This window comes from Phalacrocorax carbo, chromosome 1, assembly GCF_963921805.1.
Source record: "Phalacrocorax carbo chromosome 1, bPhaCar2.1, whole genome shotgun sequence".
In the NCBI taxonomy this organism is placed as follows: Eukaryota; Metazoa; Chordata; class Aves; order Suliformes; family Phalacrocoracidae; genus Phalacrocorax; species Phalacrocorax carbo.
In genome coordinates, this window is record NC_087513.1 from 161,391,747 (window position 1) to 161,462,714 (window position 70,968).

Sequence of the window (70,968 nt, forward strand, 5' to 3'; positions counted from 1 at the left end):
GGGGGTGGTGTGTGTGTCCCGGCCCCGAGGGCGCCGCGCATCTCGCGGGGGACGGTCGGGGCAGGGGAGAGCGGGGACGGAGGGAAGGCGAGCAGATTTGTCGCGCTTTGAAATGAAACGTTCTAAATCCCTCCAACAATCCTGTTGACTGTGAGCTCCAGCGCCCGGAGTGCGGCACGGCCCCCCCCGCACCCCCCCCCCCCCCCCAAAAAAAAAAAAAAAAGAGAAAAAAAAAGATACATTGTTGGATAAACAGCTCCTTATAGGTAAAAACTGAATGGGCCAAATAGATGAATAAGGAGACACAATGGGAGGGGGGGTGGTGAAAGGAAACGAGTCGGTGGCGGTGGAAGAAAAAGGTAAAAGTGAACAGAGGGGAGAAAAGGAGAGAAAGGGAAAAAAATGTAAATGAGTGAGACAAAAAAGCAAAGAGAAAAAGAAAAGAGAACAAGAGGGGGAAAGAAGTAATATTTTCCTTGATAAAAATGCACAAAAGGGAAGATGAACTTTGTTCTTTTTCTCTTTCTACTCTCCTCTCTCTTTCTGCTTTTCGCCTCGCAGCACGCCAGCCTAAGCTGAGAGCTGTAATGTCATTAAATTGCAAATGCTTTTTCATTTCCGACACACACTGTTTACTTATCTGGCAAAAACATATGTTGGAAGGAATCCGTTAAATTCTGCCCATTGCCTTGGGTAAAAGTGCAATGGAAACGGACCCACTGAGCTTCTTCTTTCTTCTTCTTTTAGCACTTCCCTTATCTACAAGACTGCTTCGCAGAAAACTGGCTAGTTCAATGAAAAATGAAGATACAGCAGGAGATTAGAGAAGAACACTGAGCAAAAAATTCCTGGAGAGAGGGTCACTCCATTGCAAATGATTTCACTCCTCTAGATCTGCATAAATTACTATTTTTAAGGCATCTCCAAAGTCTGTATATTTTTCTCACTCTGTCAAACATTTAATTTCACGCCCCGTGTTCTGAATATGCTAAAATGCATATCTCTGATGCACCTTTAAGCCAGAAAAACGAATGCAAAATTGAAGATAAAATGATGTGATTTGCACTACAAGCCTATTACTTGAGGTATTTACATATAGTTTACCTCTGCAGTTCTGAGAATGATTTATTAAAAAAAAATCTGGATTAAGCTCATATAAATATGTATAAATCTTTGTTTAGAAAATAGATTTTGCAGCTGTTGTGTCAAAAAGTTCTTTAAGATTCTGTGAAGAATTTTCCTTTTAGCCTGCTTTTTTTTTATTAAAAAAAAAAAAAAAGAGGGGAAAAGGACAGTATTTGACATCCTGCTTTTGGCAGGAAGGAAAACACGCACGCACACACACGTTCAGGCATTCAGGATTTTGCTAAAGAAGGTTCGGGGTTGGTTGTTTTTTTGTTTTTTTAAATTTATTTCACACTTTTCTTCCCAAACTTCTCCGTCTCCCTCCCTCTCTCCCGTCTCCGGGACCCGCCACCAGCCGCCCCCCGGGTCCCGCTGGCGTGCGGGAGAGGGGGCCAGGCGTACTGGGGCCACTGCTTTACGCTGTGGGGACTGGGGCGAGGGGAGACGGAACCCGGGCCCCCGAGCGCGGGAGATGGCCCCGGGGCGGCTCTTCGCCCGGCCCGGCCCGAGGAGCGGCGGCGCTGCCTTTCGGCGGGGGGGCTGCTCTCCCCCCGCCCCGGCGGGATGAGCAGCGCGCAGGGAAATGTCCCGCCGCCCGCCGCCGGCGGCAGGTGGGTCGGGAGGCCGGGAGGCAGCGCCGCGGCGGCGGGACGCGGGAGCCGCCGAGGGAGGGAGCGACCGCTTCGGCGGGCGCGGGGGTGGGGGGCCGCTCCTGAGGAGGCTGCGGCGGGCGGCGGGAGGCCGGCCGGGCCGGGAGGTCGCTGTGGCCGGGCCGCAGCCCGCTCGGTCGGCGCGCGGCCGCGGGGCCCGCGTACCCGGCAGCGGCCCGAGGGCCCCCCCTGGCGGCGCCGGCCCACCGCGCCCGGGCTGGGCCTCTCCCCCGCCGCCCGGGGCCTCCCCGCCGAGCGGCCCCGGACCCCGCGGTGTCCCGCCGAGGTGTGTCCTCCTCCTCCTCCTCCTCCCCCCTGAGCCGCCCTCCCCGCCGGAGAAGCCCCCACCCTTCCCTCCTCCTGGAGGAACCTGCAGCCATCACCGCAGAGGCTGAGGAGGGGGGTAGGTCCTCAGGAGCCCCGCACTGTCACAGTCCTCCTTCTTCGTGGAATTAACCTGAATGAGCTCCGAAACAGCCTCTGGAGACAGTCCTCACGCTTCCCCTCTCCAACACCTGTAACCGCCCCGACGGGGCAGGGGTGTGAAGTGTGTGAGCAGCGAGGGCGCTCGCTTGGGATAACCATGCGCTCGATAGGGAAGAAGAGAGTTTTCAGATAACTTCAAGGTTAATTTAACACTTAGCCGCAAAATCTAGACTTTGAATAATACATGAATTGCAATGATTCTGCTGGGATATGGTGCTCAGGAAGTTATTTCCCTCCTGCCCTGCCCCGGTCCTATCATCCTATTTTCATCTCCAGAAGAGATGCCCCAGATTTGCTGCTTCCCCCAACAAAGAAACGTGTCGTCGCGTGACATGACAAAGTCACTTACAACGGCGCCATCCGTATATACACACCGCTGCACGTTTTGGTCTCTGGTAACAGACCTCAGAGATAAGAAATCGAAACTCAGTCTACACTTGACAAACTCGCTGGCAGAAAACTCTCCTTTATTTTTTTTTTCTTTGAAGGTGGTCAGCTCTTCTGGTAAGTGCATGGCTGTTCCCCCCTTGCAGAAATACATCAAGCTGATGGCAGCTGTCAGTTTCTCCCCTGTCACGGACAAAAGCTTCATGCTTTGTCCATTTGTCAGTCCCAGGGTGACCCGGGCCATGGACAGAGTGCCAGCACAGCTTGCTGCCTTGGAGGGATAAAGACCAGGGTTTGAGCTCATCTCTTGTCCCCACAAAGGTAGGAAGGAAGGAAAAATCAAATGTTATTCTTCTTAAGAAGAAGCAGCAACAATCCTCAGGCACCGATGGCACCAATGACAGCAGCATGGCAGTGGAGATCCCTGAAGGCCATTCCTTCACATTTAAACAGGAGAATAGTGAGGGCATGAGGGACATTATGACAGTCTTGAGAAGAGCTTTACTTTGGACAGCAAATGTTCATCTCACAGACGTCTCAGAAACAGGTCTGCCAGCTATCAGGTATGTAGTGGCCAAACCCAGTCACTTTTAAGAGGCAGCAGGATGAAACCAAGATGTACAGAAGGGTCTCCCCGCTGTGACAGCAGAACGCTTGCCCCTCTGCCACGAGTGCTGTGTGAGGGACATCTAGGCAGTGAGCCCTCTTCAGACAGGGCCGGTGCGCTGAAGCTCCACAGGCTCAATAGTCAAGTGAAATGCCATAATCCATCACCTCCATTCCATGCCACTGTTTCAAAAGGCATTCATTCACTTCTAACAACTTGCTGGCATATTCTGCTCTTTGTATGTCAGGACTTTGGGTCTGTACCATCACCGCTACACAAGAAGTAGTCTTCTGAGAGTCTTAAGCCCCACTAAAACCAACCGGAAGAGTTAGTCAGGACAGGGATGGCACTAAGTAAGGGTTCTGTCATTTGCAGCTGCTGTTACCTCGATGGAATTCACCACCACACCAGCTGGCTTTGCGCTGGAGGAACAGACACAGATCGTGGCGCTTTGCACCGGAGGGACACCTGCACACATGCGCGTGGAGAAGTCTTTTGAGAACCAAAGCAGCTCTATAGAACAGGACGGTGACCAGATCGTGGTGCCAAACATACATTTGCAAAACTGTTGCATTTATCAGAGACCCGAAAGCCACAAATACTCAGGCCCAGGCACTCCAAGGGGACGCATCGGTGATGGCGGGACAGATGCTCCCTCTCCTCCTACCACTTTGCTAATGAAAACGGGGTGATGGAAATAACAGATGACCCTGATGATTCTCAGTTTAAGCCATAGACCTATCCCACCCCTCACCACGTGGAGGATCAATGCTAACTTCCTCTAGGGAGTTTGCCACCACTTGCTTGGTCTTCCAGGAGTCAGCAGAGGCTTCCTCCCCTTGGCATGAAGGCTGGAGATGAGAAGCTGCCAGGGAAGCACCGGAGACGTGGCTGCATTGGAATCAAGGCTAACGAGGAAGGCACAGAGATCACATATCCATAGCTCTAGATGATGACGTATTTTGAAAGTATCTGTTGATACTCCTCACCTTTGTAACTTGCACAATATAGATACTGCAGAAATTGTATCCCTTCCCCAAATTCCTCCTGACTTCCTGGCCCGGCACTAATTCCCAGCAATTCTAGTTCCTTTCTATGAAAAAGGAGCAACGCAGCCTCATCCCTGCGAGCTTCCTGTGTTTTATGCACTAAACTCATTACCCTGCATTGCTTTGATACGGTATTATCTGAATGTATGCACAAACACCCCTGACCCGACCCGGCTGGATCCTGTGTAGTCTCTCGTGGGAACCCATGCTCAAGCTCCGGGTAGTGTTGCCATATGCAGTGTAGGGAACCTTCCATATGGTTTCTGAAAAGTGGTTACAGCACACGTGCACCAGGCACTTTTCAAAGTAAAACAGATCTGTTCATTTTTATTTTCAAAATACCAAAGCAGTAAAATCATGTAATTGAGTAATCACTTGCCAAATTTCCTTTTTTAATCTAATCTATTTTGAGTTACATCAGAGCCAAAATGCAAATTAAACTGGTACGGTTCCAAGATTTTTTTTTTTCCCGTTTTAGAAAACACAATTTAAGGTACTCGTAAAGTAAGGAAATTTTAAAAACCATTTGTTTTGTATGCTGTAAACTTTGGAAAACAAGTTTCGGCCTGAAGTAAATTTTCATAGGTAATAGGTTAAATAGAAGTCTTATGTAAATGGTGATCTCTTCTTAACAACTCCCATGTTCACTTTGTAAAATTTGATTTGAAAATAATGCCATTGTTTTAAAAGAGGCTCAAAGGGTCAGCGACTAGGAGAGAAAAAAAAAGTATCCGCTCTAACAAGGCACGTGTAGAGTCTTTTCATCTCCACTACTGCATCAGAAAAGGAAAGAGTCCCAAGGCTGCTCATCTGCAGCCTCCATGAATCAATTTTTTGGGGGGATCGTGGTTGCAGCAGCACCAAAAGCCAGACTCGCTCGCCAGCCTGGGCAGACTCGTCAGCACTTGACCACGAGGCGAGACAGCTCCTCGCCACCCTGCCACAGCCTCACGAAGCCACACGTCCCAGCAGATTAACAGATAGATAAAAACAGCCTTCCCCGAGTACCCGCTGCTGGTAACCTTTGCTCTTTGGGTTGCAGTTGTTCAGATTCAGCCTCTCCCTTACCTTTTCACAGGCAGACCTTGCGAAAAGCCGCATGACCTTGTGGGTTGCCTTCTACCACGGCGTTGCCATCTGTTGAAAAAACTGGCACCCACTCAAGTCATGGCTGTTTTCATGGTCTTATCTTTCCTCCCCTCAAAACTCCTTCCTCAAACTGAGGGCGCTTGTGATGCCTCCCGGCCCCTTTTGTAAGGCTGCAAAGGCACAACTGACCCTGTTCATTTTAAAATACTTTAAAGCAGCCAACAGTTTTCCTTTTGCCGGACACCCCACCTCCCCCCCTTAGCTCTGCGTTTCGAGAGCTAAGGGAGGGGACAGGCCAATCCTTAGCATGCAAAATGCAGCAGAAGACGTACAGGAGAGAGAGGTGGAGGAGTTACAAGGCTGATAGTTTGCAGAAGTCTGACCGACCTTGCAGCTGCCCTTCTAAAGGGGATCTTGCCCCTCTTCAATGTGCCTTTTTTACCCCATCCCCAGCAGTGCCACCGGCACTCATCAAATCCCGATGACCCGGTTCGGTGAGCTAAAACCACTGAGAACTGTTTTGTCTTTTCTTCTCCCGCTGCTACAGCCTGAGTTTTTTATCTCCTCAACTCCATCTCACGCAAACTTCTAGGTGACAGGCAGTGTCAGTCCAAGGGAAGCAAGAGCACCGTGCAGCCAGGGGCACAGGGACACGAGTTTTTTTGGCGGCTAACAGTTAGCCCAAATTAGCCGCGATGTCAAACCGCACCCTCAGGTCTCTGATGGCGAGGGAGACTAAAGGCATGGTAGGGAGGGCAAAGGAGAGACAGGAAAAGCGTGAAATCAAAACAGACCAAGGATAAAGAGAATACGCATACTAGATGCAAAGTAGGGGCTGGACTGCGAGTGTTGATCGTGGGAACAGATGGAAAGATAGAGAGAGAAATGACACCCATTGCACTCAAAATCATTATGTGTGAGAGAGGGGGGAGAGGAGAGGGGAGGGGAGAGTCACAGCGCACTGGGGAGATGGAATTCGCAAGACAGGGAGAAGATTTGCAGGACATAATGGTGTAAGAAAAACTGGAATCGGAACTTACTGTTCACTGGAAAATCAAAATCCAGTTGTATCAGTGCGGTTAGAAAAGAACGAGCCTTTGAAAAACAGACCTCTCTTGATGTTTGACACTCGCAAGGATCACCTGCCCTCCGCACGTTGCATAGTCGCACAGAAAGAGTTAAAAGGAACAGCGTTAGCATCACCTTTGACCAGCCCAATAAACATTTGTTGTATCAACTAGAGGCGTAACATTGCACCGAATAAACTAGAGCCAAATCACATGAAATATTCTTCCAGTTCTGTAGAGGATCGAGATGCAAACAAAAAGACTTTGATACTTCCATGGCTCTCCATTGGCACGGGAACCAGAAAGGAATATTCATTAGATCTGACTATAAATGTTTGTCTTGTGTGGGAGGTCTTAGTATAGTAATATGTATTAGAAACTTGATATTTTTCCAATCAAGCCTTTCCACTTCTATTTACATATATTTAATTGTAAATACTCATTTTCCTACCTGAAGCACTTTAAATAAATGTACAATAAACACATTCTACGCAGAAGGGGAGCGAATAGCCCGGGGGACTTGTGTTCCAGCCCCCACATCGCTGGTCAGGAGCAAAGCAAGACGCTCCCTCCTCGCAGCTTGTGGGGGGTCTCGCAGATCAAGTTGGTGATCTCACCCTCATTTCTCCCGAACCGGGATCCTCCCCCGCAACCAATAAATCATAATTGACACAAACTGGCACCCGTGCCAGTAGAAAAGGCGACGGCTGGCAGGGAGATGCCCTCTCACACATAGAAGTGCATTTCCCCAGAGCACAACCAACTTCAGTCTGCAGTCGTGTCAATACACACTTATCTTTTCCAGGCACCAAAATGCACGGGCAAGAGTGAGTACGCTCTGTACTATTTTTATTTAAAACATAACCACAGATTGCACAGGAACTCTCAAGTGAGACGTTGCCATCTGACCTCAGCGCAGTTCACCGAGGTCAGCAGGGGCAGCGCTGCCTTCGGGGGGAACGCGCTTCAGCCCCTTGCAGCGGCCGGGCGGCAGGGAGCCCGGAGCCGCTGGAGCTCTCCCCAAGAATTCCCCGGGTATGCAGCGGCTTTCAGCGGGCACAAACGCGCACACTCGCGCACCGGGGCTACAGGCGTACTGAAGGAGTCCTTTTGTCCGCTACTGTCACCTAATGCATAGCTGACGTGGGGGTGTCCCAAGTTCCTCGGGTGTTTGCAAAAGCCCCAGTTTGTGACAGAAAACGTTTTTTGTTTTGGTGACAGAAGGCACGTTTCAGCAAAAGAGAAAGTCAGGGTGCACCAAATGAAGACAACTGAAAGAAGGCTGGAAGCTATTCTTTCAAGATGTGGTTATGAAACCAAATTGATAAAATGGGTAACGGAACAAGCATGAAAAAAGCAAGGTCTCACCAGCTGGTCTCACAGAAGATGTATGTTAGGATGAGGAGACAGGCTTCCGCATACTCAAACCACTCTTTGGGCAGGACCCAGAGGCAGTGAGCCTCAATCTAGAGTACTGGTAAGTATGAAGCTTTGAAAATTAGCCATACTTGAAGATGCCCCCCCAAGATATCCTGTACCCAGTCAACTGACATCTTGACTATTACTGCAGTCATACTGACCTACCGCTACAGCATGCATTCGTGATTCAATAACCTAAAATTGTGGAGTGTTGGTTATGAATGAATGCTAATAGACCTGGGCAGGAATGCACGTCCTTTGTGCCGCTTACCATGAGAAGGCGATACTTAATTGCCACAGTTACATTAATAGCAAGCTTAAAATTTTATTTTCAAATTGCTGGATTTGACGCCAAATGAAGAGAGGATAATGTTACCTGTTGACTTACGGGGCAATCTGGAAAAGATTAAGAGACAACATCTTCTGCTTCATATTTACGCTCAGATTAACTATGAATTCATTTCATGAATTGTCACAGGGTATGTTTATGAGGTGAAATTAAGACACCATTTACCTTACCTACTGGCAGACTGAAGTCAGAGGGACTGCAGGGAGTAAGAAAATACTTCTGGAGAATAAAACAAGAGCGCCTCATCTGAAAGTCACATACAGTTTTTTTTCCGCATAGATTAAAACTTTTACCATGACGGATCACAAGCTGTAAAGCAGTTCTTGTGTCTATCAGAAAATTCTATTTTATGTGTGAATTTCATCTCTTATACATGAGGACAGATAGAACCCTTCTACTGCATTATTGGAGACTTATCAAAAACAGGATGCTTTTTTCTTGAGAAGATGAAAAGTACAGAGATAAGAAGGAAAATAAAGACTGAAGTTTTAACCAATAATATTTTTGTGTGGTTATCAGAGGAATGTAATAATTAATCTTTTAATCATTCTGAAGATTGTGTGAAATCATAATATCTCATCTTTTCCAGCCTCAACCTGCCATTCTTGATCTGAATTACAAACAATAAGAAAGGAGATGATTTAATGAGCAACTTTGTCATGTTGCCATTTTGCCTTAGTCAAAGGCAAATGTCGAGTTTTGCCTCTAAACTAAAATGGAACAGACTGAACGTTCCAACTATGCTCGCAACTGAAGCAAACGTGAATGGAAAAGTTAGGGCTATTTTAAAGCTAGAACCCTGGTGTCTTCACATTTCCACAGAGACATAATTAAATACACGCTGTTAAGAAGAAACAAACATTCGTTTACTAGAACATAAAATCCATGTCATGAAGAAACATACACACACGTATGAAAAGGAGTCTAAAATTTGACAAGTGCTAAACTAAATCCAAAAAGAAAGATTTCGGTCACAGTGGCAATAGGTATGCTCTTATTACGAAGGAAAAAAATTGTCAGCATGATTTAATCGTACTCAATAAATAGGCACTTCAATAAAGTATATATTTACACTGGCTTCCTGAATGCTAGGGCATCACAAAGTAGTACGGCTTTATTACAATGGATGGAAGATGGCAACTACTTAGAACCCAGTGCCAACATGGATTATAACAAATCCAGTGAGTATTTTGTTTTTCAATTATTCATAGAAAATTTAATCCTGATTAAGTATCCTTGGGCAGGAATTCATGGGTAGTTGATGACTGAAACCAACATTTATTTGAAATGCTTCTGTTAATTTAATCTGTGTATATGGCTTAATTATGATTGAATCCTCAATGTAACAGAAATGAATTATATCAGGATTAAAATTCTAGTACCACATCACCCATTCCATTTTCTTTGCCTTTTTTTTTTTTCCTTTAAAAGATGCAAGCCTGCTGCTTTAATTACCTTTACGTTGCTGTGTCTTCTAAGCCTCAAATACTGTTTAGACCTTCATTACTGGATGAAATCTTTAGTTATATTTATTAAAAAAAACCAAACAAACAAAACAAAAAAGCAGATATAAAGCCTATTTTAATTCCCATTAAAATTTTAAGCAGTATGAGTATCAGTTGCAAAAAAGGCTCTCCTTTTACACCAATAATGAAGGAAAGTTTCTCGCAGACAGTTGTGAACATTTCACGTGTGTTTTCTAGAGGACTCTCCCTCTTTGGTTTCCCCGTCTTTTATACTTCTACATCAAATTCATTTGCTCTAAAGCATGAAAATAAAAGGACTTGTACTCATTGTTACGCATCACAGCAATTTCGCAACTGGCCTGTTTCAGACTTGTCTGAGCTTGTAGATGTTTTAAGAACTGCATTTTATAAGACCTTCAAACCTAGTATTGATATGAAGTAAGGACTTTTTTTGTGGCTGTGAATGGGAGAGAGAGAAGATTCATTGTACTTTTTTCTGTGACACAGCTCAGCACTGCATGCTGCACATAAACAATATTTATAAAATTATTCAAATTATGGATTTTTTCACTTCACAATACTTTTAACAGATTAATAGGGACCTTGCCAGACCAAAGGTCTGTGAAGTGCTCTGATATTACCATTCAGTTTTCCAGTGAAACCAACGTATCACTCACACCTGTGACAAAAATACCTCTATATTTAGGTCATTATTGCACATTTATTACATAATGTATTCTTCCTAAACATCTCAGAAGTGATGTCGATTTTTATGTCCAGAGGATACTGTTAGTGGCAATGTCACTGATGACAGTGAAGATACTTCCCAATATAGACTATGAGATAGAAAAAGTCTGTAGAGGATTACCATGGAGATGCACTGACACAGGATAACACCTATGGTAATAATCTAGAGACAAAGAAAAGAGAGAAAAGGAAAAAGTAAGTGAAAAAAACCCCAACACCAAACAACCCAAAACTAATTTCCATCTGCATACAGTGTCAGTGCTCGAGGTTTAACTTTAAAGCTTTTAATACTGCTGCAGTTACAAAAGATTTGAACATGCATCTCAAGTCCAGGATTCAGACTCTCACACCTGGGTGTTTTTAAATCAGTAGATAGCCCTGGGCAAGTCACATAGCCCTTCTGGCGGTCTCTGTTCTGGGGAATTTCAGACTTGCAATTCACCACCCATGCAGTTTCACAAGCAGAGGTGATGTTTAGATATTCTATTCTTACAACAAACAGAGTGGGGGGGGGGGGGGGGGGGGTAAAAAAAAGCCTGAAAACACTTTGCACTAGCAGTCATGGAGCTGTGAGGGTAGTGATGTATCAGTCTCACTTAGCCAGACCTCTTTTCAGTGCAAGTCTCTTCATCTGTAAAAGATGTGTAAGGCAGTATTTATCAAATGCATAATGGTAACTACTGTTTCTGAGAATGCAAAAGTCTAAGTTTATGTACAGTGTTTTTGAAAATAGATTATTTTTCTTAAACAAATATGTTATTTATTGATCGTGCATTTCTTTATTATATCAAAGTGCATTTAAAGAAGGAAACACAGCTCAATTAACATAATGTAGGAACTGCAGCTGCACACAATGGTTAAACTTGCCCAAACACAAGAGCAGAGCAACTGTAATCTCCCTTCAGTAAGCTAAAGATCGCAAAATATTGCAAAAATTTCCTTTACTGATCCTACCTCTAGAAACTGTCCCCCCTGCCCTGACGATGTTTTCATCAAGCAACAACAAAAAGTCTCTTCATTAGTACCTCTACAGGAGTCTTTTTTTTTCTCCCTAGATTTTTTTTTTTTAAAAATCAGATGTGGTATATTTCATTTACTATATATTTTTAGTGGAACCTTTTTCTTTCCCTTACATGTCCTCTACAAATAAAAGCTCAATTTCCAAAAACGCCCAGGTGGTTATAATCATAAAGAAAAGAAGCAAACTCTACCGCAGAATGAGGCAGTCAATCACCTGAGAATAGTACTGCACTTTATCTGAACATGGCAGGCTCCACACACTAGTTCTCTAGTTCCCAATATGTTTAAGCAACCAAGAAACCCAGTGAGTCCTCCTTTCTTTTTAACTGTTTAGCACTTACAAACCAAACTACATATTAGGACAGATTTCTTAATCTAAAGAACACAGTTCAGTTGCAGGTTCCCTGACCTATTTAGCCACATAAAGCTTTTAAAGGATGAAGACTAAAAAGCAAACAACAAAAAAGATCCACTGATTTATCTTTCTATTAGCTTTGTTAAAAGAATCCCCAAGGTGTTTTTAATTAAAAAACAAACAAGCAAACAATAAAACAAAACACCCCCTCCACATTTTCCTTTAACTTAACAATCCCCCCCGCCCTTAACCTAGGAATGATTACCCTTAGATGATTCAAACCCCCGTACGCCTTTGTAAAATATGACTCACATTAGCATCAATGAGAGCTGTGTGACTAAGACTTTTCAAGTTGCTTTGGGGTCATAAGATTAACAGCCTAAGAGCATGAGTTTGCTAACAAACACTGAACATGAAGAACAACTACTATTCAAATTCCATCTCTTTTATCTTGCCTCTACATACCTTTTCTCTTTGATATTCTCTGAATATTACAGAAATGGTTGCAAGACATGGGTGGCACAAAAACCAGAGAATGCAGGCCTGAAAGAGAAGATGAGTGTAAGTTATAAAATGACTACATGCCAGTTTAGAAGAAAGAGATGACAGTTAGAGGAACTGCATTTACATTTCTGTCTGTTTTATGAACCCATTGTTTAATTTTCAATCAACAGAACGAAAACCACACAATGAAAGGTGGGATTTCTGTTTAAAAAAGCTCTATGTTCCTTGTCAAATTAAAATGACTACTCAGAGTATGATGACAGGCTGCAATTTAATCAAATCAGACACTAAAACATTAGCTTTCTTACGGAGGAAAAGAGTTTAGTGCTTCAGTCAACTGCATGCCGCAATTACATTTACAGCAGAAGGGATTAGTTTCCCTGATGTAACCCATACTTTGGCAAAGGTGATATAGAACTCTCTTTTCAGCGTGCTTCTCTCCACTGTGATGATCTGGTAAAGACCAGCAGCCAGCGACAGAGCTAGGCAAACTCTGAGGCCAATAAGCAGTCCGCTTGCTAAGCCATGGTGTGAATGGTAGCTGTGGTGATTTGTATCTTCAAACTGCTCCCAAATTAATAAAAAGCTCTGGAAAGGAACAACAATGGCAAAGTACATTTAGGATCAACAAGGTTATGCTAAACCTCAATTAATCTTCCCATCACAGATTAAATTATCCACACAACTGGTCATGCTCCACTCTGCTTGTCGGAGACCGCCATGTTACACAAAAAAACCCCTAGCCTGAACTGCTTTTTGGCACCACCTATTACTCCAAGTGCAATTGGCAGGAAAAGTGTCTCACTTCTTGCATTCTGTAACTTTTAGAAAGTTTGCAAGTTAAAGTTTCCTCTAATTTGGATGGAAGGAATGTGGCACCTTAGCATAAGATCCAAAATAATCATCTAGTTAAACAGTCAGCCTACTCAGCAGGAAGCCCACTGAAATGATTCCAGAGAGCTACAGGGAGGCGTCTCCTTCCACTTGGGATCTACAACCTGTAAAGCTTGTTTCAAAGGCAGGCGACTACGCCTTTTCTTTCAAAATCCTAACAGGATTCACTTTTCTTTTTAAAGATGGGGAAGTAAGAGGGTGGTGCTGCTGCCCCTTTTATACAATAGCCTAAAGGCTCAAGCATTCACCCAGGTTGAACTTGGATCTCCCACAATTCCCCTCTTTGCCTAAAGGATATCCAGCTCACATCTCCCACCTCCTTGGAGAGTGCCCCAACTGCCAGGCTATAGGCTGTTCTTGGGTGGGCCACTCTCCACCCCTTCTATTGAAGCTGTGCCATTGTGGAGAAAAGAATTCAACATCAGCTAGGTCAGAAACTGTGAGAGCCAGCCTGACTCTGCAAGCAACCGGCTCGGAAACCTCCTAGGGTCTCAGAAAGGGAGCGTTGCAGGTTCCAAAAGCTGTTCCAGCATCTGGACAAATGCTCTAGCCACCAGATAGCTACACAAAAGACAGTAATCCTCCTTAACTCTCAGCACTGTATCTATTTGCTGCAGAATCCAATTTTGCAGGAGCACTGTGAGAAAGAATATTGATAGATTCTCTGAGGAAAAACAGACTCAGAAGCACCTAGTTTCTGAATCTTAGTTGGGTAGAAGGCAGGTGCCTACTTGTTGCATAAAAATTGGGTCTTGCTGAAGAATACCTTTTTAAGACTTTGGGAATGTTAACGTTATAAATTAGAATACCCGTAAGTTTAGACTCTCCCAGCATCATGCAGCAGCTGAGTGGCATTTTAAGACTTGAATATACACTGGAATCCAGTCCACCTACTGCACACATCTAACTTGCACTTAGGTTTCGGGTGTCTAATGAAGCAGGCTTTCTGAAGAAAGGTAGGCAAATTTGATTTATATGAGTGAGGCAGCTCTGAAGGCCTTCAGAAGCAGACATTGTATGCCTCAATTTAAAAAGCTAAATTAGTCAGATTCCTTTCTGAACACATTCAAAGGCTCTCTCACTACATTAACTTCATAAAGACAAGAAGGTTAGTGAAATTAATTTTTTTTTTCAAAACGTGTAATCCACCTGTGCCTTCCAAAAGTGGGTGTCCTTGAGTCTCATCAGTTGAGACAGGATCATTTAGCTTAGAATATCCTTAGAGGGTACCCTCTTGCTTTTCCCCTCCCTTACCGAGGCCAGGACAGAGCAAGCACGACTATATCATTTCAGTCACTCCTCAGCTACCTGGATGGGAAATGGAAGGATGGGAGAGGGACAGACGTGAAGTATGCATGTCTTGGACATCACTAATCACTAGTTAATAATCTGACCAACATGCTTCAAACGCTCCCACCATAACACTCCATTTCTGCCTAACTCCAAGCAAATGCCTTCAAATGATCAAATTACTTGACTGAGAATTCTGTCAAGGAGTAAGACTGAAATAAGATAATGTTTGGTAAAGTTGTTTCTACAGCACTAGTTTAATAATGAAATTAATGAATTCCTATCACAGAAGTTATTTCAGTCGAGGTAGAATGTGCCCAGGCAACAAACAAGGGTTCTTCCAGTTACAAAACCACTGCAGTCTTGTACAGAGCATTTTCCTTTTTGACATTTACACTTGGGAATAGCCAAAGTATTTAACTTCCCTGGACTGGACATACGCTGTCTGAGAAAATGTAAAAAACCCCTCTACCTGTGTACAGAATCTTCCTGATGAAAGCACGCATCCGGGGGGGAGAAATAAACGCTGATGGAGATGGAACTGTGATACTGCTTTAAGAAGAAACTTTAGGTAGATCCCAGGGATAGCTTAACCTTAAAGAACAGAGCTCATGAAGGTTTGAATTTTCCTTAGCCTGCACCAACAGTAACAGCAATGAAGGAAGCCACTTTCATGAGAAGATGACAAAGAGCTGGAGTAAAGGAATCATGAGAACAAAGTTCAAATCCTCATGAGAAAATAGTGTCTGACAGCAGGGTATGCTCTGGACTAGCCCTTTCAACACTGTAAACTGTGTAAACAACACAGGAATCAGTTGATCAAAGACTGTGTGTAGTCACAGCAATGTAAGATCACAGAAGTCCAGCTTCCTTCAGTTTCATTAGATTATTCCAAAATAAGCAGAAGACAGAGGCATTAGAGGCAGAGATGGAACCGTCAGTGCAACACACTGGAAGCCTGGACAAGGTGAATATGCGGCATTGCTCTTGCTATGAGCTGGGACTGTTCTCACTCACCAGAGAAAAGCAGGATCCTATAAAAGAGAAAGCTGTGCTATGGAGTGTTTCTAGATTGCAATGGATTAGGCAATCTGTTCCCAATGATCTTGAAGTCAAAATCCCTTTTGCTGGCTATGCCTGAAAAATTACGGTACATAAGCCCTGAAGTCCCTTACCTTGACCACAGAAAGACGTATGTCAGCTCACTTAGCTGCAGTATCAGGAACAAGCTGAAAAAACACCCAAACCAACCTGCTGAAGTAGATACTAGTGACATTTTTTGTTGGCAGTGAGCAGAACTATGTTTGAGCTCTGAGAAGAAATCGGGGGGAAATCCTCATTTTTATCCAGAAAAACAACTCTGCTTTGGCTGTAGACAAAAGAACTGGATGAGCTAGGCAGCTGAACAGCTGACTCGCACTAGCTATGTCCAACATTTAAGTCACAACTGCTTCTTCATAAAGGAGAATGACCATCTCCGTGTTTACATAATACACTGTTGAAAATCCCTGACTTCACCTGCACATAATCCTGACCTATCTTGGTTCACAGTGGACACCAACTACTGTCCAGTACTGGTCTTCCTCTTCAAAATGCTAGAAGAATGTTTGCCACGGACATCATCCCGATGTTCCAGATATACAAGTTGAACCACCACATCCATACAATGAAGAACCAGACACTCTTCTTTTTTGTCATGAGGGAACAATTATGGTAGAACCCCTCCTCCCCTTCACTATGCCAACACTGACTTTACGGCAAGCCAAGATAACCTATCCATCTCCAGTAAAGGCAGGTTCCCATGGAACAGATCATCTCTGAGAGGTAAGGGGAGGGGGGAAGCAAAAGGGAAATTAAAAGTAGCAGCAAGGCAAAGCAGATTAACTGCTAACCATATCTAGTATTTGGGATCTGATGTCATGTCATGTCAGTACAGTAAAATATGGTTTAGATCTAAGGTCAGAGGCAGAGCTCATTCTGAGCACACCTTTGGGGTGTACCTAAGAACCCCTGTGAAGCGTGATGTCTAATGCAGTAAGATTCTATGCCATTTTGGTCAGGTTTGAAGTGATCAGCTATCTTTCTAGAATCATTGCCTCCACTCTGGTCAGCCCTAAAAACTGAAACTGCTCAGGTCTACGTGATGGGACAGGCCTGCCATCAATAAAGTTTTGAACAAGGTTTGTGCCTCAGCAGCAGCAAGTGGAGTCTTTAATGAATACAGAGTGGCCTGGGAATCTTCTGTTCTGAGGCTGAAATAAAGGACAAGTTAAGGCAAAGGGAGCTGCTGAATGGCAGACTTGTCCCTCCTTTGAGATGCTACCTTTCTGCAGCCTCAAAGACCACAAGAGATTTGCTGACTAGGAGCCTGTGTCCACCCTACACTGATGGTAACCTGTAAACACAGCCTGGAAAATTGCTGGTGTTTCTGAAAGAAAAAAGAGAACCCATAGCATCAGTACAGAGGACAAAAACCCTGAAAAATTGCTGAGTAATTTGAACTAGTAGCAGGCAAATAGGGACAGGTAGTTTGCCAGTCAAAACTGCAGCTAAATTGAATAACATACTCTCCCAGGCTGTCCACTTGCTTGACTTCCCTGAAGATGAAGACAGGCAGTATAGAACGCCAATGAAACTAACATGGTTCAATCTCTATCTAATGCTCATGGTTTCCTCCACAAGTCTTCAGAACATCTCTGATTATCCACCTAAGTTTTTTCAACGTCTGGCATGGGAGGAAGCTGGCTTTCCCATAAGCATCTCTGGGAAAGAGCAGGACAGAAAGGAGTTTAATCTACATTTTTGATCATTAAAAGTGCTCATTGACTGCCCTGTTACAGCAGGTCCAACACCCATGTCAATCTAGACAGAGCAGTGACCAACAGACTAATCCAGAGAATGAAGTCTTGAGCTCACACTCCTTTGATAGAGGTGATGTGGTCTGGATCCTGATCCCCTGAGCTCAACAGCCACATTCTGTATTAAGGAGAAGAAATCTGGCGAAAGGTATATTTTGTATATACTGAACCATGAGATGGAACATATCCTCTCCAGAAGGGGCAAGGATACTCTTGGTGTCACAGAACTTAGCCAGCAGGCACCGAGATGGGGGGTGCAAAACTATCCAGGCAACGACATACTCCATATCCATATTCTGTTTCTACAAGACTCCTGACATTCCCAATGGTACCAGGAGGAGAGATGTGGTAGAGCTGTGCCTGCGTGGTGAAAAGTAAGATAACCAGCTTTGTGCCAATGCTTCAGCGGCACTCAAAGAGCCAGCACAAATGTGTGATGGACCAGCACTGGGGGAAGCAGCATATATGTACAATACCTGCCCCAAGTTTTACTCTGACAACCAAAGAAAAGATCAAGCTGATGATACTGAGTGTCCTTTCTACATATAGTAAAAAAGAAACAACAATAAAACTTTCCAGTCTCAAGTGACAGAGTACTAACACACCCATATGTATGTACAAGTAGAGAGGCATGAATAAAATTAAATACTTTATAAGTCTTCTTTACTACCAGCACATAAAATTTCTGGTGCTAGATGGGTGTCCAAGTAAGGTGGAATGAACCTATTTTTAAGTTTCAGCAGTCCCATTGACCTTAATAGCCTTTGGTTTATATTCTTAATTAGCAAGAAACATCAGCTCGCAGCTACTCTTAGTGTTTTAGCAGTCCACTCATTTAGTTTGGAAGAATCACTAATTACAGATACTACTCAAATGGCACAAAATCTTCAGTCTCTTCCTCATTACTGTCTCCTCTCCAGTTTCTCCCTGCTCTTCTCTTTCTCAATGGCTTTCAGATTCTCTTGTCTTTATGCTGTGATTTAAAAAAATTTGTTTACAAAAGGCACCACCAGGGTTGGATGATCTCCATTACAATTTACTTCTCAGTCACTGGTTTACTTGACTTTCTAATTTATACTAATGGAAAATATTTGAATAAAATTATGTGTCAGGCCATTTGTATATTTGCAAGACCAATCCTGCACATGAATCTTTCAAGAATTCCCTTATATTGATTGAAAAGACCATTAGACATCCTAATTGAGTGGTTCTAAGAGGAGGACACTGGGGATTTCAATTTTTTTTTTTGGTGACAGAAAGAATTTCTCACAGAAGCTTTTCTTGTCTTTCCTCTCATGCTGCTTGTTGTCACCCCCCACAATGTAGTTCACAACCCCTCAGTTGTACTGATTACAGCTATTTATAGGACCACATTATAAATCAGATCAGTAAAATGACTGTGCTGAAATATCTCTTTTACTTCCCCCCCAGTCTAGATCATTCCACTGATCCGGTTTACAGTATAACGCTACAAACAACTGGCACAACCAGGAGTTTGGAAAACTGTGGGAACTTCTTAAGTGGTTTTACTGCTGAACAAAAACATACTGTGGAGCTACACCTTAAATTGTTAAAGTAAAGAGAAGGTGTTGTTACCTATTAGACATACTGGTTGCACATTATGCTGTGGGTTTTTTTTTTTTTCCAGTCTTGATACTCCCTCCCTCATAGAATATTGAAATTAGTTGGTTCACGGTTCTGTCATACTTAACAGCAGCTGTATATTTCAGTATAAGATGAATACAAAATACAAACCTGTGTAACAACAACTACTACAGCAATGCCAGTAGATGTTGGAGTGGAATCCCACTGAAGAGGTCTGCCATGAGATTTCTTCATTCTGCCTATCGTCCAACCCATACACAGACTCAACAATAAATACAGCATTTGTATCTGTGAGACTATGTCACACACTATTGAAAACAAAAGAAAAAATGAGTCACAACAAAAAAGTGTTCTTCCTAAAGCAAAGAGAAATGTTCTACATACCCACAAATGAAGGATGAACATTTATCCCCCTGTATCACCTTTGGTAATAACTTTGATAATAGTTTGACTAGCTGAGGCTGCTTTGCCACAAATGCGGATATTTTGAGTAGTTTCCAGTGACCAAACAGATCGCTATCAGCTTTCCTCTAGTTATGCTGCAGTTTTGCAACAACACAGGCACAGTGCCACATCCTTACAAATCCCACTCTTGTGTCAGAGAAGTCCAGGCTCAGGAGTCCATGTGCATAAATAGTCTTATAAATGCTAAATAACTAAAATCATATGTATGTTAATCACATTGCAAATATGAAGCATGATGAAATGAACTCCTTTCTTTGCTCTGAAAAACTTTTGTTCAAAAATCAGATAGTTGCATTGTACTTTAAATTAATTGCACTTTGTCTAAAGGATGCAGTAGCTTCCAACAGAAAGCACAAATATTTAGGACGAATTCCACTCTCAGATACTTAAAGGGGAAAAATCTAATGAATAACCCTAACACAAACTTCATTTGGAGCAACAACTTGCCTGTATTTCATTTTATTAAATGCAAACTACCTTTGCCTCATTTTGCTATGTCCATTTTTTTGCTGTTTATGGAGTATGTGTTAATTGTTCACAAAGTTACATTCTTAATCAGCGTCTCAAACCTGTGTTTGAAGGTGTATCTGAACAAAGAAAACTTCAAGCTAGAATATATTAAAGCCTTTACTTGTTAGCCTTGCTGAAGCACTATTGACTGTAGAAGGAACTGAAGATTTCTTTCTGGGTGGTTGTTAGCTTTAGACCCAGTAAGTTTTTGACTGAAATTTATCAAGCAGTGTTTGGACTTAAGAGAAGCTCATTGTACTGGTGTAGCAGAGATGTACAAGAAAAAAACTCATTCTTTGATTACATAAATTGCAAATTTGGTTCAGAAGCTAGAGATTTGGCACTACACACAACAGTGCTTTCCTTTTCACTTGATTAATGCTTTAGTTCAATTAAATTTGTTCCTTATTTGTAATTTTTACTTATGCTATCAGGTACAAGAAAAAAATCTGTATCTGAACAGGTTCCTAAAAAGAAATTCTGGCCCCACTGAAGTCAACAGAAATTTTACTCTACTTTTAACTAGGATTTCTGTTCTGACATAGGAAAAATGGTAGCACCTTCCATCTTCAGACTATACTACTTGCTATCAGCCATTCTTCAGAATGTAATTGACACTGAAGCTTTCCACATTTCTATTACTTCTGCTCTGTTATTGTTTTGGTAATCATGAATCTTAAAAAGAGCAGGAAAGGAAAACTCTCCTGTTAAAAAAAAACAGTATTTTATTCTTAATAACCTCTGCTTAAAGCAAACAGAAGTGGGCTCTTCACTATGATACATACACGGAAAATCTACCATGCAGCTCTGAAGTTCTCACTGTTAGTTAGCACTGAGTTTCTCACTGTGGAGGAGTTACGACCACCCCTGTATTCTTTATTTAATTGAATTTCAGGAGACGAGAGGGAAAGTTTAATAATACAGTTGCTGGAGAGGCTGCAAGGAGCTGCTAACTCAAATGGTTAAAACAAGAAAGAGGCAATTACTGTGGTGCCAAGTGCCATCAAGAGGCTGTTAATTCTAACTGCAAGCTTCTAAATGAACTCCAGGAAGGGAAATATTTTTCTATATAGGCTGCTACTCTCCAACACTATCTCACTACCACAGTACTACTTTCTTGGGGTGCTTCAAGCCAAACAAAAGGCAATGCATTTGCTTAGAAACAGCCCCCCAGTGCTTTAAATGTGAGCTACAGGAAAAACGTGAGCTACAGGAAAAAACCCAACGTTTAACCCTGAAGAATCCAGCAGGAGTAAGTTAGTGCATTTTGGGAAGGGATGTTATAGGAATTCAGTTCCAATGAGAACTCAGAATATCTATACAGAGTGGATAAAAATGCTTTGTTAACATCAATTCGTTACAAAAAGCTTTTTGCATCACTCTAATCATATCGCTTGTGCCGTAAAACACTTACTTTTTCATTATAATAAATGTTAAATTTGCTAGTGCAATGATAACACTCCATAAAACGTTTCCTAAAAAGCTTCACTATTCTAGATCATGCAAACTCCACAAAACCCTTCAACGTATTGAAACATTTACTCACATGATAGCCATGTATGTAAGTGTTTGTAGGGTGGAATCTTCAGACAAGAAGATCTTTTAAAAAATCCTAAACAATACCACAACTCTACGACTTTAAATACAGTTACTGTAAACATCCAGAATAAAACCTCTTTTTTAGAAGAGCAACTTTTAGTATTTTGCATTAAAAATACAGTGGTATGGTCCAAGATCATAATACAGTCCAACAACAGCCTTTGCTAATACATTATACAGATTAATGTGTAGGAATATGTAAGAAACAGCAGACAAGCATACTCACATTCTGCCAAACTTCCTATAAAAGGTGCTCCTATTCCATCTCTGGAATAACTGAAAAAAGAATAAAAGATTATATTTTTAAGTGAATGAGTCTTGAATGTGCGTTCTCTCTTAAAAGTACATTTAGGCAGTGACGTAGTTCTAAGACAGTCAGCCCTATGTTATGTCACAATCACCACAGGAAAAGTCACATACTGATCTTTACAATACAATGTTCTTCAAGATTTGAGACTGAAAGCAAAAATAAGCACAGATACCTTGAGAAGTGCAGGTAGTTGGCAAAAGCTGAAACAGCCTGCAACAGTAATGCAATTGTCAACACCTTTAATACAGTATGCATAGGTCCATGCTTCTTAATTGTTTGCCATAGGGACTGTGCATATATGCAAGCAGTTATGAAATACGCTAGGACAAGCAGGAAAAAGAATTCATGTAATCCTGTGGAAAAAAAAATAAAGCTTAGTTTTTATGAAGAAGTGTTGCTACTAGCAATAAGTAACTGGAACAAAATATGTTTTTCATATAATCACTGGGAAATACTTAGTAACTGTCACCCAAAAGTGGTAGTACAGATAAAATGAGTAAATCAGAGCCTACTTTATCCAAGAAAGTCAGTGAATTTTTTCAGAGAGCTGATTACTGCTTGATCTGACAAAGTATTTTTTTATTCAAAAATACCTTTTCTGAGCGCAGGAGAGATTCTGTTCAAATAAAAATAGCTTTGTAGCCATTACTGAAATAGTATAAAGTAGCATACAGTTTTTTGATAAACAGAAAATAATTGTAGCCCATTTGATTAGTCAGAAACATATTTATTAAAGGCCCTATCTGAGATGAGAAACCCAGAACAGACTTCTGTTGAATCTATTTAACCACTGGGTGTCACCCTTCCTCCACATAAACTAGTTAGTGCAAGAAGCACAGTCTACCAAGACCAAAAACTTTTAGATAAAGAAAAATGGAAGGAAAAATAGCACAGAAAACAATGATAAGTTCATAGATTTTTTTCACCAGTCTGAAGAATGCCCAAAGTTTTTGATCTTATTTACAAAAGAGAAGTCCTCTAATGTTCAGTCTGGCAGTAGTGTGGTAAAATGCTTCCCTGAAGACCTGGATCTTAGAAATCTTTTCTATTGTCCAGGAGCTTTGGAACCCACCATGTGAGCTCCCAAAGGGTCAAAGCCAGTGAGCTATAAGTAAAAACGGGTAAAGAGAATTTTCTCACAAGAATTTATGTTTTTCTTCTCCAGCCTTCCTTGAAACCAAGTGGTGCCCACAGAAACAGATTCTGAACAATGTTTTTCCTCCTGCAGCAAAACAATGCTGCTAAAAACTTCAACCAGCTCCACCCAGAGATTAGAAACAGAGCAATTATACACATTTCAATATCTAAGTTGAAAAACATGAGAACGGGACGCGTTCTGAATATTTGCTAGTACTACTTCTATGGCTAAAATGAATCAGCTTGGACATACGTACAGTGAAATGGGAGAAAAAGAGCATAAGGTAATAAAGACTCATAAGACAAAAATTTCAGGGCCACTCTGCTTCTCTTGTATACCTGTACAAAAGCAGGATTTATGACTGACAAAAATATGCATTTGAGATCAAATCTCTTTTTCATCCTTTTGCTCTTTATCCTTCTGCTTCAAAAGATATGATACCCACTGAAGCTGGCAAGGATTCTGTAGATAAATTGTTTTTCACCATGACGAGTGGGTACACACTGAAAACTCTTTAGGAAAATCAACTAGCTTTTAATGAACACTAAACTATTTAGGATAGAAAGCTCCTTCCAACCAAAGACAGATTATGGATGATTGGCTTGAGACCAAAGGATTTAAGAGAAAGTTGCACTGAAATACAACTATAAAAAACCCAGAAGGGTCATTTTCAACCTGTCTTTTTTATGTTTCCTGACATTCAAGTAACCTAGAGTTGATAGAAAAAAAAAAACCCGTATGTACCTTAATTTGAGATACCTAACTTCAAAGATCTTCCAAATGCTGTCTACCTGGTCAGCTGCCCTTAGAAATCCTACTTGCCACTGGTCCCATGTCTTCTGTAAGAAAACCTACCACATAAAATGATAAAAGATTACTTGCTAGGGATCAGAAGCCAGGCCTCCTCCTCTCCCAAGGCAGATATCTTAGTCATAAGGTTACAGCCTCAAGTTCTTTCCTATACTTTCCTTATATTCCATTTAATGTTGAGATCTCCTGTGACAGGCCACACCTTTAGTAACAAAAGTGAAGGGTCACCTAACTAGAACCATCTGGAACTACGCAGTTTTCAGTTGTCTGAGTGAAAGAACCAAGAAAGGAAGCTGGATCTTTTCTCTGATGCCCTAATGTTCTATGCTGCGCACCTCTATGGAAAAAGGACAAAAATTATTCCCCAAAGATGCATTAAAAAACCCAAAACAGAGAGAGAGAGAGAGGGAGGGAGAGAGGGAGAGAGAGGGAGGGAGGGAGAAGGAGAGGGAGAGGGAGGGAGGGAGAAGGAGAGGGAGAGGGAGGGAGGGAGAAGGAGAGGGAGGGAGGGAGAAGGAGAGGGAGAGGGAGGGAGGGAGAAGGAGAGAGAGAGAGAGAGAGGGAGAAGGAGAGAGAGAGAGAGAGAGAGAGGGAGAAGGAGAGAGAGAGAGAGAGAGAGAGGGAGAAGGAGAGAGAGAGAGGGAGAGAGAGAAGGAGAGAGAGAGAGAGGGAGAGAGAGAGAGAGGGAGAGAGAGAGAGAGGGAGAGAGAGAGAGAGGGAGAGAGAGAGAGAGGGAGAGAGAAGAAATCCTCATCAGTTCTTTGAAAGCAGACAACAGGCATTTAACTTCAGGATTCATGGCAGTGTTGCAGGTTTTAATTCTGAATAAACAGAGGTGTTCCCCTGCAACCCCAGAAGACATGGCACGTAAAGCTCATCCTGTTTCCTACTCGTTAGATCTAAATGCGTGCATCCAACACATTTATACGCCTCCTTGCTCGGCATGCAAGCTGTTCACAGCTCTGCTTCCAAGTGCTCAAAGTCTTCCTACAAAATTAATATAGAGCTGAGATGCCTTTCTAGGAGGTCTGTACACTACTTTTAAGGGCCACATGATAACTTATAGCTGCTTTGTCCCTTGATTTAGCAAAAGAATGTTACTACCGCTTTTTGAGAATAAGTAAATTAACCTAGAATTCACTTCTGGATACAAAATTCACCAAATAAAACCTGCCAACTGAGTTTGTAGCAGAATTGGGAAGTTAAAGACAGGTAGGTCAACTTATAAGCCTTGAAAAATGGATGATTAACAGTGCTACTTTTTTACAGATTCTGCTAAACGTTTCAGCGAATATTCTCTTCCCTTCAAAAAGGGAGCTGCCTTTGTTCCTTCTACATCCTCCTGAGACCAAGAATGACAGCAGGGCACATGATTCGAGCATAGCAGTTAGGCTCATTCTAGGTATGTAGGTTAAACCTGTATACGAAGGCAGACGGAGCCTGTTGGGCTCTTCCCTTACAACAGACCTGGGTTAGTGACAAGCTGATGAGGCCTCCCAGGACAGTGAAGCTAAGCACTGCCATGAAGCATACGTTAGGTTGGTTTGGATTGTCCAAAGTATACAATTTTACGTAGGCATTTGTTCAGCTGCTGTCTTGAGTGACTTCTAGAAGATTTTCTTTGCAGGTTTAAAGATTTAAAATGGCATTTCTAATACTAAATAAAATTAGGACTGACATCTGATCTGTGGCCTGTGACTAAGATACTTTGAAAGACCTAAACATAGAACTGAAATTGTATTTGTTAAATGTTGTATTGTGCATGTACTCCTGTTGCACAGTATCAGATTTTACACAGCTAAGACATTTCACAAATTAAATAGGCAAATTCATTAAAATCAGGGATTAAAGCCACATTGAAGTGGAAGCTTCCAATTTCAACAGGGGAAATATACCTATTTTATTAGCAAAGATGTCAACGCTATCCCTCCTTGTGCATCTATGCTTCCAGTTAGGCAAGTGTTTGAAATTAAGTCTAGAGAAAGAGAAGGATTTTTCTGTAATGCCAGAAAGTGAATTAAAGTTTACTCTCTGTGAAAAAGTAGAATCTGAAATATAAGATATTCTGCTATCCATTCCCCAGTGCCATACTTTTCCAAGCACAGCAAGTACTGATTTGTTTGGGTGATCAGAACCTTAACTTAAAAATCTAATTTTAAGAAAAAAAAATCTTACCAGATTCCCCTGCGCTAAAGTGATCTAATGGATTCCCTTCTGCATCTGGGTTTAGTAAGATCATTTCAAACTGAATATCCTCGGATTCAGAATAATTCTCCTCGCAGGTAAACTTGTCTACATAAAACACATACCATGTTTCCGGATAAGGAATCTGGGACACTGTCAGATTTTGCTCTGTGTGGTTCACAGTCACTTTGGAAGAAAACAAACAAAAGAAAGGAGTAAATACTTGATTAGTTTGGTTTCAGAAAACTCATCTCTGACTGAAGGTAAAATTTGAAACCACAACATCACATACAAGTTAGAAACTACATACAGTACGGAACAGTCTTTGTTTTGAAAGCTAGGCATAGCACTGGAGGCCAGACTTCCATCCTTGCCTTTTGTTTCAAATAGGTGCAGGTAAGAGTTGGTGAGGATATACACCGCATGCCATCTCTCAGCTTTCGGGTTCACAGAGAGGGCTCCCTTCTGCCAGAAGCCAGTAACTGCTAACTGCATCTCCAGTGCTTAGTACTTTTCTGTCCCCTAGTACCGTACTATTTTACCGTACAGGACTAGCTATTTTGATCAGCCAACAGGTACTTCTGCAGTGTGAACAATACCTCTGTGAAATTTATTCTACTCTACTCTAAAAGACGTTGTAGAGCACTGAACAGGAACAGCCACATGTGAGACTGATAAACAACAGTGTGCGTGCTTTCAAGTTGCAACTTAGCATACTTTACACTACGCTCCCCAAACCATAATAGATTGATTTGCAATTGACAGCTAAGGGTGGAGACCACTGCCTAATAAAACCGCATTTTTCAAATCAGTTTATGTTTAAAACCAACTATGTGAGAGACTGAAGTTTCATCTGCTCGCTGATCTTACCGCTATTTTTCCTAAAAGTGACTATTAGTGAATGCACAATCCCTCTACAATAAACACTTGCTGAAGATGAAATCTGTAACTCTGTATGCTTGGGTGAAACTAAAAGAATAGCAAATACTGTTGCATTGATTACTGAACTTGAGTGCTAATCAGCTCAACTGTAAGTGAAAGTCACCTCTGTAGGAGAAATAACCATATAATGACTGAACTGTAGATGAATTCACCGTAATGGTTTAAGATGACAATGGCTAAAGATGAAGAAAGCAAAAAATTTCATTAAAATTCTACAAAACAAACTATTTAGGTTTTATGCAAAAGCCTTTCTGTATGAAAAAGTGCAAACATATATATAAAACAACCCTTAGCAGACTCGTTATCCTTAAATATTTCATAGGCAAAATTTAGGACTAATTTCTAACTCGAAGCCTACATGTGAAAAACATTTTTGTAATCTAAACAAACTTGTTTCAACTTCAGGAAGTTATTTTCCATTCTCTGAAGGCATGAACTGATCAATGTTAGGACCCAGGAAGAAACGTATGGTATGTCTCTTTGCAGCAATTGTCATGAACTAAAGATTTGGACGATGCGCGAACCAGAAAAGAAAAACAAGTGTTCTAACACAGGCAATCTGCCTTGTGTAGCGAATGGTAAGTGCACATTCTACACTGGAGCTACATATCTTATCAATCAAACATACAAAGTGAAACAGCTCTCTTCAAAAAACCTGAGATTTTTAAAAACACAGTTTTAGGATTTCATATGGCGCTTAATCCAAATGAAAGGCAAACTGCAGCTGATGGGGTGACCCTACTCTCCATCTGTACTCCCAGCTGAGTTCTGACACAGTGTTACTTGCATCAAGACTCAGGATCACAGAGAGTGTGTTTAATCAGTTTTCCATCGGATCTGCAAGCTAACTCACAGGAAATGAAGTAAGACAAAATGAAAATGTAATTGATTTTGCCCCAGATCAGCAAAAGGATCCAACTCACCCTGTAGTCATATGATTCCTAAACAGAGCAGAAAACAGCAAGCACACTGCTGAGACAGACAAGAGTGATGGGCCAACCACTAGCCGTTTCAGCGGCACTTCATGCTCAGCTCAGATCAAGTGCAAGAGAACTACATCCTTAGAAATGACATCTGCGTGAAGATCTCGTTATGACTGTGTTCCAGGAGATCAATTTGTTACTCTAGGGATTCTGGTCATGCAGAGGAAATGTATTTTAAAAAGAAGCTGTATGCACTTAAGATATATTTGAATGAAGTTTCTAATATTATTTTAATTTCTTAAAGGAAAATTTATGCTTTAAGTAGATTTTGTGATATTATAATCAATAAATGGTGCAAAATGGATTATTTAAATATGTTTGTCTTCCAGTTACACTCTGTAATTGTCCAATTAATTGTTAATATTATCTATCCAATTTATATTTTAAAAAATCCAGTCAATTATAATTGAATTCTTCGATGTTTTACTGTACTTTTGAATTCAGATGGATACTCAAGCTTTATCCTGATTAGCTCATCTTTGATACTGTGTTAAAAATTTTCTAACATGTTTTCTACACCGAAGCGTGACAGGTTTGTGCTATCATGAAAATGAAAATATCCCTTTATTTTTGTTTTCTTGTCTTTGAAAAATGCAGTTTCCATGGAATCAGAAAACAGAAGCCTCCTGACAAATGAGAAATTTTCCTCCATAAACAGAAGAAGACAACCCATATATTGTGTATCAGTATAATTATCAGCTCAAATACTAAAAATGTTTGTATGGGAGATTCAGTGAATACCAGATTAGAAAATAAAAGGGTGAAAGAACATTAAATGATAATGGAGGCAAGTTATAAAATAAGGCAGCATAACCCAGATTAGTTTTCACAGATGATCTTACAGATGAGGAGGGGTGTAAAATAAAAAAAGGTCATGATTATGAGGTTGTGAAAGGAAAAAAGAAAGAGAGAAAAAGGTTTTCAGGTACAAAATTACCCTTTTACTGCGTACTTGGGCTACATACTCCCACCTTACAAGCATTCACTTCAGAACTTTAGAGGTAACTGCAGCAGGCTTCATCAGTTTGCCTCTAATTTTTTTCATTCCACTGCAATAAAAGTCACAATTCAAACTATACATTTGACTGTCCCAAACATTTAGATTCTGAAATTCTTCAGCTTCATATTACAATGGCACTCTGTAAATTCTTTCAAACACTCAACATAGTATTTTTGATGCAAAAGTTTGAGATTTAAGAAAAAAGAAAAAGATTTTTACTCCAAGCAGAGTTAAAGAAAATCTCTGTACTGAATTAGTGAATGAAAACTTCAGCCAAACATGTAGCCTTTCTGAGTGTGTACAAGTGAAAGCATGAGACTAGAACTAGTCATAAAGTTGGCTGTTTGCATTAAAGTCATTGTTTGTCACAGATAGTTCATTTTCCAGCAGTATAGTAAACCATAACTTGCAGACAAAGTCTTCTGAAGTGATACAAACTAAGCGATTTTATTTCCTTGTAATAATTTTTAATTGCAGAAGGCCAAAGTCCTGCTTTTAACTTAAGTTGATGCAAAGTCCAAATTCACTGAAATAAATATTCTAAATACAGAGATAACATAACAGGGTTCTAAATACACAGGTAACTTAATTCGTAAGGGGAAAAAAGTAGCAACTCACTTGTCAGCTGAGCTTTAGAGAACTTCTCTGTACAGCTGTGATCTTGGATACTGTTCTGTAGCTTCAGCCACTCCTGTGCTTGAAACAGGTGAAGTCTAGCTGCTTTCGTCACAGCTACTGCTATGTTCTTGATTCTGACACACAGAACAGCATGGTCACCTTGATATTTAAAAAATAAAATCAACTCCTCTTCCTTGGTGTCAGTTGCAAACAAAACCAGATTTTTTTTTTACAAGTAGCAGCACTAAAGCTTCACTTTATTTCTTAAACTGTTACCACTACTTCCCATAAAAGTCTTTACACTCTTTCCAAAACTTCTATACATCTCATTAACGATACCTCACAGGATTCTCTATGATGCTGCTTAAACATACCTTCACCATAACCCAAATGTCATCAACCTTCTCTACTACAAACAGCCTTCCCTCCCCCCCTTTTTTTTTAAACAGCCTTCCAGAGAATCTTTTTTTTTCCTCCTCCCACCCCAAATTCTATTTTCTCAAGTTCAGCTAAAGACAGTACCTCAACCAGTCTCAATAACTGGTTGAAAGTCTAGTGTTTTGACCTTTGCAGCAGGATTATGAGCATCACAGGGTAGCTCTTGAGCTTAATACCAGAAGAACTTATGTAAATGGACCTTCACATTATGGGCTGATGAGAGCTAAAATACTTACAGACGACAGATGTCAAATTGATACAAAGAAAATCAAACTTCAAAAGTGTTCTCCAATGTGTCAGTCTACCTATAGGCTGCATCTTGACACAGAGAAATATTTTAGCCATTCTAGAACTAGCTTTTTGACACAGTTTATCTTGTCTGGGTAATTCTACAATGCTCAAACTGATTTTGATGAATTCTTTCATTATATATTGCCATAGACTCCTTTAAGGTAACAGTATTCTAAATTAAAAGATAGGATTTAATGGAGAAGAAAAATAAGCCAGTAATGCAAGAGCACAAGTTTTGTGTGTTTTTTAAACCATCAGGGCAATTTTCTTTCCCACCTAACCTAGGCACCAGCTGGACGTGAACCAATAGGCTACCACAGCTTCAAATAAGGCTTTGCCAGGAAGGTTTGCCTGTTCAGAGCCCACTGCAAGACAGCGGTCCTCCAACAAAACCTCAAAAAAGGTGATCTCCTGGGATCTGTTAAATGTTATACGGACAACAGTTTACCTAAGTTACTAACAAAAGACTTCGCAAAATTAAAAAAAGCCCATATGGCTTCACCAAGACCAAAAATACGTATAGTTGTGGGTATTCATGCAGAAAGAGGAATATTTCTAAGAAAAAATGCAACACCAAGTTGTAGAATATCTGAAGACCTAAAGCACTCATCTTAAATCTTAACATTCTTTTCTCAGATTTAAGCAACGTGCTTTTTTCTCCCCCTTTAGATCTATTTACAGAGCTTCTACAATTATCTGCTAGGACAGTGATAATTAACTGCTTTCAAGTCACTCCACAAGCTATCCCCACCCTATCTATCATCTCTCATTCAGCGCTAGAAGGTCACATTTTCCTTCATCCCATCAGATTTTTTTTCTTGCAGACGTTTTTGTTTTCCTCTCGCACTACTTCTCTGGTCTGGGAGGAAGCCTGTGTAAATATCTTAAGTATTACCTTCAGGGCTGCCTTTGAAAGCATTCTGCAGAACAATTCTGCCATGAAACTAACTGAGAAAGGAAATAGTCTAACACGCTGACCAGAGCAGCCTCGTTGTATATGGCACTCACCGTGCTCGCATATAGATCTCTTTTTGCAAAGTAAAACTTCGCTAGCAAGGAGAGTACTTTAGAACCGTATTTCTGCAGCGGCCATTCTAACAGGGTTCTAGCACACTGCTAGGCCTCTTAACTAACAGTCAGGGATTACTGCTGACAAGGAATTAACACGGCAGAGAAAAGCCACTGGGGATAATCGGGTGACAGTTCCCATCCTGATGCACGGTGATATTAAAAAACTCCGGTGATGTGAACCAGAGGTGCAACGTTCAGCACCGTTCTTATTCGGTGGAGTTCCAGGAGGGCAGGAGGGACGCGTGTGGAAGTGAAAACGCCGCCTCCGCTCCCCCAGATCCCCCCGCCACGTCAGGCTGCGGGGCACCAAGGGGAGCGCGGCGCCCGCACTTCCCCGCTCCTTGACCAACAGCCGGGCCGACTATCGGGGCTGCCACCGACTCCTCTTCCCGCTGGCTCGGCGCAGCCCCGCCTGGGCCCAGCGGGCCGCCGCTCCCGCCCCGGCCCCTCGCCGCCCGCAGGAGCACACCAGACCTGTTGCTGCCGGGCCCGGCGGCGGGCGGGCTGCCCCGCCCTGGCCCCCCACAGCCCGCCGCCCTAACGGCTCCCCCCGCGCGACGCTCTGAGGCGCCCAACGGCTCCTCGCCCCCCTCCCCTCCCCGCGGGCACCCACCGTGGAACTGGAACCGCGCCACCGGCCGCCAGGGCTCCAGCCGGGCGGCGGCGCTGGCGAAGCCGCCCCGTAGCGTCTTGCCCCCAGCACCCCACCAGCCGGCGGCGCACAGAAGCCACAGCAGCCGCCACCGCATCCTCATCCTCCGCACCCGCCGCCGGCGGATGCCGCCACCCCCGCGCCCCCCCCCGCTGCCGCCGCCGCCGCCGCCGCTCGCGCCGCCGCCTCACGTGACACCCGCCCCAGAGGTTACAAGCGGGCACGGGACACGCGCGCGAGAGGGCAGGAACGAAAAGAGAACCAATAGGAGCCCCGCGCGAGGGAGCCCGCCCACCCCGGGCCGTCCCGGCCCCGCCCGTCTCGGCCCCGCCCGTCTGCACCCCCCAACTACAACGTGTCCGTTGCTGGGTTCGGCCGTAAGTTGAGAACCAGTGTCGTAAAAGGCGACCGTCGCAGCGGAAGGCGGAGGTAAAGGGCTGACCTCTTAGCACAGCGCGCCCGCCGCCCTCAGAGGCGGCCAGCGCCGTTGTTCGGGCGCGGATGGACCGAGAAAGGGGTTTTTTTTTAATGCAGGATGTTACAGTCGCTGCGGCCCTGCCCTGAAGCCCCCGGGAGACCGACAGAAGCCGTCCCGCGTTGCGCATGCGCAGCCGTGAGGTCGCGGCGCACGGCGAGGAGGAGGGTGGTGGTGTGAGAGCTGCCGCCGTAAAGCGCGGAGGATGTCAGGGGTGCCGGGTCCCGCCGAGCCGCCGGTGTTCGAGAAGCGGCTACTGGTGACGGGCGGCGCTGGCTTCATGTGAGCGGCCGCCGCGGTGCTCTCGCCGCAGCCACGGCTCTCCGCCGGGCCGGTCCGGGTGGGGGCCGCCGGCCTCCCTTGCGGGGGCGCGGGTGGGGCGGGAGGGGGCCCCGCGGTGCCGCCTGGGCCTACCCGGGGCCGGTTCGGTGCCGCCGCTAGCTCGGGCCTCCTTCGCTCCGGCGCAGGCCGCGGTGGACGCCGGTGTTCCCGTAGGGCCCGGTTCGCCTTGGAGGCTGCTTGCGGCTCTCCCGTGCTGTGGGGCCGGAGGTTTGTCCCCTCCGGGCTGCTCCCGGCTGTCCTCCGCCCGTGGCGAAGGAGGAGGTGCCCGGTGCTGACGGTGGCCGGCACCGGTGGGCGCCCAGCCCCAGCCGAGGTGGGGCAGCGGGGTGGTTGTGCTTTCAGCCAGCTGATGTTTCTCACCGGTGCTCCCCAGCGCTCTGGGCTCTGCTCGAGGCAGAGAAAATTCAAGCCCATTTTAAGCTTGAACCCCTCAGCGTGCTCAGTCTGAAGCTGTGGGAGGACTACTGAAGCTGTGTGCACCCCCCGGCTTAGGGTGCTGGAGGTGTGAATAAGCCCTGCCAAACCTGAACTCTCAGGCTGAGTGTCTTGTACGCAAGAGAGAAGCCACCTGGCAGTCAAGCTGTCATTTCTTCTGACGCCTAGCTGCAGTGTTGGACAGTTGAGTGTTGAGAGGCAGTGTTGTGGGTTAGGAGAGTTGGCTGTTTAGTCTCCCGAACACTTAATCTATAAAATTAAGAGAATAAAAGTACTTTAGAATGGTAATTGAATGTAGCATGTAACAGTTTGGTTTTATATTTTTTTTAGGTGGCTGTGAGCAGTGTGGCTTTCTTATAGTATAAACTTTTAATCTGATTTTTCATGTTTTAACAATATGTGGTTATGGGTATTGTCAATAGGATAATGTTGTCATAGTTTAAAATATATCTGTGATTTCTTTTTTCTCCTGTGTTGAGTACAGCCCCCTCTTTTCCCAATGGAATTCCCCCCCAAATTACAAATAAACTTAATTGTAATTTGTAATCTCTTTGATACCTCAAAGCTAACTGTATAATTGTAAAATATGTTTTTGTTCTATCCTATAGTGCTTCACATGTAGTCGTCTCTCTTGTGAAAAGCTATCCAAACTATCTGATTATAAATCTAGATAAGGTAAGTAGCTTTTTTTTCTTTCTTGATGTGGAAAAGTGGATTTTTAATGCAATATATAGAATCATAGAATGGTTTGGATTGGAAAAGACCTTTAGAGGTCATCTAGTCCAACCCCCGTGCAGCGAGCAGGGTCGTCTTCAGCTAGATCAGGTTGCTTAGAGCCCTGTCCAACATCACCATGAATGTCTCTAGGGATGGGGCATCTACCACCTCTCTGGGCAACCCGTGCCAGTGTTTCACCACCCTCACTGTAAAAAATTTCTTTATTATATCCATTCTAAATCTACCCTCCTTTAGCTTAAAACTATTACCCCTTGTCCTGTCAAATAGGGTTTGCTAAAGAGATTGCCCGCATCTTTCCTATAGTCCCACTTTAAGTACTGAAAGGCCTCAATAAGGTCTCCCCGCAGCCTTCTCTTCTCCAGGCTGAACAACCCCAACTATCTCAGCCTGTCCTTGTAGGAGAGATGCTCCAGCCCTTGGATCATTTTTGTGGCATGTTGAAATTCATATGGATTATTGTTATTTATTAAATTTTTGTTTGACTATCCATTTGTTCCTAAGCAAAAAAAAAAACCAACATCACCAGCTGTTCATGCTTACAGTCCTGTGCTCATCAGAAATAATTATTTGCAGAACAAAATGAAGGAAGCTTTTGAAATATTAAACTTCTGTTTGAGAATTGTTGCAGTTAGAATATCTTTCAGAGTTTTGTGTTTTTAGAGCTTCGTCTTGTCTGCTTGCAAAATACCTTTTCTTTTGAAAGAAGTTTGTACTTTGTTCTCCAACTTTTAGTAATTAGGCTACACGTCAGTTAGCTTATTTACTTTCATGAAGCCCACTTAATGATATTGTGTGTGTATTTCTCTTTAGCTCGACTACTGTGCAAGCTTGAAGAATCTTGAAACGGTCTCTGAGAAGGAAAACTACAAGTTTATCCAGGTGATAAAGCCTTCTCTTCTAGGAAACTTGACTTTTTACTGATTTTTTTAATGCCTTCTATCAAAGTAATGTGGTCTCCAGAGCTCCCCAAACTAGAAGCCACTGCTTTCATTTATGGTAAAGTTGAAATTACTTCTACTAATTCATTGTCAAGAATGAGTTAGTTATATGGAATATACCAATTGATGCGACAGCCACATGGACATAAGAGCATTTATTTGATCTGTTTACCATATTAATATACTTGGTATTTCACCCATATTCTGTGACAATAAGCAGTACATTTTGGGTCTTACAGCACGTAGTCTTTTGAAAATTGATAATTTTATTGTATAATAAAGGTACAGAATTTGAAAAAGCCTGATATGGCGATGAGTGGGTTTAGCGATGATTGTTTCACTTTTGATAGGTGGTATGAACAAGATGGATTCAGATTCAGCGCCTCTGTGCTTCTCTGATTCTATCTTAGATTCTATCTTAGCTCTAGACATCAGGCTGTGTTCTTGCTTTTGCTGCTGTTGATGCTGTGTAGTTCATAGTTGTTTTGGAACAGGGTCTTATGGGAACATTCAGGGTATGCCTCTTCTTTTTAAAATTTTGCCAGTTAAATTAGTTTACTGTTTTCACAGTTATATCTTCAGACAAGAGATGGATTCAGATTTATTGATCAGACGAACATTCTGACTGCTGGGTTTGTATGCTGAGGTTCTTCCCCTGTATGAAAGGCAGTACTGATGCCAGTCTCTCTGTCTAGCTGGGCTGTCTGAGGTTGCAGGATGTCAGGCAAATGCATAGCTTAATTTTCTGAAATACTAACTTTGGGGCAACTTTGCCAGAGGTAGTAGATGTTAAGTTAAACATATCTCTTAGATTCAGGCAACGTTGGGAATTGAACTTGTCCTGACCTGTTTGGTGACCCCCATCGATGTTTACATTTTTGTGAACCTACCCCTTTATTTCAGTAAGTGGTGATCTCTGAGCCTTTGGGATAAAAGTTGCATGATGGGAAAGGGGATGTCTGCTAAGCAAATGTATGCAGTTTAAGCATGACCAAACTGGAGTTTTGGTTATTTTTCCTAATGTTTTTGACAGTTTCCAGTATGCTATATGAAATGTATGAATGCTGTAGAAAAGCCTCGTTTCCTGTATATATATTAACATTTAATTGCTGGGGTAGCATGGAGTTCTAGAAGGCATCCTGTAATCAGTCAGATATCTATGTGAAGTGGGGGGATAGTAACAAGGAACGATGTAGCTATACTGCTGCTAATCTAGAATAGGAATATATTCTCACAAAACCTACAACAGTATAATTCATTCCACCTTCTCAGTTTGGTGGTGTGTTTTCTTGGTGTGGGGTTTTTTGTTTTATTTTTTTGGGGGGGGAAGGAAGGCTGATCAGAGTTTATGTGCAGCTGATGTGCAGCCAAGCAGTTTACCGTGATAGGAAAAAATGTACTGGAAAAAATAATCTCTGATGGGCAAGCTCTATAATTAAAACTGTAACACTATTGCTGGCCTTAAGAGAGCGCAGGAAGGATAAATGCTGTAGAGGTGCTGTAGAAAAGTAGCCTGTTTTGGAAGGTAGAGGAGTAAAAGTTTAGAAAATTTGCATAAGCGCCTGTATGAAAGACACAGTTTTATCACCGTTTCTGTTGTTGCTCAGCACAGACGTATCAAGTGTGAATTTCAGTTTTAAAAAAAATAGTTGTAACCGTTTTGTTCATAATAATGTATGAGCCTGAAGTATTAACTGGAGTGTTTCAGTTCTGTTTAGGGATGAGAAATAGATAAATCAGTTCATCTTCCTCCCGTTTTTGACATACAGCCCTCCCTTGTTCAGAATTGTTGCGTGAGAACTTCTTAAAACATAGGTGCATTTGAATTATTTTTAGTTCATTGCCTTGTTATTCAAATACAAAAATCTTTCTCCCCAAGACACCCCTTTTTCTCAGGTACTGTCTTGTTTAAGTTGAGCCAACAGACAGATATCAAAAGCTTTTTCTCAGCTTGTATTTACCTTTCAAGAAGCTGCAGGTGCTTCTATCTTAAACTAAAGAATGGCTTGTGTGTCGGTGCCTGACTCTTTTCTAAATGTATCAATGAAAAAAAATTACCAGAACAAACAACAAACCCCAAAATCCTTGCAAGACATCCAACTGTCCATTTCCACCGAAGTGGAAATCCACTTCACCTTTTATAATGCCACTAGGTGTCACTGCCCGTTAGGCAGGCTCCAGTAACTCCCCTTACTTGCTGTGGGAGCTTGTCATTTCAACCTCAGCATTCAAGCTACACACTATACTTCTCTTGTGTACGTTTTGGGGGTGATGCTGTTTCTAATGTTAAATAGTAATATAAATCCCGAAATAAGTTTCGATGAGGCTGTTGCTCAAAGAGTGTGAAATTTATATCTAGTCTTATTTTAGATTTATTATTTTAGATAAGTTGCCCAAAACTCAGATGGCACTGCTACTCGCATCCTGTTCTTCCTTTGTAATGGTTTGTTATGCGAGACTTGGTACAAATGAAAGCTTACTATTTTCTATGAAAAATAATTTGTTAATGGTTGTTTTTCTTCCTGTTTAGGGGGATATTTGTGAACCTGATTTTATAAAACAGCTCTTCAAAACTGAGAAAATAGATATAGTCCTTCATTTTGCAGCCCAAACACATGTAGGTGAGCATTGTTGCATATTTTGGGATTTTTTTCCATGAGTATACTTGTTTGAAATATATACAGATATATTTTGTCTTTTCCCTTCACACAAAACAAGGATACAGTTTGTCTCTACAAACTATATGATTCAGTGCCTGGTGGCCTTTTAACTTAAAGGGGTTCACAGCCTTAATTTAAAAAGTGCTTCATCTGACTGTGTCTGTTTTCACTGCGCATAAACGGTAATGCCCTCTTTTTTTTTTTTCTTACTACATTTTTAAATTCCATCTAGACACACATGTAACTGACAGTGTACTGGTTGAGTCATGAAGACAATGGAAAAAGAGTTTGTGCATAGTCTTAAGTTTTTACTTGATTGGTACCAACCAAGGAAAAAACACAATGTGGAAGCTGAAGGATTAGGCGTAGCTCCGTTTAGAATCCTGCCTCGATTATGGAAAGAGAGAATTGCACTTAAAAGTGCCTAATTTGAATAACCACTCTTCAGTAGCACTGTTAACAAGAGCTATCTCTACGATGTTCCATTCATCATGAGAAGAAATTCTTGAAGAATTTTAACTTCTCAAAATTGTCAGATTTGATATGCACAAAGTCATTAGGTCAGTGGGACAATTCTAAGAATTAAAACAGGTGCTAGTTAGTTAACAGTAATAGGTACCTATTGCTGCATCTTACAACTGTCTTTGAATGGTACTTTTCTTGCTGAGCTTGGCCCTTTCCAGTGGAGAGGGAAAGTAGTTACGCTGCCACTTAAGTATAGATAATGCTATTTCAAATGGAACTGTCCATAGCCAACAAGCTTTTTACTCCTGATTCCAGCCTCTTGTTGTCTTCAAATAAGTGTGGAAAATGTCTTCATTTAATAATGACCTTGCTATCTGACAGTCAAAGAACTAGTGATGAAGTCCCAGTCTGTATAGCAGCCTCCAATATGAAACCATGTCTTGCCTAAATTTAATCAGAATTGTTTGAACTTTTTAATGTAGATCTTTCATTTTGGCATGCCCTGGAATTCACGTACGTGAATGTTTATGGCACTAATGTGCTGGTTGCAGCTGCACATGAAGCCAATGTGGAGAAGTTTGTCTATGTTAGTACAGATGAAGTATACGGAGGTAGCACTGATGAGGTGAGTTTGAAAGTGCATGAGTGTTTTTCTAGTTTTACTTGCTTTTAATAGTGAAAACAAGATGAGTCTAACTTTCCTTCACCTCTGTAAATGTATGACTTTTGAGCTATTTCTGACAATACCGGAACTTGTAAACAAGCACTGTTGTTTTTCTTTTTTTCCTAGAAAGCGAAGTATCAAAATTGTCCTGAATTTTTTTAGCTTTTTTTTAATATTGAATGTGTATCACCTAAAGCAGTGAGATTGGGGTTAGTAATGATATGCAGATACTCCTCAGAGATACTGTCAAAGGAATATATTATACAGTTTTGCCTTGGAGTGTTCATGAGACAGGATGTTGCTGGGTTTTTTTCTTTTGTTTATTTTTTCCTGCTCTGCCTTGACCATGAACTTGACAGGCAGGGAACTATTTTACACTCTAGCTAAAATACTAATAAACTGTAAGTACTGACAATTCTAACAGGAGACAGTTCCTGTATTACTGGAAGAAATATGCAAATGTTTCTTGTCCTCTGGAAATCTTTTTGATTCTTGCCAATTTATGCCTGAACTGAATGCAGGAAATGTCTTTTCACTGGGCTAAATTACAAATTATGTATGGTTGTCTTTCTAAGGGCATAAATAATGGCCAAGGAGTCTTGTGCCATAATCCCAGATAATAATAATGTATTTCAGAAAAGTCATGTGCATTTTCTTATTGATGCAATGTCTTTATCAGTTCCTTCAACACAGCTTCAGTTGGTACACTTCTATCATACCCAGGGATGTTTTCCTGCACGTAGACCAGTGGTTTGGCTGAGATGACCTCAAGTAAATTTTTTCTGCCTCTGGGCCTTGAAAAGAGCACTTTAATCTGTTTTTTTGTTCTTTTTGTGAATCATAGTAGAAGTTCTTGACGAGAGGTTTGTTTTTTGGATGGAGGAGGGTCAAAGAGTAAATCGGGGTGAATTAATTTCAGAGGCAAAGGTCAGACAAGGCCAGTGAGTCTTTTAATCACATGTTAGATGATATGAATTACATCTCAGGCAGTGCAGAATCCCTTCTTTCTTAAGTTCATTATTGGGTTGGTTGGTTGGTTGGTGGTGTTGTGTTGTGGTTTTTTTTGTCAAGCAAGAAGTTGATGGAAGTGACATGAAGCTGCCTATTCTGGAGCAGGTCAGAATTGTTGAAGCCTTGCTTCAGAGGGCTTTGGGTTTAAATTCTACTTTTCTTACAGAAATAAAGTTTATAGAAAAGGGAGAATGAACTCGTGTTATTTAGGACTGAAATGTCAATTTGCTGTCTGTGGTGCAGTGGCACTCTGAGGCAGTGTGAGCCCAGAAAGGATTGAACCTCCCTGTGGCAACAGTGATTATTTTAGAAGGTAAAAATCTAAGGACCTGCTACTGTGAGGTACCCTGCTAGAAGTATAAAAATATTGCTGCTGGTATTCTGGCTACCTCCTGTGTTTGATAAGTAGACTATCTTTTGTTATTGGTCTTCTGCTCTAAATGGAAGGGTGACTTTTTCAGGCTGGTGTGCTTGGATATTTAGGGATTTTTATTTTGGTCTCAACTGCAGCTTTTGCAACTTTAAGACTTATCCGGGCAAAAGAAATTGAGTAACACCAATTTTTCTTTTCATTTTAGGAATTTGATGAATCCTCACCAAAACGTCCAACAAATCCCTATGCCTCCTCTAAAGCAGCTGCAGAGTGTTTTGTCCAGTCTTACTGGGAAAGGTATCAAGTAAGTTGGTGCAAGCTTCAAAAACTCTGAAGCTCATACTTCAGTGTATGTATTATGTATATAGGAGAAAACTTAGTATTAAGCCCACACAGTGCCACCTTGTTGCTGATTGCTAGTCTTGTAGTTTGGATGTGTCAGATGATGCCGACCACTTAATGGTGGAGATATACTGCAAGACAGTGGGGAGAGGTCAAATGTTTTTTTTTTTACATCTGAACTGTAATGTTTAAAATTTTTCTTTGATAAAATGGTCAAAGAAAACGAGCAATTTAAAAAAAGTGTTAAGCTTGAAGAAAACCTGTTTATACAGAAGTAGAATATGCAAAGCTCAAATTGTATTAAGACTAGGCTTATAATAAAAACAAAAAAAAGTAAAAGGAAGGAAGAAAACCCCTATTACTCAGATTTGTTTAAGCAAAAAACTTTAACATTTTGAATACTTCAGTCTTCTCTTCTTGATGTGTCCTTTGCAATTTTTTTTTGGACATAAAGCTGGCTTGAATGAGATGTTCATGACTGTGAAACATTTTCTTGGAATGAGAAGTAGTAAGCAAGTCTTCAGTCAACCAGATATACCTATGTATTGCCCTATGGTGGTTCCATAGCAAGACTGAGAGATTACAAACGTTTGTCACTTGTGTTTCTGCCAGACTGAGAAGGCTGAAGGCCCTTGCCTATTTGACAGAATATGGACAGCTTAATTCATTAATGTTTGTAAAGGCTTGCAGATTTTTGAATAAGCACTGGGGGTGTGTCAGTTTATTGATCAGCAAGAAGCCTGCAGATTTTTACTGGTATATATTTTCGTATGCAATCACATGCATGTTTATTGCTCTTAAGTTCCCAGTTGTTATCACACGGAGCAGTAATGTCTATGGACCGCACCAGTATCCAGAAAAAGTAAGTTAAGCCTATGCTTTACTCTGAGCTTCAGTATACCATAATTTTGGGTTGTAGTGATGTTACTTTTTTCTCATAAGAATGGACCGACTTTTGAAAAAAGTGTCTTCTAAGTGTATTTGTCCACACATGCCTGTGATTATATAGTTTGGTTCACACTAACATATTGACCATCAACACAATGAACACAGGTTTTTTTGGTTGTCAGTAACACATCGATTAGAGGTTTTTAGTTATTTACATGAATTTTACTACAATGACTTTATTTTGTAATTTCTTTAGTTTTCAAAAGATATTTAACTGCCCTGTGTCTGGCAGGGTTCCCCTACAAATGACATGAACTCATATGCCATGTGCTGTGATTAGGAATGTTTAATAACTAAGGTAAACATTTCAAAAAGTAAACTGTAAGAGAGCAATATGTCTGGTATAGAAAGAGATGTTCCAACCTGTACATAAAAACGGGTGGGATGAAACTATAGCAATCAGACAGATGGTGAGAAATAGTGCAAGGCGACTTGTTCTTTGCATGTGTGTCCATACATACCTTGCAGCGTAACTATTCAAAATGGTTATTAGTGAGAGGGAGCTGCCTTTGTGGGCAATACTGAGATCTGCTCTCCTAGTGAATGGAAATACACTAGTGGAACGATAGCGATAATCACACGTAGCCCTTGGAGTTTGGAGCTTGTGTAAAATGTAGCTATGTTTCACAGTTCTAGTGAGATATTTTTTAATTTTAATTGTTTTTTGTGTTGCATGTTTTTTGCAAAGGAATTTATTTTCGCTACGTTAGTGCAGGTGAATAAGCAATGGTTTAAAAAATATGTTTTCATTGAACTGTGGCTTGGGAGATGTCTGGCTACAGGTTACATGATGTTGGGAGTATATTCAGAGGATGTATCACTATTTACTTGCTTTTCACTTATATATATTCTTCCTCAAGTTATATATATTCTTCCTCAAGTATCCACTTTTAGTTACTGCTAAAAACACAATACTAGGCTAGATGGATCTTTAGTTTTACCTAGTATGTCTGGTGCTATTTTAGTAAGGTAACAAAATCAAAAGAATTGGAATAGCTTTCTGTTGGCTTGAATTTAAAAACTTCGATAGCAGGACTGGCTGTTCTGAAGTTTCTGGGACATAATGAATGGCTCTAAGCTTGTAGCTGAATGTAACATTGTAAATATTTATGCTGCAACCTAGCCGCCAGCACTTAATCTGTGTTTACTTATCTTGAAAATCTCTATTTCTGTTTATATTCTATATTATGTTCTCTTACTAATTTAACTGTTATAGATTTACTGCAGCTTGCTGGATGTTTAAACCATGTTCTCAACTGTTTGCAATAGACATCCCTAGTTAGACTCTCGTGCACTTCTGTGTGTGAAAAGCAATGGAACCATTTTCTTCTGTAGAAATGTTATATTTGTAACTACTGATTTGTAGTGGATTAACAGAAAGATAAGCTTTATAACACAGTAGAGGCATCTGCTCTTAATGCCCATACACCCCCCCTCCCCCCCCCTCCCCCCCCCCCAAGCCCAAACAAAAGTCCATCCCTACATAAACACCTTGATTTCCTGTGAACTTCAGAAAAGACAATATGGTGTAAAAGATACTCTGCTTACGCCAGGATAAAAGAATCCTTGCAGTTTCTATGCTTGATGCGTTCTTTGATTAAACTTAAGAAAACATAAAAGTATGCAAAGGGTCTTTATTAATATACTTAATGATAATTACTGGTGAAGCCCAATGTTCTTTGCAGAATAACAGCTTCTAAAATAGCGGAGTAATGGTGGTTTTGTTAAATTCTTTAGGTTATTCCAAAGTTTATATCTTTGCTGCAACAGAACAGAAAATGGTATGTAATTTGCTTTTTTGTGTGTGTGGTATTTGTGCTATGAAACTGTAATTACAGTTATAAATACATGGCATAGTTTGTAAAATGATAATTTCATACCTAAGTTATGAATTGCTTATTTTAATACTAGGATTTCTTTAAAACACTAAAGGGTTGTTTGCATGTCAGCAACTTAAGGTACTTTCAGGTAACTGCTAACAGCAAAACTGCTGAAAACAGTATAATAAATTGAATGCTTCCATTGAAGGATTAATAAAAATTTTTTGCCTCTTCCTGTTTTTAAGCTGTATTCATGGTTCTGGACTTCAAAAAAGGAATTTCCTTTATGCGGCTGATGTAGTAGAAGCATTCCTTACTGTCCTGAAGGAGGGGAAGCCAGGTGAAATTTATAACATTGGAACTAACTTTGAGATGTCCATAGCCCAGCTTGCAAAGGAGTTAATCCATTTAGTGAGTAAACAGTTATGATGCTTCTCTTTGCCTGTCATTGTGCATATGAGCAATTCTACTATAAACCTTTTGTAGCTCTGAGAGAGTTTAGGCTTGCGGTGGGTCTTAGAAGATAGGTGTAGCACAGAAACGTGCTATCCTTTCTGTGGCAGCTGTATTAAGTGAGTTTGCAGTACAGGCTATCATTCATTGCACGGCTGCATTGGTTGTCCCGGTCAGGACATAACTGGCTTAATGATGAAATGCCATTTGGTAGGTTTTTTTCATGCTGGCTGCTTCAGTTTTGGTCGGAGAACGTGACACTACTATAATCTAATCACCTGATTATGAATAGTTAGGCAGTGCTTGGATGAAGGAGAGGTATTGGAATTGTTCTAGATAATTTTGATAATTTTAGTAGTTTGAAAACTCGGCTTAGACCAAAGACCATTTCTGTTTGTTTTGATTTAAGTCTGTTAAAAAAAATTGTTGATTAAAAAAACACAACAAACCCACAACTATCTTAAAATGCATGTTAGCACAGCACAAGATGGGGGGGTGTGATTGTTGTTTCTGTTCTTGACAGATAAAGAAGACCAGTTCGGAATCTGAAATGGAGCACTGGATGGATTACGTCAAAGACAGGTAAGAAAATAGTGAAGCACATGCAGGATAGTTTTATCCTGAAGGTTTCTGGGTCTCTTGCCAAATAGTTTTTAGTGAAAGTGTTTCTGCTCTGCTTAATTTTTTTTTTTTTTTGGCTAATGGATTTCACATCTGTGATCTGTACAGAACACTTAAATGGAAATCCTGTTTTTCTGTAATTATTTGGATCTTTAGGTCAGAGTATATGTTTTGAAGGGGAATGTGTAATGCTAATCTGTATTCAAACTTTCCTCAGACTTCCCAGAACGCACTTCAGCAGCGAGAAGAGGACAGGTTTTACACCGTAGCTAAATTGTATCTTAAGGGTAGTTTAGACAGTGGATTAAGTATTTTGTATTAAACATCACTTGAGTGAGACAAATCCCAATGTCTCTTATTTAGCTGCAGTATCTTGACATTAATATGACTAGCTCAGACTTAGATGTGCTTTATAGGTAAAACCCACTCTCTACAGGTAGAAGTGTGCACCTACGGAGTGTAGTTAATTTTAGATCCCTATTTTAAGCTGAAACTGCTATCTCAAAAGTGGATGTAAAACTCTGAGCCGCCAAAGTTAGGGCGGTGGCAAAAATGGGTAGCTTTTATAGATATGCTTCTGGTGTGTGTGTTTCCATCCTTAATTTCAGGCTCTGTTCTTTTTTTAATCTCCATCTCTTTTCTGCAGCAACAGTGAGTCTCTGCTTACTTTAGATATCATACTTTTTCTCCAGAGTGATTAGAGATAATGTATCTGCTGATAGCAGTTAAGTGGTATTATGGCCTTTAGAATTCTCACTTTCTGTTCACATTTGGATTGTTATCATGGCAACTGCAGTGTCTTTAAATGTACTAATTTTTGTTTTTAAAAGGAAGTGTTCTTCAGAATCCTATCTGAGTATATCGCAGGACTTTGAAGAAATTGCCTTTGGTCACATGATGTGAATGTTCAGTAGATCTCAGTGTAATTCAGACTGAGATGTGTATTGGGCCCTGTCCGCTAATGTTCAAACATAAATGGGCTTGGGAAAACTAACCACATAGGAATACATGTTTCAAAGAATGTTGAGGACTTACAAAAGAATCTTAAGATTCCTAACTAATGATTATTTAATGCTATAATGAGTGACTTAAAGGTCATGGGGGTTCCTTGCCACAGAAAAAATCAGCTCTGCTACTGCTTGAGACTAACATGTTTTAATAATGGTGGTAAGTAGCTGGTTTGTGTCTGCACATGTAGCTTAACTGCTCAGCATGTGAGTGCCAGGAATGCAGGAATGCTAGAGTAGGCTGCCAGACTGCCAAATTGTGTAAGCGAAAGTTTGTGCCATGCTTAAATATAGGGAATCTCTTTCTGTGTTGAGTCTTGCAGCCTGGGATTCTCCATATTCGGTACTAGTAAGTTTGTGTAGCTAATGACAATGCTTTGGAAGTCTATGTATATCACATCTGAAGTATGTGAAAACTTGTGGCCTTTCAGGATGAAGAATGTGAATGCTGATATTAGGAAGCGCTGGCTCACATAGTGTCTAAAGAGTTGCAAATGCACTGATTTACACAATTGCATTGGCAGTGATTTGAGTTTGGCATTCATTTTTATGCCAATAAGGTATTAATTCATATTTATTCAGGTCAATTCCAAGTAGCTGACTGTACAGACTGAATTGTATTGTTGTAGCCGCACTCAGCTGCCACATATTTTTTGAATATGAACAGTATAATCTGTTCATGTTGATTGGAATTTGCAAAATTGAAGCATACCGAATGTTGGGTTGAAGACAATGTGAGGTAATGCATCCCTAATTAATGAAAAAGTCTAATAATCTTGTTTTCCATGTACATTTTATGCTTCGTCAGACCTACCAATGACCTGAGATACCCAATGAATTCAGAAAAAATGCATAACCTGGGATGGAGACCTAAAGTGCCGTGGAAAGAAGGAATAAAGAAAACAAGTAGGACTGATGCCTTTTACATTAATTGTCTTAGAAGTGATGGGAGGAGGGAAAGTGGGGAAAATGGGTATATAGGTTAATGAGAAGCTAAAGGGAATGAATTTAACACATTAGTTCTACATAAAATGGGCTGGGTTTTAAGTAGTGAATTTACCTGGTTTTTTAAAAAAAAGGTTAATCACAAAGTAGCATCAGGTACTAGAATGAATTACTTTTTAATGCTAGAATAAGCCTTGCATAAGGACTTTATAAAGTCTAAACTAGGCTTTAATATTATAGGTTAAAATTTTGCATAAGGAACTATTAACATGTTGTTAGTATTATATCTGTGGAATATTTGAATTTCCCTGTTATCTCTGGTCAGCTTGACTCATCAACGCTCTCTTCATACTAGTTGAATGGTACAAGGAAAACTTTCACAACTGGAAGAACTCAGAGAAAGCTTTGGAGCCCTTTCCTGTGAGAGAGCCATTTGCACAGCTCAGTGGTCCGTAGGGTGGTGGAGGACCTGAAGGAGTTTTTTTCTACCTCAGACAGTCTTTTCTTTGAAGCCTGCAATCAAGTGGCCATGCTGACTCTTAATGTATTCAAGATACGTGAACCATGAGGAGTACAGAACTACAGTACGGCACAACTTTGGAAGGGTTTCAGCACTTTATACATTGAACCTGTTTATTTCAGCTTTTGGTGCAATACTATATTCTCACTGAGTATTGGTTTTAAAGAACTGTTACAGGGTGAAGAATATTTATAATGCTATACATTAGTGTACCTGATGTCAGATATGCCTTATTAATTGAGAATAATTAATTGCAATTACATCTTTTTTTGACTTTTCATTGAAACTTGTTTTAGTTCTGGAATTGTTCAGCTGTATGAATCTGTTCTTATAGTGTAATATTATTTTTCTTACTTTAAAGAGTTGTGGTTTAATTTTAATCAAGGGGGGGAAAGCGATGTTTTCTGGAGAATATGAATCAGTTGATAAAAGCTGGATACGGCACCCATATGGTTCAGTCCTTTTATCTGTTGATGCAGTATTACCTTCTGTAGATGACTGATTAAATTGTTATCTACTCTATAACTTTAAATCTCCCCTTTTTAAGGGGATCGGGGTGGGGGGGGGGAGGTGTCAAGAAGTAGCAAGTGTTCTTGCTGAGATTTCCAGAAGCATTTTCTTAAACTCTTCTGCTTTAGATGCCATCTTCTTACTGTATTGCTGTCTCTTACATGTTAATTTCCTTTTCTTAACTGTAATTGTAACAAACTTGAAATACTGTAACACAGTTAACATTCCAGTGATGTTATTTCCTGTGATATGAAGGCTATTTATGGAGAAAAAAATTTAAATGCTTCTTTTCTTGTGACTTGTGGGTTGGCACACCTTATTCAGCTCAGTGTTTCACAATTTTTTTTTTAGTGACAGACATTTTAAAAATGAAACAATGTTTTAATGTAAAATTTGGGAGGAAATTTCAATTCTAGAAATATGTTAATGAATCTTTTTCAAAGTTGTTGTAGTGATAAAAGTTACAGTAGAATTGGTTTCTCTTAAGTAAACATGTTGAAAAAGTAGGTGGTGGGTTTTCTTTATTTTAAAATTTTTTTCAGGAAACAGGAAGAACTGTCTTCACGTTTTTGGAAGGGGAAGGGAAAGCTCTTCCTTTTATCATTTTAGTTTCTGTACTCGGCACAGTCCCAGAGTCTTCTCTCGCCCCTGGGTAGAGCTGCAGAAGTGTAGAGCTAGGATGCTGTGGCATACTCAGAAATTGCTGTGACGTCTGAAGTCCCTCAGAAATTGGAAGTCTCAAAACACAAGTATGTGCAGAAGTCCTTTACTCATCACCCGAGGTGTAGGAAGAACGGAGCTTGGAGCGTTTGCCGTGGCTTTGCCCCTGCTGGAGTTTCAGCAGTCACTGAACACAAAGCTTAGTAGTACTGACCCAGAGAGCCTACGGGTAGGTGCAGGAAGGTACAGCTGCCTTCGGAGCCCTGCTGCTCCCACCTCCATCAGGCCACTGGTGGGTTGCATGGTGCTGTTGATAAAGTGCCACTCCTGCTTGGTAGGAGTCTTCTTAAAAGAAGGCGAAACAGTAAGTGTCTGGGCTTACCTCGGCACCAGGTATGTCTTCTGAAGTCTAGGAACGTGTTACTGAAGGTGAGTTCTCTGTCACAAAGTGGGATAATGATGCTATGCTAGAATTGCGTTGCACTTGTATTTTTGGAGTTTCTGATGCTGGGTTTGGTAGTCGTAACCTCCATTTGGGAACGACAGAAGTTACAGCACTTAGTATGTACTAGTCTATTAAAATACTTCGCTTACCAGATATTTCAGTTTAAGCTGCTACTGATGAATCACTTAAATTTAATTGTCAAACACATGTTGCTGGTGACATTCAGATGTTTTCTTAATTTTTATATTTTCTTGAGATAGAGCTTCCTCAGAATATGTAGAGAGTTACTGTCATGGTTCAGCCCCAGTCAGCAGCTAAACACCACGCAGCCACTCGCTCGCTCCCCCCACCCCTGTGGGATGAGGGAGAGAATTGGAAGAGCAAAAGCAAGAAAACTCGTGGGTGGAGATAAGAACAGTTATTAATTAAAATAGTAATAATGGTAATGATGATAATGGTTATGGTAATAACGATGATAATAAAAAGGAAAATAATGAGAGAGAGAAACGAAGCCTGGAGAAAGAAAAATAACAAGTGATGCAACTGCTCACCACCCACCGACCAACGCTGCCAATCCCTGAGCTGCAATCACTGTCCCCCCACCCCTGCCCCAGCCAACTCCCCCCAGTTAATATACTGGGAATGACATCATATGATATGGAATATCTCTTTGGCCAGTTTGGATCAGCTCTCCCAGCTGTGCCGCCTCCCCTCCCGGCTCCTTGTGCACCCGGCAGAGCATGGGAGGCTGGAAAAGTCCTTGACTAGTACAAGCGCTGCCCAGCAACAACCAAAACATTGGTGTGTTATCAACGTTGTTTTTACACTAAGCCCAAAGCACAGCACTGTGCCAGCTACGGTGAAGAAAATTTATTCCAGCTAAAACCGTGACAGTTACTTATCCATCCTACTGTTTTGTATTTTACAAAAGTTGATACCAGAAATAGCTGAAGTACTGCAACGATCTGTTTTAGCTCTATTTTTGCTTACTGTGGCAGGTGCTCCGGGTGAGCTGTCTGAAAGTGTGCGTCTTTCACATTTGCTCATGCTGGAATGCTGGTTATGTGATGTGCCTTTAATTTTAGGGGTGGAGATTATAGATTGCTAAATTATTATTTGAAACCTTACAAATAGGTACAGTGTCTTTGGAACATTAAAAATCAATTAAATTGTGATAGTGTTATCAGATCAGGAATACAGAGAAGAAAGCAGTAGTGTGTGATTGGCTTATTGAATAGATCTTTTGAAAGCTGTTTTGAATGTTCAGATGCTGAAGATGCAAGCTTTGACATTCATGTGACTGTCCAAACAAGTGATACTACTGGATTTTACAAAAGGATCTATTATTTGTTAGTGGAAACCGTTCTACTTTATTTAAATAGGTTTTGAAGATTTAATCCTTCCAAGTGTTTGAGATTTTTGGCTCAGTGTTCCTATGTTTATGTATTTATATATAAAATATACATACATTTAAAAATATATTTGAAAATTATTCTAGGAGGCTTTTGCTTTGAGCTGCTCTGCTGTGGATCAGGTTGCCTTAGCAAGTGAGTGCTCTGGTAGGAGCGTTCTTTTCACAGGGAAAGTCTTTTTACTGTTAAAGGAAATAATAGCTTATTTTGCCATTCACCTTCTGGCTTCTGTAGGAAGAAAAGGACAGAGAATCAGTTAGTGAACTGTTAACATGGAGAAGTGTAACGCTTTTGGTTTTTATTTCTCCGTTTTTACTTGGAAGATACGAGGAAGTGTTTCTGCAGAAGGCAGTGATGTAAAATACTGTGGACACAGCAGCCTTACAGTCTGCTTTTCTCAAGGTTTGTGTCACAGAGCAAATTGAGGTTACACCAATAAGAAAATAAATGTGTGTGTCACTTGAATTGCTAAGGCTTTCTAAAGGAGCAGGGCTGGCCTTAAGGGAAGCGTTTCTATCCAGCTTCCGTCATGGCTGAAAGGCTCACACGTGGGAAATTATGTGGGGATAGCTGTCGGTTCTGCGTCTCTTTTAGGGGTTACTGTTGTGGGTTGGATCGGATCTTCAGGAAGCAGCTCCTGAAATCCCTCATGCACTGGGGGAAACCCAGTGCTCTTGGTGCACTGAGCCTGCCATTCAGCACATCCTTTGCAAGCAGCAGGTGAAATAATTTGGAAGGTGGTTGTCGTGGTTTTAGCTGGGATAGAGTTAATTTTCTTCACCGTAGCTGGCACAGTGCTGTGCTTTGGGCTTAGTATGAAAACAATGTTGATAACACACAGGTGTTTTGGTTGTTGCTGGGCAGCGCTTGTACTAGTCAAGGACTTTTCCAGCTTCCCATGCTCTGCCGGGTGCACAAGGAGCCGGGAGGGGAGGGGGCACAGCTGGGAGAGCTGATCCAAACTGACCAAAGGGATAGTCCATATCATTTAATGTCATGCCCAGTATGTTACCTGCGGGGAGCTGGCTGTGGGGGGGAGCGATCATGGCTCGGGGACTGGCCGTGTCGGTCGGTGGGTGGTGAGCAGTTGCGTCACTTATTGTCTGGACCACCCCCCCGAGGTTTCATCTCTCTCTCATTACTATTATTATTGTTATTGTTATTTCTGTTTTATCTTAATTATTAAACTCTTCTTATCTTAACCCACAAGTTTTCTTGCTTTAGCTCTTCTGATTCTCTCCCCCATCCCACGGGGTGGGGGCAGTGAGTGGGCAGCTGCGTGGTGTTCAGTTGCTGACTGGGGCTGAACCACGACAGTGGTGAAGTGGGCAGCTAGGGCAGGGCTGCCTGCAGCCCACCTGCGTGCGTGTGAGTGTGTGAGTGTGAGTCCCAGTTTGTGTGGTGGAGGTAATCCTTGCTTTCTCTGGCTTGAACTTGGCACCTGCTTGCTTACATCTGCATGCTGCTTGGCATTAAGGGGTGCCAGGTGTGGTTGAGGCTGGTTTACATTGTCATAATGTGACAGACTAGAAAATAACTTTTCTTTGTCCACCTTGTCCTTTGCTAGATATAGCAGGAGGTTATGGGAGAATTTTTTTTTTTTCTCCAATCCCTGTTCGGGAGGGGCACAAAATAGCACAAATTTGGTTCCCCTTAGGAGAATAGCTTTGTGAATAGCTTCAGCTGGACTCAGAATGCTCCATTTTACTAAAACTGTATTTTTATGTTCTTTAAATAGTCATGAAATGCTAATATGTTTCTACTTTTCAGTAAGAGGAACTTTCATGCAAAAAACCACAAAATTTTGTCAGGGGAAAAAGTGGCTGTTTTAATAAGTATACTATATCTGAGACTGAAACATCCTTTCCTCTTGTTTTTTTGTTTTGTTTTGCATTATCTTCCGTTTTTATCTCCATTGCCATTTCCATTTTACCCGACAAAACAACGGTTTCTAAAAATAATAAAAATCAGAAAAGCCTGTTGGACCATAGTAGCTCTGATTTTTGTGGTAACGTATGGAAACTCTGAAGTCAGTAGTGTGACTTTTACGCATGTCATTGCACATTTGGAGTTTATCAGCACCAAAGATCACAAGATTATGTCAGCTGCATCGGTAGAAGGCATGCTCATTAAGTGATTTACATTCATCATTTCTCAGCAAAACAACCATTGCCAGTGGCAATGGAAAATCATGAGAATATGAGATTTTGTATTGGTATGTAGTTAGCACGCCTCTTTAGTACAATGGTGGTAGGGAATTGGTGGTTTTTCTTTTTTTAACTCTCCCTAACAGAAATTTTTTGTTAAAGACTTGTTGTTTTCAGTCACCAAGTAACTGCTGGCCTTGGCATTTTGACTTCTGAAAACATGTCAGCTCCTGAACAGTGGTTGCTTGCAAAAGTCTTTCCCAAAGTGTGACAATGTGAGGAAAAATATGCTCTGAAAGTGAGAGGAAATATGGGGGTGTATGTCACCGAATATTCACAGGGCTAGTTTGGGAAAAGGCTGCTTCTTCCACCTTGGAAGAAAGGAGGGATTTGTTAAACTCCTGTACTACTGTGGAAGGCAGAGGGGTTGGTTTGGCTGCTTTTTGACTAACGGGAGGGAGAAGCAGTGGGCAACCTTGCAAACGGCCAGTTGCCCCCACGCAGCGTGCAGGGAGCTGAATCGGGGATGCTCTCACAGGTAGCTTTTTCTAGAGCCATGGCATGTGCAAACAAACACCAACTTGAGACGCGAGTGTCCAGCAGCGGTGCCGCACATGCTAATGTGTGCGCTCGGGGGCATCCTCCACCTTCCACCTGTAGCCACAGGAGTGCGATGGCTGTCGCCTGTGAAATGAATGCCTACCTGACAATGTGCGAATAAACTGTTTTTCCTTCTCACTGTGCTTAGTCAGGCTTTGTGATTTATGCGGAGACGTAACGTTCCCCTGTGGAAGGAGAGCCTCTGAGCAATACCTTGGAAAAATGAGGATGGAAGTGCCCTTTCTGTTCATGTTTACTCGTGGTACATCAGCTCTGTACAAAATTTGTCAGACTTCAAAATAAATTCCCTGAAAACCGAAGCAACAACACTGCCAATTTAACACTCTTGAATCCCACAGAATATTCCAGTTGCTGTTACTCCCCCAAATAATCCAGGGAGGCACAACCGAAACACCTTTATCCTGATACTAGATGCATGGAGGTTATGTATTGTGCGCACACATAATTACAGGCTTGCGTTATTGCTGTGTCTATCTTTGCCTCAAGGCGTAATTTTATTTGCAAAGACCCGCCATCAATTCGCTCGCGGTATTCGTGGCATCCGGCAACGCAGGGCGAGTAACAACCCGTGTCTTCATTAAATCACCGCGCACCGACCTGGGCCCGGCGGTGGGAGGAGGGGACGGGCTGAGTGGCGTCGCGCCGCAGGGCGCAGAGCAGCAGCCGAAATAGCTCAGTTGGGAGAGCGTTAGACTGAAGATCTAAAGGTCCCTGGTTCGATCCCGGGTTTCGGCAGTAAGCTTTTCGCATTCCTTTTTTTTTTTTCCCTTTTTGCGTCCTCTTTCCTGGAGGTTTCTGGGGCCTTCGAACCCCCACCCGTGCCCAGGGCCCGCCTCGGCGCTGCTGCGGGGCGCGGGGGTCCCGGCCGGGGACCTGCGTGGTTGAGCTGGTAGCGACCCTGTGGCTCGTGACATATTGTTTGTTGCTGTTCACATGACGTACATGTCATTCGTGACCGTCCATGCGGAGCCGGCAGCAGCATGCTGTGCCCACTGCCCCGCCTGGTTTGCCTCGCCACGGCTTTCGGCTGCTGGGCCTGAAATTCCCTCTTGGCCTCCTCAGGGGAGGCATTTCCAATGGTGGGATCGAGGGAAATGATGTCACGTAATAATGTGCGTGTCGACGCTTGGTAGGCGACGGCACGGATGCACAAGTGCCGCTCTGCAGGGCCTCGTTTGTGCAAAACCAATCTATTGTAGCCCGGGGAAGCGGCAACCTTTGGTGAGCCCCCGTTTCACACGTGTGGCCTGTCCATGAAAAGAAAACACGCAGAGGCGATTTGTGAAGGGGGTGGGGTGGGGGCATGAGCTGTTGAGCCTCCTCATCCTCTCTTCCAATTCTTTGTACCACAGGAGAGAAGGGCACAGGCTGCAGAGCAAGCCATGATCTCACAGAAATGCCGTGCAGCTCACGCCTACCCAGCGCTGCATGTGCCTGCGTCCTCCCTGGCAACTGGAAATGCAGCGTCTGGCAGGGTTTCCCTTCCAGCTTCCCTTTTTAGCTCTTCTAAGTTTAAGTTTTTTACTTATGATGGAAGAACCGCAAGCATGAAGCTTCATTCCCAGTCCTTCCTCTGCCCTTTACCCGCCTTCTGCTGTAGATGAAGGGATGGGCGCCAGAAGAGAAAGCGAAACTGTGTGGAGAGGAGTGGGATGACATGGGAGGGTAGGGGCAGGGAGGAGAGAGGCTCTCGGGAGAACGGGGACAGAGGCAGAGTCAGAAGAATTAGAGATTGCTTCTTGCCAAAATCTGGAGCAGAGGTCAAAATTCCTAGACCTCAATATTCCTTTGCTGACACTACTTCTGGTTCACAGAAAGGCTAAGGAATAGCTTCAAGGCCAGAAAATCTGGTAATTAATGTCAGTAGTCTTCACCATGCATGTATTTCCCCCGATCCTTCCTTTACTTTTAAGCTAGGAAAAATCATTTGGATTTTTCCAAGGCATCTTTTTAAGGAGGTCATCTGTTTTTGGTTTGAAGACATGAAGAGGCAGAAAATTAGTTAGTTCTTTTGGTAGTTTGTTGCAATGTTCCAAATATATTCCTTACTTTAATTTGGATCTGTCCTATGTTAAATTCTAGCTATTATGTCTGTTAAGCCTTTTCTCTGTTAGGTTAAAGATCTTCTCAGTACCTGGTATTTGGTCATCATGAAGCAGTCAAGTCATCACCCAGCCTTGTTTTGATAAACCAAAGAATTCAAACTCTTTCAGTCTCACATTTTAAGACACTTTCTCCTGCTTTCAGGTAATTTTTTGTAACCTTTTTGGTATACTGACACCAGAGCAATGCACAAAAAAAGGTCTTTCAGTATTGGCATCACCAGTGCAAAACACAGCAGTAAATCAGCTCCTTGCCTTTCTCCAGCAATCTTTCATCTGTTCATGAAAAGGTATCACTGGCCCTTTTTTAATCACAGCATCCCATTAAGCATTGCTGTTGAATAGCTTGTCCGATACAAGCAGCACTCACTGCTAATGAACATCCCATGAGTACAAACAGGAGAAGTGTTAGACCCCTACTAATAAGACAGGTAAGGGGTAGTATAACTGCTTATATTACTATTTTTCCTAAAGGTTTTTTGAGCTTTTGAAATAATATTAAGACTGCTCACTTGAGACTTCAGTACTCAGGGATAGAAGGGAATGCCAAAATGAAAATGACTTGTGACTTCTTATCTGTATTTTCGTGCATGTGATATCAGAAATAAATACTTTTTTTTCCCCCAAACCCTTTTAATTATTCATCAGAAACTTCAGCAGTTCTTTGGGAATGAGTTAGGAAGGTATTAATTTCCTGCAGGTGTGTGATCAAAGAGGCAAAAGACAGAAAGGCTGTTTACTTTTTGGCCATTTCCATACTGCCGGATAAAAGGGAGTCATGGAGCAGGCTTGGGTGTTGGACCTCTGACTGCTTTGCTTGTGCATTATTGCGCCAATAGCCAGCTCTTTCCAAAATTTGCTATGAAGGGACCAGCCCCGCCCAGTGCAGACACCAGCCAGCCAAGGCCTCCCATCTGGGGGGCCAGGATGTGGCCCCAAGACTGCTTTTAGGCAGCGATCTGGCCTTACCCTCTCACCAGAGGTTGGGTCCCTTCTGCCGCTGAGTTCCATGAGGGCCAGGAAAGGCATGGGTCACTCTTGTCCTCTCGAAGCATCTGCTTTTCAGTAGGAGTACCCAGGCACACGGCTGTGTGACAGTTATGTGCTGTGGTAGTGTCTGAAATGTCTATTTTTAAGCTAAGGATAACATTACCTGTAACAGCAATTCATTTCTGAGAGGTTTAAACAGTATTTTTGTCTACCACTGAAATACTAAGGGTGATAGCCATAGGGACATTGAGAAGAAAATCTCATCTTGTGTGGTATGGGGTTGGATAGCACACACTGAAGAAGGCCTTGGGTCTTATGTGGAAGAGGAGGATAAAATTAGGAGATTACCTTAACTCTGGTATTTTTAAACTTCTGACTGCTTGATTTTGCAGGCTTGATGCAGGTTTCTAATGTGATTTGGCAGGTTCTGGGAAAATAACAGAGTGTTGTTGCTTGATTGCTTTTATGTCACGCAATACTCAGGCATTTTTCATTCAGCTTTGTTTTCTTTACACCATCTTTTTTTAGCATTGCCACTTTCTAGGTTTCTTCTTGCCAGCAAGCATCTCCATTCCATTTATTTTTCTATTAGCTTTTTCCCTTAAGGTGAACCCCCTGCTAGGAAGCAGCTCCAGGCTACTAACTCCAGGTCTAACTAAGCCATTATGTTTTAGTCACAGGGCTCCTTCTCTGCAACTGGGAAAGTTCTCTGTGACTACAGATGTGGTTACATATGTTTTTTTAAATGACCATCACATACTGAAGTTGATACCTCACAGGGATTCAGAGGAAAAAATCACATTTTATAACATTGTTTCAGCTTTACTTTACTCAAAATCTGGTGGTTTTGTTTCACATGCTTTTTCCGTGACCATCCTTGGATACTGAGTCACTGTTTTAAGTGAATGAAAACACGAGCAGGAGGAGCAGCTCAGTGAGAGGTGTGCCACTCATCCTAGCTCTGCCGCAAGCTGCGAAAACTTGCAACCACGGAACTTGACAAATCATGAAGAACCTTAAAGCTTTACTTTGGAATGCTTCTATATGGTATTTCTGACAGTGGTGGGACTAACTTTCTGTGCCTGGCATTTTCCATAGGCTTTCTGAGGGTTTTAACAAGTTCAGATGTTCCTCGGACAAAGTGCTCCTCCTCCTCATGATCCCAGAAGTCCCCTCCTTGTCCCTGCAGGCAATTTCTGCACCTGATGTTTATTACTGTCTTGCCTGCCTCTCAGTGGTGAATAAATGTTACTCAGTCTTGTACGTAGTAAAATTTGCTTCTCTTTGGATTGAAAATTTGGTTTGTTAATAGAAAAGATTTGTTTCTGCCTCTTGACCAAAAAATTTCTGAATTTGGCTCCTGCACATCCAGTAAAACACATTTAGATATGCAGTATGATCAGTAAATGGGATTTAGAAAATCTAAAGTCAGAACTAATGATTAGTTTTTATGATTTAGGTACATTTTTAATAACAATTCTTAGTTATTGCCTAACTGGTTTCTGGTCCTGTAGAAGAACTAGAATTGTGTTTTCAACTTTCTGGGAAACTTCAGAGGGCAGACTTTGGCCTGTTCAGGGCACTGGCTGGGAAAGTCCCTTGGGAGGCAGTACTGAGGGGCAAAGGAGTCCAGGAAGGCTGGGCTTTCTTCAAGAAGGAAATCTTAAAGGCACAGGGGCAGGCTGTGCCCAAGTGCTGTAAGACAAACCTGCAGGGAAGACGACTGGCCTGGCTGAACAGGGAGCTTTTGCTGGCACTCAGGAAAAAAAGGAGAGTTTACCGCTTTTGGAAGAAGGGGCAGTCACCTCGGGAAGAGTACAGGGATCTTGTTAGGTCTTGCAGAGAGAAAATTAGACAGGCAAAAGCCCAGTTAGGACTCGATCTGGCCAGAGCTGTCAGGGATAACAAAAAACATTTTTACAACTACATTAACAACAAAAACAGAGGCAAGGAGAATCTCCATCCCCTCTTGAATGTCTTTTTTCTAAAGATTCTATTTTTGCTGCCACTAACTTGAGTGAAACATGCAGCAAGCTGCATCCTGACAACGGACTTTTGTCTTTTTGATCACAGTTCTTTGTACAAAAAGTGGGAAGTAAAGCTAGATCTTTCTGTTGTACTTATCTTATTCTCTTATATTTGTCCCCAGTTAAAGAAAGACTGATGTATATTATCTGCTAAAGCCTAGAAATGGAAATGTGGGCGGTTTTTATTTTCCTTAGAAAATTTATATTAATCTGAGAAAAAATGTTAAAATAATCTGACTCCACAGTAACCACTCATCGATATTTGTTTGCATTTGGGATTTTCCTCTTTTTTTTTCCCCCAGAAATATTCAGCACCTGGTTGGACACAATTTTAAGACATTTTTCCTCAGTGAACAGCTATAACAAATGGCCACATTTTCAGAGTTCCTTTCATCCTTAGCTATTAAGTTTTTAGCAGAAAGCTCAAGTGGATTAATTTATTGCAAAAACTCTAGAATCCCCCCTTTGGAAAATCCTGGTCCCTGTTCCTCACAGTTCCTCCAGGTTTCCTTCCATACAGCCATCAGCTATGTGACATGTTTAAATGGCACTGTCTAACCAAATATAATCAGCTACATGGCAGTTGGAGTTTCCATAGCTTATCGTTTACACCATGTCTAAACTATAAATTGAGCAATGCCAAAATGGCATGGGAACATGACTGGTTATATTGTTAAAACTCTAGAAAAAGCCTTGGCATGGGTTGGAGTTTGCACAAGCCAGGAACCATTTCAAATAGTCTGCACATAACATTCATTTGAAAAATAAGATACCTTAGTAGCAGAGATGTGTGCTGTTCCATGTCCCTATGAATGAGCATATTTAAGTTATGTTACCTACCAGAGGTGAGAGGGAGACAGATTGGTGGAGCCACACTCTACCATCCCTGAGGCCAAGGCAGCGGATGGAGGCTCCACAAGAACAGAGGGTCCCCTACCCTCTTGCCACCAAGCAGAAGGAGGGGACCTAAGAGACGGGGGCAGTGGAAACAGGTCCCTGCCTGGAGCAGCAGGCGAATCCCTGTCCGGCCTCCCTCACCTTCCCAGCTGCCCCTACACAACAGACACAGGGCTCTGGAACTTGAGGGCCAGGCAAATGAGGATGTAGGTGAAGGTCCATCCGAGGGGTTGCCTAGGGAGAGTCAGGCAGCCCCCCACATTATGACTGCCCCTGTTAAGAAGAAAAGGAGGGTACTTGTTGTAGGCAATTCCATTCTGAGGGCAACAGAGGGCCCAATATGCCGACCAGAGCCATCCCACAGGGAGGTCTGCTGCCTCCCTGGGGCTTGGGTCAGAGATGTTACTAGGAAACTCCCTGGTCTGCTACAGCCCTTTGATTACTACCTGCTGTTGGTTACGCAGGTGAGCAGTGATGAGGTTGTGGAGAGAGGTCCAAAAGTGATCCAAAGGGACTTCAGGGAACTGGGGCGACTGGAAGAAGGATCAGGAGCACAGGTAGTGTTTTCCTCAATCCAGTCAGTGGCAGGGAAGAATACTGAAAGGAACAGGAAGACTCAGCTGATTAACATGTGGCTCAGAGGCTGGTGCCATCGGTGAAACTTTCGTTGGTTTTGGTCATGGGGAGGTTTACATGGCACCGGGCCTCCTGGCAACAGATCGAGTTCAACTGTCTCAAAGGGGGAAAAGGATTCTTGGTCATGAGTTGGTGGGGCTCAACAAGAGGGCTTCAAACTAGGTTCAAAAGGGGAAGGGGGTATAGCCAGGCCCACTAGAGAGGAGCCTAAGGGTGGCGTGCGGAGGTTAGGGGTGGGATCTACAGCCCAGCACAAGTGCTTCTACAGCAATACACGCAGCACGGGCAGCAAACAGGAGGATCTGGAAGCCATTGTGCAGGGGAAAGCTATGACTTAGTCACCATCACAGAGACGTTGATGGGATGACTTCTGTGACTGGAGTGCTGCAATGGATGCCTATAAGCTCTTCAGAAGAGACAGGCAAGGAAGGAGAGGTGGTGGGGTGGCTCTGTGTGTTAGGGAGGGTTTCGATTGTCTGGAGCTTAGGGATTGTGATGATAAGGTTGAGTGCTTATGGATAAGGATGAGCGCGAAGGCCAACAAGGCAGATACCCAACTGGGAGTCTGTTACAGACCACCCAGCCAGGATGAAGAGGTAGATGAGGTGCTCGATAAGCAGCTGGCAGAATTATCACAATCAGTTGACCTTGTTCTAGTGGGGAACTTCAATTTACCAGATATCTGCTGGAAATCCAACACAGCAGAGGAGAAACAGCCTAGGCAGATCCAGGAGTGTGTGGAAGATAACTTCCTGATGCAGATGGTAAGTAAGCCTACCACCGAGGTGCCTCACTTGATCTCCTGATCACAAACAGAGAAGGACAGGTGGGAGATGTAGTGGTTGGAGACCATCTTGGGTTTAGTCCGGTTCAGCTTTCTGGGAAACTTCCAGAGGAACAGACTTTGGCCTGTTCAGGGCACTGGCTGGGACAGTCCCTTGGGAGGCAGTACTGAGGGGCAAAGGAGTCCAGGAAGGCTGGGCTTTCTTCAAGAAGGAAATCTTAAAGGCACAGGGGCAGGCTGTGCCCAAGTGCTGTAAGACAAACCTGTAGGGAAGACGACTGGCCTGGCTGAACAGGGAGCTTTTGCTGGCACTCAGGAAAAAAAGGAGAGTTTACCACTTTTGGAAGAAGGGGCAGTCACCTCGGGAAGAGTACAGGGATCTTGTTAGGTCTTGCAGAGAGAAAATTAGACAGGCAAAAGCCCAGTTAGGACTCGATCTGGCCAGAGCTGTCAGGGATAACAAAAAACATTTTTACAACTACATTAACAACAAAAAGAGAGCCAAGAAGAATCTCCATCCCCTCTTGAATGTGGAGGAGAACATTGCCACCGAGGATGAGGAAAAGGTTGAGGTACTAAATGCCGCCTTTGCCTCAGCCTTCAACCGTCAGACCAGTCTTCCCCAGGGTATTCAGCCTCCTGAGCTGGAAGGTAGGGATGGGGAACAGAAGAAACCCCCCATAATCCAGGAGGAAGCAGTTCACAATCTGCTGCTCCACCTGGACACTCACAAGTCTATGGGGCCAGATGGGACCCACCTGAGAGCAGCCAGGGAGCTGGCGGGGGAGCCTGCCAAGCCACTCTCCCTCCTTTATCAGCAGTCCTGGTTAACAGGGGAGGTCCCAGATGACTGGAGGCTTGCCGATGTGACGCCCATCTAGAAGAAGGGCCAGAAGGAGGATCCGGGGAACTACAGGCCTGTCAGCCTGACCTCGGTACTGGAGAAGGTTATGGAGTGATACATCATGAGTGAGCTCACCAGGCTTGTGCAGGACAACCAGGCATCAGGCCCAGCCAGCATGGCTTCATGGAAGGCAGGTCCTGCCTCACCAACCTGATCTCCTTCCATGACCAGGTGACCCACCCAGTGCATGAGGGAAAGGCTGTGGATGTTGTCTGCCTGGACTTTAGCAAAGCATTTGACACCATTTCCCACAGTATCCTCCTAGAGAAGCTGGCGGCTCATGGCTTGGAAGTGTGTACTCTTGGCTGGGTAAAAAAGTGGCTGCGTGGCCAAACCCAGAGAGCTGTGGTGAACAGAGTTAAATCCAGTTGGTGGCCGGTGACAAGCGGTGTTCCCCAGGGCTCAGTGTTGGGGCCAGTCTAGTTTAACATCTTTATCAATGATCTGGATGAGGGGATTGAGTGCATCCTCAGTAAGTTTGCAGATGACATGAAATTGGGTGGGAGTGTTGATCTGCTGGAGGGTAGGAAGGCTCTGCAGAGGGACCGGGACAGGCTGGATCGATGGGCCGAGGCCAACTGTATGATGTTCAACAAGGCCAAGTGCTGGGTCCTGCACTTGGGTCACAACAACCCCATGCAACACTACAGGCTTGGGAAGGAGTGGCTGGAAAGCTGCTCAGTGGAAAAGCACCTGAGGTTGTTGGTCAAGAGCTGGCTGAACATGAGCCAGCAGTGTGCCCAGGTGGCCAAGAAGGCCAATGGCATCCTGGCTTGTACAGGAATAGTGTGGCCAGCAGGAGCAGAGAGGTGATGGTGCCCCTGTACTTGGCACTGGTGAGGCTGCACCTCAAATACTGTGTTCAGTTTTGGGCCCATCACTGCAAGAAGGAGACTGAGGTGCTGGAGCGTGTCCAAAGAAGGGCAACAAAGCTGGTGAAGGGTCTTATGGGAGAGCAGGTCTTATGAGGGAGCTGGGGTTGTTTAGTGTGGAGAAGAGGAGGCTGAGGGGAGACCTTGTCGCTCTCTACAACTACCTGAAAGGAGGTTGTAGCGAGGTGGTTGATGGTCTCTCCTCCCAAGTCATTAGCAATAGAATGAGAGGAAATGGCCTCAAGCTGCATCAGGGGATGTTTGGACTGGATATTAGGAAAAAAATTCTTTACTGCAAGAGTGGTCAGGCAATGGAAGAGGCTGCCCAGAGAGGTGGTGGAGTCACCATCCCTGGAGGTATTTAAAAAAATGTGTAAACGTGGCATTTTTGGACAGGGTTTAGGAGACATGGTAGTGTTGGGCTGATGGTTGGACATGATGATCCTAGAGGTCTTTTCCACCCTAATGATTCTACTATTCTATGATTCTAAATGCATTTAAAAAGAAAACAAAATTTTCAGCTGATGATGTATTTCTACAATCTCCACTGTACATTCAAGTCTTTTATTTTTTCCCTATGAGTGAGCAAGGTAGGAGAACTTTTTCCAGTTCAAGGTCAGCTCAGGAATCCTGTGTAAGGAGGCTTTTTCTGATCCAGTTCCTTGGGGATTTTGGAGGTGGTTAAATTTTTTTTTTAATTTTTTTATCCCTTCCCCCCCACCCCTCCACTGCCAAATATATCCCAGGGTTCCTGCTTTGTGCTTTTGTAGTAATATGCAACTCATACTCCATATAATGTAGAAATATAGAATTTATGGTAGACTTAACAAGACGGATTTGTGACAGTTATGTGAAAGTTTATCCTTCAGTCCTACTATCATTATTAATGCTGTCTTTATTCCTCTGTGAACCATGGGGGAACCTTGGAGGAAAGAGATTTTTTTTTGGATGTACATACATTTATTTGCTTGAAGCAAGGGAGCATTCATTACTTTGCACAAGAGTGTTCTTGGGATTTAGCCCACATGACATGAGGGATCTTGTGTTCCTTTTTATACTTTCTGTTGGGATGAGTAGTAGCTTTAGTATTTTGAATAAAAACTGTGCGAGTACAGCGTCTTCTGGAACTGGCTTTTCAAGGACTAATGTAAGGTCAAGACTTTAAAGATATCTGATAGTATTTCAAATACTGTGTTTGTACTGTCTTTCAGATTTTTGCTTTTAATATAGTACAGAGCCAAATCTGGATTTCTTTCCCTGTATCAACAAGTGTAGGGATCAAGATCAACAGATGTAGGGAAGCCTTTCTTCCCTTGGATTTCTGTTTTGTAGCTGGTTTTAGTATTTAGGAGGAGCTTCTTTTTTTCAGGTGCCAGTTTTTCTTTTGTCAGCTCACTTAAAATGGCTCATTGTGGAGCCGAATTGCTTACTTGTGTAGTCTCTGGCATCTAGTAATGCATTATCTCACATTGAAGTCTTTACTTCTACTGGAGCACTTGACAGCTCTCTCTTCTACTTGCCATCTAGTGTATTCTAGGTTTCCCGAATCTCCCAGGAAATTTATGTCTTTGAGATCTCTCTTTTCTGGGTGAGTTACTCTTTATGCTCCATCATCTATAATGATTAAGATGTCTATTTACCCTAATGGGAACTTAAAGACATGTAGCTCCTAGATAGATGCATACATGGTAGATGCATAATGAAGGTATCTTAGTTCTGAATTGACTTCTGCTTTGTGTAATTAATAGATTTGCTTCACACATTTTCCAGTGAGAGACTTTCATAAGTGTTCAAGTAATACATTCCTGATGGCAGCGTTGGAAAAACATGCCTTAGATCATGATTCTTACTCTATGAGATCTGGAGCACATAAATTCACAATAGTTAAATTCAGCAGCCAAAATATACATCTGTCACTTAAATTATGAACAAAAAGGTGGATTTGATGTAAGCTTTGGGTGAAGAATAGCATGGGTTCATTTCCATTCAAAACATTTTTATTATGACCAATTTCAAGTAATGTGTAAGATAAAGTTATGTTACATGACCTTTGGAGCAATGACAAAATGTACTAAGGTATTTTAATTTCAGTTTCTTGCTAAGTCCTTTTTGTCCAGCCTTGAAATTTTGCTTGATAGAAGTAGAATTTGTTCTTTCTTAGATGAGGTTTATGACAATGTAAATACCCCTAAGCTAATGTAAAGGTGGTTTGGCAGAACACGGAATCAGAGGTGTAATGTTTTCTTCAAAGAAAAGAAAAAGAAAAATATTCACAATGGCCAAAATTTCTAGAACTGCTCATCCCTTTTTGGTGCTCAGCCTGAGATACCATGGATTCACTTGACTGGGTGAGTTTGCCTCACTTGGGGTTGCTTTATTTTTTACATTTGAATATTCTTTTGTCTGTGGAGAAAATGCTTGTGTGTTTCTCATCCTGTCTCTTTTCTTTTCACTTTGACCTTGGTCTTTTACTTGTCTCCAGTTTTCCTTGTAGAATTATCTTTCTTCTTGTTATGTCCAGAATGATCACCTGCCCTTAGGAATTATCATGTGGTTTATTATTTCTATTGATATGTTGATTTCCACATAAATTTATATAGAACGTTGTACTTTGTCCAAAATTCTTTCCAAAATTCCAAAGGCTGAATAATTCTCTGGCTTGATGCTAATCTGTGCTTGAGTACGGTAGAAGGAGCCTGAGAAACAATACAGTCATTGAGAAAAAAGATGTGAACCCACTGCCTGCTTATTGCTCAGGAATTCTGTATTACTTGGGTGAGTTGTGTTTAGTGATTTCTTTGCCTGTACCTTTGAGTATTCTTTTTTCTTATTCCCTCTCTTGCCAAAAAAATATGTGAACACATTAACCCCAGCAATGCGTTGGCATCTGTATGAGTATATTTATTTGCCGCTCTTTGATGATAGGCTGAGAAGTTTGCTATTAGGGGTGAACCTGGGCAAGAATCCAGACTACAAGGTAGCTGAAATACTGTTTTCCTGTACTTTCAGCATAAAGCCTAAATATTTTAATTAATAAATTTAACACAGTTTCAGGTGTGGTAACCTGAAGCTCAGGTTACCTAGTAGCTCAGAAGTGTGGACAAGGCAGCGCGGTTACAGTTTGGATGAAGGGATCTTTGGCCACTGCTCATGTACTCCGATTCACTGCCTGAAAAGTCCTTTGATAGTTGCAGGCAAGCAGTCCCGGGCAGTAGTGCTACAGTGCTACTCGTTTTTCAAGAGACAGTAAAACCCTGGAGTAAATAAAAAGTCGTGCAACATGCTATTCTGTAAACTGTTATAATGCTGATACTGCGTGGCCCTAACAACGGCTCCTTTATTTAAGCGTAATAGCTGTGGGGAAGCTGCAGGAACTCCTCAACAGCGAAGCACTAAGGAACGGACAGTGCCTGCCGTTTTGTCAATGACTACTTGAAAGACAACTGCCTTTTTGTAATTTTTCGTGGTGTCTTCCGCACAGTGTGTCATGCAGCAGCGCGCAGCTGCCGATGCCGCCAAGCCTGCAATGGGCTCCAGCACGGTGGTGCCAGGATGTGGGATCTCACCATCCCTCTTCTGTCCATCCAGGTGCTCCCCCCCCGGCCAGGAAGGGCACCCCTAAGATGTTGATGGATTACTGGGGTCCAGAGGGTAGTGTTACAACTATACTAGTACTGCATGCTGTAGCATGCTCCCAGTTTTGTAAAACTGCGTAGTTGCGATGGAGGGAAGTACTCATAAGAAAAGTTACATATGTGTCACTCTTCTACTCACAGTTTTCTTTCCCTGCTAGCTAAGTAATCTCCATATTATCATCTATCTGCTATTTCTTTTTGCCTCACTCACTTCTCTGAAAATGACGCATTTCTCCTTCCTCTTGTACTACATTAGAAATGCTTTTTCTTGCCTTACCTTGCCTTGCCTGCCTCGGTACCTTGCCTTTCTCAGTGTTTACTCTTTCTTTCTTGTATAGGCTCTCAAATGCAGTAGCTACCTTCCTATGGGTATCTGAACTGAGTTGGCTTTGATTATAATGGTCGCATAGGCACATATTTTATGTACAGACACTTCAGTTCAGGAGTTTAGACAGCTAGCTGAATCCTGTCCATATTTTCTGATGTTTTTTTGGTAATGCTGATAAATGTGTGTTCATTTCAATTGCTCTCAGATGTTATTTTGGTAAATTTGGTTCAAGACATTGTCTAACCTAGATTCAAGGACTGATCTTTCCTACACCAGAGAGGTGTGTTCAGGTGCTGGGTAGTATAGGGAGGTGCTTCTGAGTTAGTAACTCCATTTATAATTCCAGAGCTTTTTCAACGTATTTTTCCAGCAACTAGTCTTACTTTCTGTCTTTTTCACATGTTGTGCTGGAAGCAGCCGGCAAAAGCCAGTTCTAGGTAAACTGAATCCTAAGGGAGATGATTTGAAACACATTTGAGACTACATAGTATTGCTAATTGGCTTTGTACTTCCAAAAATGAAGTAGAATCATATTTTAGTTTGTCTGGCAAGTAATAAATTTTTTATATAAAGATTGGGGAACCTGAAAGCACTGATGACAGTGTCTGCAATGTGGATGAACTCCTTAGCTGCATGATAGCAATAAGTTTGCTCCATAGATAATAGACTTCTTGTGCCAGAATGATGTGGTTGAACATTCATGGAAATATTGAATAGTACAGACACAACCACAGCTGTTTTCATTATACATACTTACAAAAATGGCTAAACAGTATAAGTGTGGAGGGGGAGGCTGAAAAAGCTTTCAGTGAAGCAGAGGGAGTTGCCAGGTTTTATTCAGTATGGTGGAGCTGAACTAATAGCTATGGCTTCAGACTTCTCTCATGATGTATCACTACTTTATTTTGATTTATTCATTTTATTCCTCTGGCACATAGGAGTTGCATTGTGGGCAAGAACTGCTGCATGGTAGCAGCTTTTTAAAGTAATTTTTGTCGATGTCCTGAACAAAACCACTTGTCTGCATGTCTGGTGTGTGTATTGATCTTACAGACTGTCTCCTGCCAGGTGGGCAATAAATGCTCAGCTGTGACAGTTCTGAAAGTCTAGCAGCCAGCCCAGCCCCTAAACAACCTCTGGTGTAATGATGGGGAAAGGATTAGAGACCAAACAAGGACCACTCACCCTTTAAAAATAAATAATTTATTTTGCATTAAAAAGGCTATTAAGAAGGGGACCCTTCTCCACTTGCCACTCAGATGTTTAGATTACAAGCACTGGAGCTCTGCAGTCAGCAGGTGGAGTCTCAATCACAAGCTGTTACTACCAGGTTTATTCATTTTCATTAATGATGCACCTATTTCCTTTGTGCTTCCAGTTCATTTTCCACTGCTACTGTTTTAGTGGAAAGTATTATCTTGCAGTGAATTAACTGAAAAGAGAAGGGCTTTCCTCTTGTGTTTATCATCTGTTTACAGGGTTTTGATTAAAAGAATAAACCTGTTTCTCCAGCCACCTCAGCTAAAATGAGACCATCAATTTCTCAAGGCTCATGAAAGGCCGGGAGAAATAAATCCGAGGCATTCACTCTTCTGACACACTGCCAGAGCCTGCAGAACTTGCTGTCACGCTTCATCTTTTCTGCCCTTGATGTCATGTGCAAAACACGAGGATTTGTGCTGTGCTAATCCCTCTAATGAGGACTTCTCCCAACCTCTATATAAACCCTGCTCAAAGCCGTGGCTGCTGGTCAGGCATTGCAGAGCCAAAGTGCCCGTCTTTTGAACTGCATTCAAGGCAATTAGAGACTGGGATTAAACAAACACCCAGCACCAGCATCCTCAGCGGTGAGAGGGATTATCCCAGTCGGCCGGGACATGGAGCCATGGCGAGGCCAGGTTGTCCCACAATGGAGATCTCCCTGCTCTACTCGCTCAGGTCCAGCGGAGAGGCAGAGCCTGCACCCAGCTGTAATGGGTGCCCTGAGATGGATTTTCTGGGCTGGGCTGGGCTACCTGAGCTGCTGCTGTCTCCCCTGGGTACAGGCGCAGTTCCCCCGTGCCTGCATGACGGTGGAGGCCCTTCGCCTGAAGCGCTGCTGCCCGGCCTTGGGGACGGAGCCAGGCAATGTCTGTGGGTCCCTGCAGGGCAGGGGACAGTGTCAGGAGGTGCATGCAGACACTCGGCCCTGGAGTGGCCCCTACACCCTTCGAAATGTGGATGACCGGGAACGGTGGCCCCTCAAGTTCTTCAACCAGAGCTGTCAGTGCACAGGTGAGAAGGGTGCTGGGGTGAGGGGACAGGGATGGATGGGTCTGCTAACCTTGATCTGAAGGTCAGAAACATCCCTGATGGCATAAGGCATCAAGAAGGCTTCAAATATTATCAGTTTCCTGAAAATACTATCATGTTCCTGATACTGTCAGCACTTTTTCAGAGCGACGGAATTGAACAAGCATTTTCTCTCATGCAGACTTCTGGGTTTTCCTCTTTGCCCCTAGAGTTGTCCCTGTAGCCACCCATCACCTTTCTCTGCAGGGTTTTGGGCATTTCAGTGCTGTGTTCAAACCTCTGCCACTGCTAATCATGGCACAGTGAACCTGGATCAGTGTGCATTGATCACAGATTTATTCCTCTTGGAGTAGTACTTTGCAGCATGATAAACCTCTGTGCAGTTCATGCACACTGGTGGTATGCTGATATGATATGATAAATGATGATGCAGATGGTATATCACGATACATTTTCAGTAAAATGTGTGGATGTCTGGCCAAGGCATTTCCCAGCGTTGTTAACTACAACTCACTTTGATCCGAAATGGGTCTATACAACCACCATCTTGTCCTTTTCCTCCCCATCTCCAGCCACTCCTTCCCACCATGACTTTATATGGACCTCTGCGTTCACATGCTGGAGGTGAAATGGATCAGGGAGGAGATGTGCCTGAAGGCTAACCTGGCCAACGGGGTCAGGGTTTAATAAGACCAGTTCACTGGTACTGGCAGGAGGGACGGAATAGGAAGGTGAGGTCAGGGCAGGGTAAGGTGACAGACCCATTTTCAGCAGCAGCCCTGGTTGAAGGAGGGTTAAAATGAGAAGGAGCCACAGCCTCAGCCCAGGCTGCTTTGCAGGGCTGGCAGGAGGCGGTACCAGGAGTCAGGCAAAAGGCACAGCTCAAGCACTGAAGACACCCACTAGGCAGGTTTCAAATGCAGCCTGGGATTTCTTGTTTGAAACATAAAGTTGTCTGAATTTTCTAACATGGGAAGAATAGCTTGCTTTCCTTCAACCTGATTCTTGGAACTAGCTGAACTGTTTTGTCTAAAACATACCTTGGCTCTCACTATCAAAAAACCCCAGATCAATCTGATAAGGAAGCACTGTCAAAAATTTCAGCCCACAAAGTTAAATTTTGCAATGCTGTTATCAGCTGAAAGCAGAGAGGTAGTGGCAGATGATTTAAATGTATACATGGTGTTACTGAAGCTCCTCAAAATAATAACCGACTGTAGACTGTAGAGTATAAATCGGTTTTTATCTCTTCCTCTGACTTGATTTCAAATGCTTGTGTAGAAGTAATTTTCCAAACACTTTAAAAAGAAATTGGATGTAGTTTTTTTTTTTTTTCCATTTTAAGGTTCTTATATACATCCAAAACTAAAGTCAGGTATCACATACAGGCACAGACCCTGAGTCAGAAAAGCACTGAAGTGCATGAGCATATACCAATATTTACACACCCTGAGTAATTAGAGCATCAAAACCTGGGAGTAAATTGAAGAGCAGTATAGACAGACATGGTCTGCATAGGCAGATGTTAATTTGCTTGGCCAAGTAGAGGTAAGCACAAGTATCTGATATTAGCAGGGCTGGGCGCCAAGTTACGTGGACAGAATATAGTGTCCTTTCATTCAGCCTTACTTCTGCTGAGCTGTCTGCTGTCCTCAGCTCTTTAAATCTGGGTTATCTTGCTGCATTTTTATTTCATTTGTATTCCTCTTTCTCCTTGCAGTCCTAGTTATCTAAGAATTCTGGTGATAAAACACTGAGGTGGCAGGCATCCTTAAGGATGATTTTCAGAAAGGTCTCTTGGGTTCTACTCTGCTGTGATCAGCTTGATGCTGGATGCAAAGGCTTTTGTAGGAGAATGCTAAGATGTTCACAGCTGCATGGGATTTGAATTAGATTTGATGGTTTTAAAATGCTGGTGATCATGTGTCTCTGTCTATTAGTATTCTCTTGTAGTTTTTTTACTCTGTTTTATACACTGGTTGGATGTCTGCACACCAGAGTTTTAAGTGGTGTAACCTGTGGTCTTTATTAGGCATTAGGGCTATGGAATAGAATCATAGAATTATTAGGTTGGAAAAGACCTCTAGGATCATCATGTTCAACCATCAGCCCAACACTACCATGTCTCCTAAACCCTGTCCAAAAATGCCATGTCTACACATTTTTTAAATACCTCCAGGGATGGTGACTCCACCACCTCTCTGGGCAGCCTCTTCCATTGCCTGACCACTCTTGCAGTAAAGAATTTTTTTCCTAATATCCAATTTGAACCTCCCCTGACACAGCTTGAGGCCATTTCCTCTCATCCTATCGCTAATGACTTGGGAGGAGAGACCATCAACCACCTCGCTACAACCTCCTTTCAGGTAGTTGTAGAGAGCGACAAGGTCTCCCCTCAGCCTCCTCTTCTCCACACTAAACAACCCCAGCTCCCTCATAAGACCTGCTCTCCCATAAGACCCTTCACCAGCTTTGTTGCCCTTCTTTGGACACGCTCCAGCACCTCAATCTCCTTCTTGCAGTGATGGGCCCAAAACTGAACACAGTATTTGAGGTGCAGCCTCACCAGTGCCAAGTACAGGGGCACCATCACCTCTCTGCTCCTGCTGGCCACACTATTCCTGATACAAGCCAGGATACCATTGGCCTTCTTGGCCACCTGGGCACACTGCTGGCTCATGTTCAGCCAGCTCTTGACCAACAACCTCAGGTGCTTTTCCACTGAGCAGCTTTCCAGCCACTCCTTCCCAAGCCTGTAGTGTTGCATGGGGTTGTTGTGACCCAAGTGCAGGACCCAGCACTTGGCCTTGTTGAACATCATACAGTTGGCCTCGGCCCATCGATCCAGCCTGTCCCGGTCCCTCTGCAGAGCCTTCCTACCCTCCAGCAGATCAACACTCCCACCCAATTTCATGTCATCTGCAAACTTACTGAGGATGCACTCAATCCCCTCATCCAGATCATTGATAAA

At 42.4% G+C, this 70,968-nt stretch overlaps 3 protein-coding genes and 1 non-coding gene across 5 annotated transcripts in view; 3 read left to right on the forward strand and 1 right to left on the reverse strand.

Moving 5' to 3' along the window:
* Positions 1–9,791: 9,791 nt before the first annotated feature.
* GPR180 (G protein-coupled receptor 180) lies at positions 9,792–32,130 on the reverse strand. Its single transcript, XM_064440685.1, has 9 exons — positions 31,940–32,130; positions 29,527–29,685; positions 25,975–26,169; positions 22,024–22,204; positions 21,768–21,817; positions 19,118–19,275; positions 12,717–12,908; positions 12,282–12,359; positions 9,792–10,604 (listed from the first exon to the last, which is right to left on the reverse strand). Exons 1-9 carry the CDS (start codon positions 32,079–32,081, stop codon positions 10,446–10,448), a joined length of 1,314 nt encoding a protein of 437 aa, XP_064296755.1. The 5' UTR covers positions 32,082–32,130; the 3' UTR covers positions 9,792–10,445.
* Positions 32,131–32,423: 293 nt separating this feature from the next.
* TGDS (TDP-glucose 4,6-dehydratase) lies at positions 32,424–46,992 on the forward strand. 2 transcript variants are annotated; one of them, XM_064440686.1, is made up of 12 exons: positions 32,424–32,735; positions 33,839–33,905; positions 34,779–34,847; positions 37,437–37,527; positions 38,514–38,656; positions 40,285–40,383; positions 41,224–41,283; positions 43,107–43,150; positions 43,435–43,600; positions 44,166–44,224; positions 46,079–46,176; positions 46,571–46,992. In XM_064440686.1, the coding sequence occupies exons 1-12, from the start codon at positions 32,659–32,661 to the stop codon at positions 46,669–46,671; spliced, it is 1,074 nt and encodes a 357-aa protein (XP_064296756.1). In that variant the 5' UTR covers positions 32,424–32,658; the 3' UTR covers positions 46,672–46,992. The 2 variants fall into 2 exon arrangements, with proteins under 2 accessions (XP_064296756.1, XP_064296757.1); XM_064440687.1 differs by lacking the exons at positions 32,424–32,735; positions 33,839–33,905; positions 34,779–34,847 and adding an exon at positions 34,864–34,964.
* Positions 46,993–53,192: 6,200 nt separating this feature from the next.
* TRNAF-GAA (transfer RNA phenylalanine (anticodon GAA)) lies at positions 53,193–53,265 on the forward strand. The gene has a single exon. It is a non-coding gene; the product is annotated as a tRNA-Phe (tRNA).
* A 14,212-nt stretch (positions 53,266–67,477) lies between these two features.
* The window catches only part of DCT (dopachrome tautomerase), a 22,779-nt gene continuing 19,288 nt past the window's right edge, over positions 67,478–70,968 (forward strand). The window contains exon 1 of the mRNA XM_064473949.1: positions 67,478–67,979. Coding sequence (XP_064330019.1) covers positions 67,583–67,979 — 397 coding nt within the window. The 5' untranslated portion in view covers positions 67,478–67,582. The remainder of the gene's footprint in view (positions 67,980–70,968) is intronic.

What these genes read in the sequence shown, in the direction of transcription:
- GPR180 (XM_064440685.1), bottom strand. Translation starts at nt 32,081, where the DNA reads ATGAGGATGCGGTGGCGGCTGCTGTGGCTTCTGTGCGCCGCCGGCTGG. An exon ending in GGCGCGGTTCCAGTTCCACG is followed by an intron (nt 29,686 to 31,939) that starts GTGGGTGCCCGC and finishes TTAAATATCAAG; the next exon opens with GTGACCATGCTGTTCTGTGT. An exon ending in AACTACCTGCACTTCTCAAG is followed by an intron (nt 21,818 to 22,023) that starts GTATCTGTGCTT and finishes TTCTTTTTTCAG; the next exon opens with TTATTCCAGAGATGGAATAG.
- TGDS (XM_064440686.1), top strand. Translation starts at nt 32,659, where the DNA reads ATGTCAGGGGTGCCGGGTCCCGCCGAGCCGCCGGTGTTCGAGAAGCGG. An exon ending in AAAACTACAAGTTTATCCAG is followed by an intron (nt 34,848 to 37,436) that starts GTGATAAAGCCT and finishes CTTCCTGTTTAG; the next exon opens with GGGGATATTTGTGAACCTGA. An exon ending in CAAAGGAGTTAATCCATTTA is followed by an intron (nt 43,601 to 44,165) that starts GTGAGTAAACAG and finishes TGTTCTTGACAG; the next exon opens with ATAAAGAAGACCAGTTCGGA.